At 38.6% G+C, this 72,089-nt stretch overlaps 2 protein-coding genes across 2 annotated transcripts; one reads left to right on the forward strand and one right to left on the reverse strand.

Annotated features, from left to right (window-relative positions):
• Positions 1-20,438: 20,438 nt before the first annotated feature.
• LOC135598182 (AP2/ERF and B3 domain-containing transcription repressor RAV2-like) lies at positions 20,439-22,165 on the forward strand. Its single transcript, XM_065091720.1, has one exon. The coding sequence runs from the start codon at positions 20,959-20,961 to the stop codon at positions 22,030-22,032; it is 1,074 nt and encodes a 357-aa protein (XP_064947792.1). The 5' UTR covers positions 20,439-20,958; the 3' UTR covers positions 22,033-22,165.
• An 11,164-nt stretch (positions 22,166-33,329) lies between these two features.
• LOC103973336 (GABA transporter 1) lies at positions 33,330-48,782 on the reverse strand. Its single transcript, XM_065091721.1, has 7 exons — positions 48,504-48,782; positions 48,123-48,245; positions 47,940-48,034; positions 47,680-47,863; positions 47,347-47,477; positions 33,989-34,204; positions 33,330-33,916 (listed from the first exon to the last, which is right to left on the reverse strand). Exons 1-7 carry the CDS (start codon positions 48,718-48,720, stop codon positions 33,521-33,523), a joined length of 1,362 nt encoding a protein of 453 aa, XP_064947793.1. The 5' UTR covers positions 48,721-48,782; the 3' UTR covers positions 33,330-33,520.
• Between the last annotated feature and the right edge of the window lie 23,307 nt (positions 48,783-72,089).

A 72,089-nucleotide genomic window follows, 5' to 3' on the forward strand; every position in this document is an offset into this window, starting at 1 on the left:
CACATGAAGGCACTAGTAGAGTTAAAGACTCTAAAATAAATATTTTGATGCGTGATTTTGAATTATTTTGTATGGAACCAAGCGAGACTATTGGAAACACGTACACCCGTTTTACGGATGTCGTTAATAGTCTAAAAGCTCTTGGTAATGGTTTTTCGAATCTTGAACTTATAAATAAAGTTTTATGATCACTTTCTAAAAATTAGAATTTGAAAGTCATGACAATACGAGAATCAAAGGACTTGAACCATTTTCCAATTGAAGAGCTTATTGGGTCCTTGATGACTTATGAAATGACTTGTGTTGAACATGATGAACTTGAGAACAACCTTCTAAAGAACTAGAAGGATTTGACACTTCGAACATAAGTGATAACTCAAGTGACGATGATGATGACTTTGAACTTCTCACTATAAAATTTAAAAAGTTCATGAAACAATAATTAAATAATAAAAATAAACTTAAAAAGAAAAAGCTGCTAAAGAATAAGAAAACACTCAAGTTGGCTTGGGATGAATCAAGTTCATCCAAAGATGAAGATAAAACTAATAAAGGCAAGGTGGCAAACTATGCCTTAACGACTTTCGATGATAAGGTTATCAAAATCCTCTTAGTTTACTTTGAAATTACTTGATACTTTTCATGAATTTTTTAAATTAATTTAGAAAAATTATATATAAATTATTAATAAAAAAAATTGGGATCATGCTAGTAATTTTGAAAATGATAATGACAATTGCATGTTTTATGAAAATACAATAAAATGTTAGATATAAATCTAATGCTTGCATACCTAATAAGATAAATCTTATATATGTTTTGAATAAGCAATAGTGTATATCATGTTGATTTCCGTATTGCTTTTCGATTTTGATTGAAGATGTCTTATGTTCAATGAAACTATACTTGATGTTTTAATGAAAATGTTAAGCGGTATGATATCATGCTTAATGAATTTATAGTTTGAAATTGTGCATGTTATACCTTGAAAACTTAAAACCATGATTTTGTATTATGCCCAAAGTAATGATGCATAATGATCATGCTTAATGAGTTTATATTTCAAAATTATGCATGATGATTCTTATAATTTATGGCTTATTGATCTTTGCCGTAATGAAAGTTACTTTTTCGGTTTTAAACATGATGTATGTTTTGATTTGGCATAAATGACAAAGGCATATTTGTATGAAATAAAAAGGAAATATATTTTTCTTGAAAACTTCTCAATCCCTATCTTATTGAGTTTTCAAAATGAGATTGATGAATATATTTGTATGAATCTCTTGGACTATAAAAATGATTTTGATGATTTGACAAATTGAAAGAGTTGAAAATAATGATGAACATTTTAAAAATAAATATTTGTATCATATTTGATGATTTTACATGATGAGTTGAAGTGATGATGGTTTAAAAATATTTATTCAAATGCATGAATCGATAATCTTTTTGTCAAATGAATCATGATTTTTCTTGTAAATTCTTGGAATTATAACTTGAGTCTTCTTTTTGAATTAAGATCGTTTCCCATTATGCTTTCTATTTATAAAAGAAAAAAATTATCAAAAATGATATATGGTCTTTTGACATTCATGACTTGATTTTTCATCTTTGTTATTTATCATTATCATGATTTGAAGATTGAAGTGAAGGAAAATGAATTGCACTATTGTATTATTATTCCTCTCTTTTTGTCAATGACAAAGGGAGAGAAAGAATCGCTGGCGTGCACATCACGAAAAGAGGCAAAATTGCCAGCTTGCTCATCTCAAAAGAGAAGCAAGAAGTGCTATCTTACAAATCTCAAGAGAAGTAATGTTTGCTAAGTTACACACTTCAAGAAGATGCAAAAATAGTCTATCTTGCACATCTCAAAAGATGTAAAATTTTTATAACTTTCATATGTGAAAATTTTTCTAGCTTGCATACTCTAAAATGATATAAATTTGCTAGCTTGCATGTTCTAATATGATGTAACACTTGCTAAATTTGCTAGCTTATAAATTGTAAGGACAAAAACTTGTAAGGAAGTAAAATCGCTAGCTTGCACTTCTCAATAGAGAAGAAAGAAAATTACTAGCTTGTATGATGATAAAACTTGAGATTATATTTATAATGCAATGATTTGAAATTACATATCTCTATAACTTAATAGTTATACTTCTTCTTTTTGTTAATGACAAAGGGGGAGAAGATATGATGAATCATACATGGTAGGATGTAATATACTTTGATATTTTGATACCATGATGATACTTATGATAATGATCATACATATGATGCATGCAATACTCATGATTTTATTATGATGATGTATATGATATATTGCATATGATGTGAATCATGATTGCTTTGACTTAAATTCAATTTGAATTCAAGGTTTCTATCAATATAGCATATTGATAGGGGGAGTTAAGGTTAACTCTATCATCAATTGGTTGTCATCATAAAAAATGGGGAGATTGTTGAATCTTGGATTTTGATAATGAAACCTATTGATAGTATTTATCTGATCTGTATTTTGAGTGACGCAGGAAGCCTCGATTAGGGAGAGATAATTAAAAACAAGAAGAATCATGTTGGCCAGAGTGGAATATATTAGAAGATTGGACGTCGAGCCAGAGGATCGATCAACGTATTGATAGAAGGCCTTAGGCCAAGGGATTGGGCATCGGGCTAAGAAGAGTGAAAATTGCACCAAGGAAATTGGAGTTGCGGAGATCAACTGGCCGATTGGATAATAGAACAAAAGAGCGGACAATACACCGAAGAATCAAACGAGGCATCGATGAACCAATGACATGCTGGACAATATTTGATTCAGCTTTGTAATAATTATATAGATCGAAGTAGGTTTTACACGTAATTAGGTTGGAATTGGATCAACTCAATTAGGGGCCAATTAGGCCCAAGTTTGGGCTATGTTGGGCCAAGTGAAAGGCCCAAACATTGACCCAAATTGGTGGAACTATCGATGGCACAGTATTCGAGATTATATCAGGCAGTGGTACCGCCAATTTGGGTAGTGGTACTACCCAGACTCAATCTCTGAAACTATTAGGTGGTGGTACCACCAGTCTAGGTGGTGGTGCCGCCTAGACAGAGTCTCCCAAGCGATGGTATCGCCCAGTGTCAGTGTTGCAGGCGGTGGTACTGCCTAGCACAGGCAGTGGTACCGCTAGTACCCCGAAAACTGGGGATGATACGCTTTTAGGCTCTAAGTTTGAATTAACTTGAGGCCTATAAATACCCATCTCATCCCTAGTTTTCACACATGAGAGTAAAAAAAAAGAAAAACACCGTTGTAATCTTGTGAGAACTCCTCTAAAATCTCTAAGTGATAGTGTAATTTAAGATAGGAGTAAGTGGGGGTGTAAAGGTTCTCTCCTGAACCTATCAAAAGGAGAATCAAGTATAAAAGGATAGTTGATCTTTGCCTATTAAAAGAAGACAATTAGTGGATGTCGGTGGTCTCAACGGAAGAGGAATCAGCGGAGTGTATATAGGTCACGACGACCGAACTACTATAAAACTTGGTTTATATTTCTATTCTTGCTATTTACCTTCACTGCAAACCTCCTTACTTTGCTTTCACTATGCTTATGAACAAGCATTCAATTTCAAGTTATCTTCCGAGATTAGTTTTAACATACGAAGATTTTTAAACTAATGTTTTTATCCATTGCATTAATTCACCCTCCCTAGTGCCGACCCGATCCTAATGGTCATACACCTCTGTTGAATTATCACAAAACTAGAAAGGGAGGAGGAGGACACTTAGCAATTTTACAACCCAAAATCTTAAGATTTTTGTTCACACTTTCATTGCTATTTCATGCAGGAAAGAGTGGGGTATTTATAGGCCCCAATGGCTTTAGAAATAGAACCAAAAAGTGTCTCATCCTAGGTTTCCGGGGTACTGGCGGTACCACCGCCATTATTGGGTAGTACCACCATTTGTAGACTGACATTGGACGGTACAACCGCCTAGTTTAGGGAAAACCTATTAAAGCATAATATTCTTTTCCCTCTTTGTGTATCAAAATGGGTTCCTCATCAAAATACCAACTTGATATCCAAATGTAAATATCAACCAGCATAGCATAAACAATAGAGCAAATAATCAATCACACAGTGAGACCAAATCTTTTTAACGTGGAAAACCCAATGTGGGAAAAATCACGGGACCGTAGTCCACCTCAAACTTCCACTATCAATAATAATGATAACAGGTTTACAGTAGGTCTTTTCTAGAATATCTAGAGGATCAGAATAACATCAAGATTATAGATCTTGGCTCAAGAATTGCATATCTTCATCACGTAGGATGGATCTCCTCGTAAGAAAATTCTAGGTCTCAAAAAGTGGATATCGCAGGAAAGTACCTTAGAGAGGATAAACTGCAGATCAACACCGTTAGGATTGTAGAGTTTGTTGCAAGGATTATCCACTTAAAATTTAGGCCGAAACTGACAACGTTTAGCCACCGATCGTCAAGCAGAAAACTCAGAAACCTAATCTTTCTCTCTCTCTTTCTCTCTCCTCTTTCCTCTGCACGCCGCACGCTGCACGCGTTCACTACGCGCACACACACACGCTGCCATCACACCAATTTTGCCCTTTCTCTCTTGAATTCTTTGATTTGGGCTTATGGCCCAAATTTGTCCAAGCCCACATATGGGCTGGACCCAACAATTCTCCCCCTCCAGCTCATATGGTGGGCTGTACCAAGCCCACTCTTCACCTACATGCTTCAAGCTTCTCCTTAGACAAAGACTTTGTCAACATATCTGATCCATTCTCATTAGTATGCACTTTTTCCAATTGTAATTCTTTCATCTCAAGCACATCATGAATCTAGTGAGATCTCACATCAATATGTTTGGATCTAGAATGGTATGTTGAATTCTTTGAGAGGTGAATGACACTCTGACTATCACAGTAAACAGTATATCATTCCTGTTTCAAGCCCAATTCCTGTAGAAACTTTTTCATCCATAAAGCTTCCTTGCAGGCTTCAGTAATTGCTATATATTCTGCTTCTGTGGTTGATAGAGCAACACACTTCTGTAACTTAGACTGCCAAGAGACTGCTCCTCTTGTAAATGTCATCAAGAATCCCGAAGTGGACTTCCTGGAATCAGTATCACCTGTCATGTCTGCATTTGTGTACCCTTCTAACACAGGTTCATCATTACCAAAACATAAACATAACTTGGAAGTACCACTTAGATATCTTAACATTCATTTCACTGTTGCCCAATGTTCCTTTCTAGGATTTGAGAGAAATCGGCTGACAACTCCAACTGCATGAGCTATATCTGGCCTAGTACAAACCATCGCATACATCAAACTACCTACTGCAGATGAGTAAGACACTTTGGACATTTCTTCTTTTTCTTTCTCACTTGTAGGACATTGTTTCGAACTAAGCTTGAAATGACTTGCAAGTGGGGAACAAACTGCTTTGGCTTTACTCATGTTGAATCTTTCAAGAACCTTTTCAATGTAAGTCTCCTGAGATAGCCAAATCTTCCTTTTCTTCCTATCACGAATAATCTTCATGCCAAGTATTTGTTTCACCGATCCCAAGTCTTTCATGGCAAAAGACTTACTTAGCTCTCTTTTAAGCTTTTCAATTTTTCTAACATTATGGCCAACAATCAGCATATCATCAACATATAACAGTAAAATAATAAAATCATCATCTGAAAATTTTTTCATAAACACACAATGATTAGATGTGGTTCTATCATACCCTTGGCTCATCATAAAGGAATCAAACTTTTTGTACCACTGTCTAGGTGCCTGTTTGAGTCCATATAAGTTTTTCCTAAGCTTACACACCATATTTTCTTTTCCTTTGACTTTGAAACCTTCTGGTTGCTCCATGTAAATTTCTTCTTCTAAGTCACCATGAAGAAATATTGTTTTCACATCAAGTTGTTCAACTTTTAAATTCAAGCGGGCAGCCAAACCAAGAACAACTCGGATAGAGGACATTTTCACAACTGGAGAAAATATTTCTTTAAAGTCAATACCTTTCTTCTGATTGAATCCTTTCACAACTAGTCGTGCCTTGTATCTCTATTGTGAGCTATTATTTTCAGTCTTCAATTTATAAACCCACTTATTCTTGAGAGCTTTCTTCTCTTTAGGCAACTTTACCAAGTCATAGGTGTGGTTCTCAAGCAAGGATCTAATCTCTTCTTACATGGCTTTAACCCACTCATTCTTATTCTCATGTAGAATAGCTTCTTGGTAAGTTTCTGGCTCTCCCCCGTCAGCAAGCATAACATACTCATATGGAGGATATCTAGTAGAGGGTTGTCGCTCTCTAGTGGATCTTCTCAATGGAATCTCAACTTGTGGTGGAGGTGCCTGTTCGGTTGGTTCAACATCATCAACTGTAGGTGTATCATCACTGGTATTCTCACCACAATCTTCTTATTCATCTCCCCCATGATCATCATGAACTACAGGTGAAGGGACTGGACCCAAACTCAAAAGAATATAAGCAGAGGTTTCTGGCTTCTCAACATTAACACCATCATCAAACAATTGGTCTTCAAGAAACACAACATCTCTGCTTCTAATAATCTTCTTGTTCACTGGATCCCATAATCTGTACCCAAACTCTTTATAACCATATCCCAAGAAGATACATGCTTTTGCCTTATTATCAAGCTTGGACCTCTCATCTTTGGGAATATGAACAAATGCTTTACACCCAAAGACTCTCAAATGATTATAAGATATATATTTTCCTCTCCATACTCTCTTTGGAACATCACCTTGTAGAGGAACTGATGGAGAAAGATTTATCAGGTCAACTATAGTTCTCATAGCCTCCCCCCAAAATGACTTTGGTAACTTGGCGTGGGAAAGCATACACCTAATCCTTTCTTCAATGGTTCTGTTCATCATTTCTGCCATACCGTTCTGCTGAGGAGTTTTAGGAACTGTTTTCTCAAGCCTGATACCATGGAACCTATAATAATTCTCAAAAGGACCCCTGTACTCGCCACCATTATCTGATCGAATACACTTTAGTTTTCTGCCAGTTTCTCTTTCAACACTTATATGAAACTCTTTGAAAATATGTCTTTAGATTTCAAAGCAAAAGCCCACACTTTTCTAGAATAGTCATCAATAAAAGTAACAAAATAAAGAGCACCTCCAAGAGTTCTAGTTTGCATAGTACAAACATCAGTATGAACTAAATCAATAACATCTGATATTCTAGATGATGGATATGTCTGAAATGCAACTCTATGTGTTTTTCCAGCTAAGTAATGATCACAAGATTTAAGAGATATACCTTGCAACTCTGGTAAGAACTGCTTTCTAGCAAGAGTTTGAAGTCCCTTCTCGCTGATATGTCCAAGCCTCTTATGCCAAAGATCTATACTTTCACCTTTTTGAATTGCAATAATCTTTCCTTTGTGTAGCTTAGCTTCCATGACATAAAAAGAGTTAATCTTCTTTCCTTTTGCCACAATCAGAGAACCTTTAGTGAGTTTCCATTTACTTTCACCAAAATAATGTGCAAAACCCTCATCATCAAGTCTACCTGTAGATATCAAGTTAAGACGAATATCTGGAACATGCCTTACATCTTTGAGTATCAATTTGCTCCCAATACTGGTCTCCAAGCAAATATCTCCAATACCCACAATCTTAGATGTATCACTGTTTCCCATTCTGACATTACCAAAATCACCAGCAATGTAAGATCTAAAGAAATCACCATAAGAAGTAATATGAAATGAAGCACCAGAGTCAATTACCCAATTACTGTCCTGAGCTATAAGACTAACACAACCTTCATCACAAACAATAGTGGTATTACCTTCAGCAGCAACTGTATTGGTTTCTTTCTCATTTTTCTTCATTTCATTCTGTTCTCGCTTCCAAAACCTACACTCTTTCTTCATGTGACCTGGCCTATTACAGTGAAAACATTTGATATCTCTTCTAGACTTAGATCTTCCTCTATATCCATGTGGATTTCTACTATGACTTCTTCCACGTCTTTCTTGTTTTTCAGTAACAAATGCCCCAGAAGAATATTCACCCCATTCTTTCCTTCTACCATCTTCATTTAGCAAACTGTCTTTAACCATATCAATAGTTAGAGTTCCCTTTGGCGTGGAGTTGCAAATAGTCACCACATACGTTTCCCAACTTTCTGGTAAAGAGCCGAGAAGTAACAATCCCTGTATCTCATCATCTATATTCATTTTCATAGCAACCAACTTGTTTGCAAGACTCTGAAATAGGCTTATGTGCTCAACAATGTTACCATCATCTTTATACTTCAAATTTACAAGCCTTCTGAGGAGAGAAATTCTATTTCCCACTATCTTTTTCACAAAGAGGTTTTCTAACCTTTGCCAAACAACATCAACTCTGGTTTCATCAGAAATATGCTCATGCAAGTTTATATCCATCCATCTTCTAATATAGGCAATAGCTTTTCTATGTTGAACTTCTCATTCTTCATCATCCATAGTAGAAGGCTTATCTTTAACCTTGATAGGCTTATACAAATCTTTGCAATATAACAAATCTTCCATCAGATGTCTCCAAGTGGAATAATTTGATGAGTTCAATTTAAACATACCATCTGACTACTCCATTTCAATCACACAAGAAAACTAGCACCAAACAACATGTTGCTCTGATATCACTTGTTGGGAAAAACCTGTTAAAGTGGAATATTCTTTTCCCTCTTTGTGTATCAAAATGGGTTCCTCATCAAAATACCAACTTGATATCCAAATGTAAATATCAACCAGTACAGCATAAACAATAGAGCAAATAATCAATCACACAGTGAGACCAAATCTTTTTAACGTGAAAAACCCAATGTGGGAAAAACCACAGGACCAGTCCACCTCAAACTTCCACTATCAATAATAATGATAACAGGTTTACAGTAGGTCTTCTCTAGAATAACTAGAGGATTAGAATAACATCAAAATTATAGATATTGGCTCAAGAATAGCATATCTTCATCACGTAGGATGGATCTCCTTGTAATAAAATTCTAGGTCTCACAAAGTGGATATCACAGGAAAGTACCTTAGAGAGGATAAACTGTAGATCAACACCGTTAGGATTGTAGAGTTTGTTGTAAGGATTCTCCACTTAAAATTTAGGCTGAAACTGACAACGTTTAGCCACCGATCGTCAAGTAGAAAACTCAGAAACCTAATCTTTCTCTCTCTCTTTCTCTCTGCACGCTGCACGCGTTCATTGTGCACACACACACACTGCCATCACACCAATTTTACCCTTTCTCTCTTGAATTCTTTGATTTGGGCTTATGGCCCAAATTTATCCAAGCCCATATATGGGCTGGACCCAACAAGAGTGGGGTATTTATAGGCCCCAATGGCTTTAGAAATAGAACCAAAAAGTGTCTCATCCTAGGTTTCCGGGGTACTGGCGGTACCACCGCCATTATTGGGTAGTACCACAACTTGCAGACTGACATTGGATGGTACAACCATCTAGTTTGGGTAGTACGATCGCCAGATAGAGCCTCGGAGACCGGGCCCTAGCGGTACCACCGCTTGATAAGTAGTAACATCGCTTAGTAGCATTAACTGTCAGCGGTACCATTGCTTGGCAGCATTAATTGCCAACAATACCGTCACCCAATCTGGGCGATACCACCGCCTAGACCACTTGGGAGGCTAAGCCTCAAGTGGTACCACCGCCTAGTCTAGGCGGTGCCACCACCTGACGTAGTTCCAAGTGGCTAAATGTGCCATCTAATTGGTCAAATTCAGCCCTATTTTGGGCCTAGTTAGCCTCTAATTGAGTTAGTAAGATTTTTCCTAATACTAACTCAAATTAAAATTCTAATTACGATAATTAAGGTTAAAACAATTACGATATAAGTAATATAAGTTGTTTGGCATATCAATTATTCAATCGAACTCTCAGTGAACTTCCAATTAACTCCCGATGATCTTTCAACGAGCTTTTGACAAACTCTTGGCGAATTTCCAGCGAGCTTTCAACGAACTCCCGATGAGCTTTCACTGCATCAAAATGTAATATGCACAATGTCAAATCATTACAACTCATCACTTCATACATGATACTAAAAATAAATTAATATTACTTTGGTCAAAACATACGTGATATTAAAGCTTTCATCATTTCATCCATTGCATCATATCAAAATGTGCAGAACATCAAAGTGTGCAAAACATTTTACATTGTAACATTAAAGAGTATATGGAAGAATCCGTTGATTTCTCCCCCTTTGTCGTCAATAAAAAAAAGACATACACAAGCTATTCTGGTGGTGGTAAATCAAAACGCCTAAATAAAGTATTAAGCTGTCGAGTACTTTGATAATTTAAAATTATGCATGCAATAATATCTTAACTCTTGTTATGATGTACCTTAATTTGAAATTATGCATGCAATGATATTTTAATTCATGATTTGATATTATGATGCAAACAATGATATTTTAACTATGTATATAAAATATGCAATAATTATTTTGATATTATCTAAGAAAGTTACATTCATTAAAATTGTTTGGACTTGAATTCAAAGACTAGCATTAGAAAGTTATGATTTTTTTAATTCGAGTTTATTTCAATATAACTTATAGACAAGGGGAGTTTAGTTAAAACTCTATCATCAATTGGTTATCATCATAAAAAAGGGAGAGATTGTTGAATCCCAGATTTTGATGATGAAATCAATTAATGAGTTTAAGAACTAATGAGCGTTTGAGCAAAGTGACGCAGGACAAACTTCGATCATGAAAAAGTAAATCAATTTAAGTAGGAGAATCAGATGTTGGACCGGAGTGGATAATGTCAGAGATCGGGCATCGGGTCGGAAGGTTCGGGCATTATGCTAAAATCGGATGTTGCGGGAGGTCAACATGGTGATGGATCGGACAATACGCCGAAGCAAAGGACGATGCGTCGGAAGTTCAGAAAAAGTGTCGGATGAAGTAATAACATACCGGACAACGTAGACTTCATGATTTGTAGTTGTTGTGTCTTGATCGAAGTAGTTTAGAGTTTAATTGAGTTAGTTTTGGGTATAATTATGCCAACTTAATTAGGAGCCCATTGGGTTTCATTCAATGTTAAATTGGGCCTATTAGAAGGCCAATTCAATGACCTAAGATTGGGCCAGGTAGTGGCACCGTTAGGCCAAGTGGTGGAACTACTTGTGAGCTAGAAAGTATGAAATATACTTTTCTGGAAAACCCAACAATGGTACTCAGCGGTGGTATCGCCTAGTGTCAAACAATGGTACCACCCAGACTAGCAGTGGTACTGTTAGGACATAGTCTCTCATACTGTGTCAAGTGATGGTACCGCCTAGGTAGGCGGTGGTACCACTAGTGCTCAAGGTGGTAAGTGGTGGCAATGCCAATACCATGAAAACACGGGGATTTAAATTTTTGGCTTCATTTCTGAAGCCATTAAGGGCGTATTGATAGGACCCTAGTAGGGTTGGGTCCTACTCAACCAAGAAGCAACCAATAAAAAATATGTGAGATTGTAATAAACCCTACCTAGCCACCTCTATCTTATAAATAAGAGTGGCTAGGGTTTATAGTTGGGCCTTTGGGCTTCCTAGCCATCACCCTCGCTTTTACTAGGTCGGTTGGCTAGGGTTGAGGGCAAAAGGGATAACTCACTTAGGAAACAGCCCCTAGGGCTAGGGTTTGGAGCCCTATATAAGCATGTAGCCTCTATCTCTTTGAGAACATGATCTATCTACAATTGCAGCCATATTGCTGACTTCTAGGAGGGTGGAACCCTTATAGCGTTCCAAGGTTTGATCTCCCTCAAAGATCAATCTACATAGAATTCCTCTGGGGTTCTATCATCTATTATCAGAGCATCGATCTTGCTATTTTGCTGCCACCCTTGCCGCCCACCATCAGCCAAGCAATTCCCATAATTACTCTTGACATCGCCATCTCTACCGTCATCTTCTGTCGTGGATCAAATCAATCTACTACCGTCACCTCCAATTGCATCAAGAGATATAGTATTCTTTTATCACCAATACCTTTTATTGCTATAATTTTCCATTCAAAATACTAGGAAGAAGTCTTTTTATCTATCCCGTCAGACGAATTCCTTTCGCCGTAAACGTTATCATCTTTACGGATGAAGGATTGCTGCAAAAAATTCCAGTCGCATATTATTTCCTTTAACCGATCTATTTGCTATCCTTTTTAAATGAAATTTAATATACGCTTCATAGATCATCTCGACTTCCATATAATATTGATATATTGAGGAATTTATCTATAAAACATTCTTGTGTTGTTGTAAATTTTTATCATAAACCGTTGGAATTTTTCGACGAGAATTCTGCTATCGTAACTTGCACCGATTTTCTTACTATTATACTACCGAAATATTCTTGATCAAAATTATCATCATTGCTATTATCTAAATCGAGATTTTTCTGTCGAATTCTCTCCTCAAATCTCTTACTTTTTGCTAGAAATTTTGTCATGAAACCGTTGTTTCTTTGATGACAATTATGCTCTAACATACACCAATCTACCAACCCTTTTAGCTACCACTTCTCTCAACCGATACATGCCTTTAACCTAACAATAAAAGAAAGATCTTAATATTACAGATTTGGAGACATATACTATGGCATCTGAAGAGGTAATCAATGCTAAATTCGAAGCCTTTGAGATGCGAATGGAGGATAAGATTCAGACTCTCTTTACCGAACTCAGTTTGAGCCGAGAAGAAATCACATCAAGGAGAGAGCTCTGACCGAAGAGATAACTTCCAGGAGAGAAGAGGCTCTATAACCGATCCCTACTATCCATGCATGAGGGTAGACTTACCTAGATAGGAAGAAGGAGACCCAATTGGTTGGATCTCAGGCACAAAGCGATATTTCGGTAACATAAAACCGTGGATGCATCTATAGCAGAAATTATGGCTATACATCTTAAAGGGGATGTCATATAGTGGTTTGACTAGTTTGAATACACTCATGGAGTCCTCTCATGGTAAAAATTCAAAGAAGGACTACTGATCCGCTTCGGACCAATCGATTACAAGAACATTGACGGACAACTAGCAAAGATCCGACAAACCTCCATCATTCAGGAGTACCAAACCAGGTTTGAAAGGTTATCTAATTAAACTCATGATTAGCCTAAAAAATAGCTATTGGAGACTTTTATTGAGGGCTTGAAGCTAGAGATCCAGGGAGAAGTTAAAGCGCGACAACCGTACACGCTTATGGCAGTCATCTCTTTCGCACGACTTCAAGAGGAGCAATTGAACCATAAAGCCCAGAAGACTAGGGTCACTTCTTGACCAGCAATACTGAAGCCCTCAGCCCCCCTACTATCAGCTGAGCCCCTGCACCAAAAAAGTTGACAAGAGAAGAGCTTCGGGAGCGATCTGCGAAGGGGTTATGTTGGCATTGCGACGAGCCGTGAAGCCGCGAGCATCACTGTAAAAAAGAGAGACTTCTTGTGATTGAACTTATAATAGAAGAGGTCATTGAACATCGAAGAGGGCCTTGAATATGAAGAAGAAGATATAGAAAAAGAGCCACAACCGATCGACTTTGTGATACATGCGCTAGTTGGCTACTCAAACCTGCAAACGATGAAAGTTTGAGGCCTTCTCAAACAACAACCGATCACTGTTCTCATCGACACGGGCAGCACTAATAACTTCTTAAATAGTAAGGTTGCTGCTCATATGACACTCCACATCGAAGGTTGCAACAAGTTTGTCGTAAAGGTCATCGACGACAGAATCTTAAAGTATAACCAAAAATGCCCATAGGTGAAACTATTACTACAAGACCAAGAAATTATCGCCAACTTCTTTCTCCTACCAATTGATAATTATGAGGCCATTCTTGACATAGAATAGCTGATGATACTAGGTGACGTCTCTTGGAACTTTTTCAAATTAATCATGAAATTCTACTGCAAAGGCAAATAGGTCATCCTATGCGGGAAGCGCGGAAGCAACATAACCACCGTTTCGACCCCATGAATGGAGAAAGTTTTACACAAGGTAAATGGTAGCTTTTTGATACATCTCTAGCAACAACCAGAGAGAAAGAAAATAGAAATTGAAGATCAAAATCTCACCTAATTGCATACTGAATTTGTCGACATTTTACTGAATCGCGCGGTCTTCCTCCTACTCGGCAACATGACCATCGGATTCCAATTCTTTCGGGGAAACCACCAATGAACACTCAGTCATACCATTATCCTCACCTCCAAAAGGATGGAATTGAAAAGATTATAAAGGAGATGCTTGAAATAGGGGCGATTCGGCCAAGTTGCAGCCTCTATTCCTCACCGGTGCTACTTGTACGCAAGAAGGACGAAACTTAGTGGATGTGCAATGAATTTCGAGCTTTAAATGGTATTACCATCAAGGACAAGTACCCAATACCAATGGTGGATGAACTTCTTGATGAGTTAAAAGGAGCTCGAGTTCTCACGAAGTTGGACCTCCAATCCGATTACCACCAAATTCGGGTATGTGAAGACGACATTCCAAAAACTGCATTCTGCACATATAACGACCATTATGAATTCTTGGTAATACCTTTTAGACTCACTAATACTCCTTCAACCTTCCAAAGTCTCATGAACGATATTTTTTGAAGCTTTCTTTGCAAATTTATGCTGGTATTTTTCGATGATATTCTCATTTACAGCCCTTCTCTTGAGACTCACTTTCAACATTTACGGGTTGTTTTGACGATCCTTCGGGAGAACTCTTTTTTTTAAGCAGCCAAAGTATAACTTTCTCTATCAAAAAGTAGAGTACCTTGGGCATATAATATTGGAAGAAGTGGTAGTAGACCTAACAAAAATTGAAGCAATGTAGGGCTGGCCGAAACCTACAAACGTGAAATTACTGCGTAGGTTCCTTAGACTAATGGGCTACTATCGAAAATTTGTTAAGGACTATAGGAAGAACAATGCACCCCTCACTTCTCTACTGAAAAAATATGCCTTCCAATAATTGGACAAAACCTCTGCTGCCTTCGACAAACTTAAGGCAGCCATGACGACAACGCTGGTGCTAGTACTACTAGATTTCAGCCGACCCTTCATCATTGAGGCCGACATATCTGGAGCCAAAATTGGAGCCATTCTTATGTAAGATGGTCGACCACTTGCATACACTAGCAAGGCGTTGTCTCCCTCCCATCAAAAAATGTCAATATATGATAAGAAGATACTCGCCATTGTGCACACAATAACGAGGTGGAGACCCTACCTGATCGGCCGATAATTTCAAATTAAAACTGACCATAGAAGCCTCAAGTACTTTTTAGAGTAGAAGATATCATCCCCTAAGTAGAAAAAATGGGTAACCAAACTTTTAGGATTTGATTATGAAATTATTTACAAAAAGGGGAAAGAAAACGTTGTTGTAAATGTACTCTCATGGCTACTTAAGTAAGCTAAATTTTTAGCCATCTTGCTTCCTACCACTGGCTTCCTTAAGGACATTAGGGAGGAATGAAAGAAGGATCAAGAGGTCAGCAACATCATAAAAAAATTGGAGGATCCAAGCGCAATAGCCCACTACACTTAGGATTCGAGGGATCTATGCTGCAAAGGTCGTATTGTGCTTATACCTGACTCCTCTTGCATCAAAATCATCCTACATGAAATACAGTCTATACCTTTAGCAGGGCACTCTGGATTTTTAAGTACCTATAAAAGAGTAAAGCAAAATTTTATTGGAGAGGGATAAAAAAAGTTATTTCTGAATATGTGGCACAATGTGATGTATGTCAACAGCAAAAGGGTGAAACAATGGCGAGTCCAGGGAAGCTACAACCACTACCCATACTGGACTCAGTGTGGACTAACGTCTCCATGGACTTCATCGAAGGGCTCTTACCTTCCAAATGTAAAAGCACAATCCTCGTGGTGGTTGATCGACTTATGAAATATGCTCATTTTTATGTTGTGTGAAATCTCTACACCGCTGCTAGTATTACTTAGATTTTTATAGAAAATATTATTAAATTATATGGGATGCCAAGGTCTATTGTAAGTGACCATGACAGGATCTTCACTAGTAAATTTTGGACCGAGTTATTTCAGTTACAAGGCACTAAACTCAAGATGAGCACGACATATCATCCATAAACTGATGGCCAAACATAGGTGATAAACAGATGTTTAGAGACATACCTTCGGTGTTTCGCCAGTGACTGGCCAAAAGAGTGGCCGAAATGGCTTCTCTAGGCTGAATGGTGGTATAATACTACATATCATTCATCTACAAAATGTGCCCCAAATGAAGCATTATATGGTCGGTCGGCTCCTATGATTCCAAAGTATATAATTGGCTCAGACAAGGTAGATCAGGTCGACCAAGATTTAATTGATAGAGACAAACTCCTACAACTGCTAAAGGATAATCTCTCTACCGCTCAAGCAAGAATGAAGCAGCAAGCCAACACACGACAAAGCGAAAGAGTCCAGTAGAAGATTGGGTTTATCTTTGCCTACAGCCATACAAGTAACTCTCCATCAACACATGAGCCTCCATGAAGCTATCCCCACGTTTTTATGGGCCCTATCAGATCACAGAGCATATTAGAGCTATGGCGTACAAACTTAAATTACTTAAGGATGCCAAAATTTACCTTGTCTTTCACATGTTATGCTTGAAGCCCAAGTTGGGAGAACATGAGTCACCCCAGATCTAACTACCCAATACCACTGATGATGAAGATATTCATGCCTGAAGCCCAAGTTGGGAGAATATAAGTCACCCCAGATCTAACTACCCAATACCACTGATGATGGAGATATTCAAGCCCAACCAAAAGCCATCCTCGACCATAGAATCGTGATGCATCACCAATATCCCTCTACTGAAGTACTAGTGCATTGGAATAATTTACCATTCAAAGACGCCATATGAAAATCATATGAGGAGCTGAAGACCCGGTTCCCTGAGTTCATGGAATATCAACCTAGAGAACAAGGCTGATTTGGAGAGGGCAGGCTTGATAGGACCCTAGCAAGGTTGGGTCTTACTCAACTAAGAAGCAGCTAATAAAAAACCTGTGAGATTGTAATAAACCCCACCTAGCCGCCTCTATCCTATAAAGAAGAGTAGCTACGGTTTATATTTGAGCCTTTAGGCTTCCTAGTCGTCGTCCCACTCTTTTACTGGGCCAGTCGACTAGGGTTGAGGGCAAAAGGGGTAACTCACTTAGGAAGCAGCCTCTAAGGCTAGGGTTTGGAGCCCTATATAAGCATGTAGCCTTTATCTCTTTGAGAAGAAGATCTATCTACAATTGTAGCCATATGGCCAACTTCTAGGAGGGTGAAACTCCTATAGCATTCCAAGGTTTGATCTCCCTCAAAGATCAATCTACATAGAATTCCTTTGAGACTCTATCACATATAAATACCCCCTCTCATGCTTCCTTGTAAGAGTATGAGAAGTTTATGATTTTAAAGTGTTGTAAACTCTTGAAAAGTGTCGAAAAGTCAGGGATTTAAATTTTTGGCTCTATTTCTAAAGTCATTTTGGGCCTATAAATATCTCTCTAATGCTTGCTTGCAAGAGTATAAAAAGCTTGTGGATTTAAAGTGTTATAAACTCTTGAAAAGTGTTGAGTCTCTTTCTCCTTGAGTCTAAAAGGTATTCTAAGGGAGTTAAGAGTTCTTTTGTAAAAGAGGGGTGTAAGGGTTCTCTCCTAAATCTATGAAAATGAGAAAGAGTTATAATAAGGATAGTTGATCTTTGTCAATTGAAAGATATTCGGTAGTGAAAGCCGATGGTTTTAAAGGAAGAGGAATCGGGAGTGGACATAGGTCTGGATGATCGAAGCATTATAAATCAGTTTATATTTCTTCTTTTGCCTTGATTTACTATTATACTAAATTCGGCATCAAAGGGATTAAGTCAAGAAATCTCTTTCGATCTCAATCTTTGTATAGGTGATGTCTCGGGAGTTTGATATTTTGAAGGCACCTCAGATAATTCTATATGCACAAGTCTATATCATATTAAATTGATTAAGACATTAAAGATATATTTATTATAATTATTACTTATTATATAAGAAAAAAAAAAGATTCCAAACAAAAGACAAAATAATTGGCACCAGAATCCTGCCTGCCTTTGTCATGCAACTATTGTAGGCATATAGAAACCGGAAGTGGGGTGAGAAGAGGGAAGGAGAACCACATTATCTTGCACAGGACCCTGTCTGCAAGTGTCTGCAGAGTGGTCCTCGATACTTCTACCCGACTTGAATCGGCCAATGGCCCAGGTTTTAAAACCAGCACAGGGTGAAGAGGACACATAGTACTGGCCAAACCTGTGATTTGTTCTGGTCTTGGAGCGAGTTTGCAGCCATCATTACCTGGCCTTGAATGACCTGCTGTTGCCATGGTAGAGAAGGAAGAGAACTGTGTGTGAGAGAGACAGAGACCTTGCAGCCATTTAAGGGAAAGGGAGGGGACGAAATGAGTGTTAACCTTGAGAATAAGTGTAGTTCAAGGCTCAGTGCATCTGAGCAGCACAGTGCCTGAAACATAAGCAGCTTGAGGACCACTTCATATGCTAGTGGAGATCAGAGTACTCACTGTTCCTCGAAACATTGCCTAGTACCCATTATTCATCGTCCTCGTTCTACATGGTAGTATTGTTTTGCTCTCTTTTGCTTTCATGGTGTGCTTTTTTCTCCTCTCCCGTGTGGTCCATAAGGCAGCGGCTGACACAAAATGCTGGGACTCCCTCGCATGCCAAAAGACAATTGGCACATGTAGAAGTTGCAGGACTCTGCTAACAAAGGGAAAAACGTCCCAGAAAGAGCTCTAAAGGTCCAGAAGACCTTTTTATATAGACCAGAAGATCCGATGAGGTCATGGAGAACTCAAAGATGGAGCGGTTGAAGATTTGAATCAAAAAGGGTTTGTTGATGAACTTTACAGTATAAATTAGTTCTGAGATAAGGAATAGCCAAGCTGGGTATGTAGATATATGTCAACTAAACTAATCCCTTTTGCATCATGATTCTAAAAGAAGCATCACGTTAACCTTTTCATTTTAATTAAATAGTCTCCATCAGACTCTTGGATTCTCACTTGAGTTTTGTGAGCTCCAAATCACTTCAACGCAGTTATATCTGTGCATGTTTAAACCGACACAAAATCACGATATCACAAGAACAACATTTTATCTCAAATTAATCCACCTGCAGTGGCGATGAAAATTTATAGGATTTTCTAACTGATTTTAGAAACTATATTTTGATGTTTAAATCTATTAAAATAATTAAGATTAACATACATGTGATTGGACACCGATCAATCCAAGAGTTTGGGCTTGTTAAGTTATTGATTCCTTGGTCCTACATCAATCTTCATCTCTCGTACATCAATTTTATCTTGACCAAATCAATAGCTGGTTGGCACCTCTTTTGACATCATTTACTCGTTTCTTACACTTTGGTGTTGCTTCGGTAACATGTTCGGTATAAGAAGCTGTCAAGCACTTCATTCGAGATTGACTGGTACTATTGATACGTAATTGTTGTTTATGATTATTTTGAAATTGAAAGAAAAATATAAGCTACTCTATGCAAATAAGTCAATGGAGCGCACGACAATTTGTGTATCAACGTGATCTTGTTCACGCTACATGCAATAAAAATAACTGATTGTAACGAATGGCCAAGAATCTATTGGTGTTTTATGTACCTTTTAGACAAGCATTTTGAGAGGTATGACATGATCAAACTCCATACATGTGTATGGATCGACAAGTAATTTGTTAAGTCCAAGCAGCCTGCATTTGACCAATAGATGTTTTATCATTAGTGATAGAAGATAAGATTTTCCAACTATACGAGTAAATATCTCTATTCTATTGAGGAAAATCATATATTCTGTTGTGGGAAATCCTTTCTTTTAATATGTACAAATAGGAGATGAAACATGTTAATATATTGAAGCATTTTTCATTTCTTAAATAAAGTTTCTCCACTTCTTCAATAAAGCTTCTTCATTAATTATTCTTATCTTCTATTCTTTTCCATCATGGTATCACTTTCTCTTAATCTGTATAAATAGGAGAGGAAACATGTTAATGTATTGAAGCATTTTTCATTTCTTCAATAAAGCTTCTTCAGTAATTATTCTTATCTTCTATTCTTTTCTATCAGATATGATTATTGGTAATAAAAAATATGACATATGCAATATACAATTATTATGAACAAATAATAAGATCCTCGGCAAAAAAAGAATTTTTTATTTGAAGTTAATCAATAGAATTTTGGCATGAAATCTTTGAGGTTTGCATGAAAATCTACATGGCATTACACCAGATTCTGTAGTTGGATTCTGATACAGTCATGTACAGATGTTTAGACTCATATGCCTAAACAAAAAGAAAAAGCAAAAACATACACGCATGATGGTTATTCCTTGCTCTTTATAAATTTCCAACCAGTGTGATGGAGGACGTGCACCAGAGAATGCCGGGCCATGTTGATCACCTCTACCACCACCATCACCAGCAGCAGTAAAGCTCAGGAAGAATGCCCTTAGAGGGCATGGTCTACACTCATGTGAATCCTTGCTTTCCCCATCCACTTGCATCAATGCCAGGTCTCAAACACATGTCCAACTTGCACCACCCACACACTCTTCCAAATAGGGAGGCAGCAAAGAAAGTTCCACACCCCTCCTTCCCATGAATCTTCTTCCACCATAATTTTAAGTTGACCCACACCAACGCCACACCCATTCCATGAGATCTATCATATGCTACCTATCTAATAATCGAGTGTGTGTTTCAAGCACTCTTCTATGTCTTCTTTCCCAATATCTTCCCTTTCCTCTTAAGCCTTCGTTCATATTTCTGGTATAACTTCTAGCTCAGACTAACTATGGAGACTAGCAGCTTGGAGGATGGTTGCAGCGAAGCCGAGAAGCAGTCTCCTCCGCAGTGGCCACAGCCGCCACCAGCTCCCGTGGGCTTACAGCGACTCGGTAGTGGCACAAGCGTCGTCCTCGATCTGGAGGTCGGCGTCGAGGCTGAATCACGGAAGCTGCCGTCGTCCCGGTACAAAGGCGTCGTGCCGCAGCCCAACGGCCGGTGGGGGGCGCAGATCTACGAGAAGCACCAGCGAGTCTGGTTAGGCACCTTCAACGAGGAAGACGAGGCCGCGCGGGCCTACGACGTAGCCGTACAGCGGTTCCGCGGGCGTGACGCGATCACCAACTTCAAGCCGCTCGTTGAGGTCGACGGCAACGATGCGGCGGAGGAGCTCTCGTTCTTGAACTCGCATTCCAAGGCCGAGATCGTCGACATGATCCGGAAACACACCTACCAGGACGAGCTGCACCAAAGCAGCCGATCCGCCCGCGCCGACAGGAGGCATAATCCTCCCCATGGAGCGACCGAGGAGTGGCGTAGTGGGCCGCATAGGGAGCATCTCTTCGACAAGGCCGTGACTCCCAGCGACGTCGGAAAGCTGAACAGGCTGGTGATACCGAAGCAGCACGCCGAGAAGCATTTCCCGCTGCAGCAGGCCGGCGCTGCTGCCTTCAAGGGGGTGTTGTTGAGCTTCGAGGATGCCTGCGGGAAGTTGTGGCGGTTTCGGTACTCTTACTGGAGCAGTAGCCAGAGTTACGTGCTAACCAAGGGCTGGAACCGGTTTGTGAAGGAGAAAGGGCTCAGAGCCGGAGACGTAATCACCTTCCAGCGATCGACCGCCCCCGAGAAGCTGCTCTTCATCGATCGGAAGACACGAGCTCTCGGCAGACACGCCGCTGCAGGGGTTCAGGCGCCGAGACTCCCCGTTCAGGTTGTGAGGCTCTTCGGGGTGGACATTGTTAAGATTCCGGTGGCGGTCGCCAGTGATGTGACGGAGGGTAATGGCGTTGACTGGAACGGGAAGAGGATGAGGGATATGGAGTTGATATCATCAAGGGAGCTGTTGAGGAAACAATGCATATAAGGTTTATAGTGTTGGCGTTTTTGTTTCAGACGATTGATGGATCATCTGTTCCCCAATCTCTCAATCTTTCATGTACATGTTCGAGTGTTAATAATCGTTGAGATATGGAGAGAAGTTGAATGTTTTAGTAAAACGATTGGAACATTAGCTGCAAAGGGAAACATATCTGTTGCTTCTTTAATTGTTCGACTTACGTTTCTCTCAAAGACAAGTTTATATCAATCTTACATGCTTTTGCCATGAATCAAACCATCATATCAGAGGAATTAATAGAGAAGGTTCGGCTTTGTCGATGTGCTGCGTGTTCGTTGCCGTCGGAGGTGGATGAATCAAAGGCCAAAGTCATCATGTCATGCTGAACGTAAACCTGCATTAAGTGCACGTTTGCGGCCACAACCGACCAGCAAGCAATGGTAGACTAGACACAGTGTTGGGCTCTAATATTACTGCCGTAACGCAAGCTATATTGGACTTGGAAAAGTCCAATATTACTGCCATAACATAAGCTACTTAGTGGGCATGAAGTCCATACCTCAACTTGCTCATTAAAAGATAAAGGTCAAGAAAGTAGGTGTTAGGGAATTCCAACTCAGAAAAAGACAACTCTATGTCAGCAGTTCTATCTGAATGATGAGAAAGCGTGGTCAAATATGTGTGTGTGTGATAAGGATAAGTTCAACAAACCCCATCTTGTTGAACTGCTCTCTCTCTCTCTCTCTCTCTCTCTATATATATATATATATATATATATATATATATATATATATATATATATATATATATGGGGTACATCGATGTTGATGTGAACTCTTTCCTTATAACATCCTGACAATTCTTGAGTTGGTGCATCTCCTCTCGGCTCCACTTGATATAATCTTAGGTTAGGAACAGGGGTCGATACTAAGAGAAGGGGTGAATTAGTGCAGCTGTAAAATCGTTGGTTTCGTGAAATCTTCGTATGTTGAAAATCGATCTCGAAAATTATTTAACTTTAAAACGTTTGCAAGAATGTAATGAGCAAGTGAAGTAAGTAAATTAGTATACAATATGAGAATTAAAAGCAGAACAAGAATGTAAACCGATTTATAGTGGTTCAGTCATCGTGACCTACATCCACTCCGTCGATTCTTCTTCTATCGAGGCCACCAGCATCCACTATCGATCTTCCTTTAATAGGTGTAGATCAACCTCTTTTTTACACCCCTCTTCTTCTTTTACTGGGTTTAGGAGACAACTCTTACAAGCACTCACTCTTCTCTTACAGAATTCTAAACTTAGAGTGGAGGAGGGAATTTCTAAAGTGATTGCAGCAACGTTTCTTCACTTTTAAACTCTCTATTCTTTATTTTTTAACCAGGGATGAGAGGGGTATTTATATGCTTCAAGTTGATCCAAACTTGGAGTCTAAAACATCTCATCCCGGGTTTCCCGGGCACGGGCGGTACCACTGCTTGCGTTGGGCGGTACCACCGCCAATGTCAGTCTGATACTAGGCAGTACTGTAATATCCCATTAGTCCCACATCGGAAGTGGGGAATGTGTGTGATTAGCTTATAAGGGCCTGATGAGTGTACTACGTTACCTCCCGCTTAAGCATTTTGGTCCGCCGTTGAGGACCAAAATGGAGTTATCGGCCAGTTAGCTCATCAGACCCGGGTCGTGACAGTTGGTATCAGAGCATGATTTGAGGATTTCTAAGAATTTTGATATGCTAGATGTGTAATAAATTTTGAGGTTTAGTGATTTTTATTTAGAGACTGAACAAAATTTTTTTTTTTGTTATTTTTAGGAAGCAAGGATGACAAGGTCATCTGGTTCTCCTGTTGCATCTACTTCTGATCAATTGAGTGGAATTATGAAAACTCTAGAGGCGATGACACAAGTAATGCAACAACAAGTCCGACAGGGAAGAAATGATGAAGGTGGGAATTCAAACCAGACTGGGTTGGGAATTGAACATTTTAAAAAGCTTAGTCCTCCCAGTTTTGGTGGTGAGCCTGATCCAATGGTAGCAGAACAATGGATGATGCGGATGGAGAAAATATTTGATGTTTTAAATTGCCCAGATGATAAGAAGGTTTCTCTTGCTACCTTCATGCTAGAAGGAGAGGCTGAGCACTGGTGGCGAACTATGAAGAGGATTTCTGAAGCTCGACAGGAGCCAATCACTTGGAAGGTATTTATAGAGAAGTTCAATGATAAATATTTTCCAGATTGTATCAGAGAGCAGAAAGAATTGGAATTCCTGAATCTCATCCAGGGAAATTTGACAGTAGCCAAATATGAGTCTAAATTCACCGAGCTCTCTAGATTTGCCACACATATGATTGATGATGAATATAGGAAAGCAAGAAGATTTGAAAGAGGATTAAGGCCGGCAATAAGAAGCCGGATATCAGTTTTAAAACTCCAAGTATACACTGATGTAGTAGAAAGAGCTTTCATACTTGAAAAAGACTTGGAGGAGATCCAAGAAATCAGGGACAAGAATAACAAGGATAAGTTTGTTGGTAAAAGTAAGAGAGGAAATGAAGCAGAAAGAAGTAACAAGAAGGTAAAGGTACCTAGATTTGAGGAAGGAACTTCATCGCAAAGAACTCTATCGTGTACAAAATGTGGACGTAATCATGAAACAAGTGAGTGTTTTCGGGTGACTGGAGCCTGTTTTGCTTGTGGAAAGTTAGATCATAAAGTCAGAGACTGCCCACTAAACAAGAAGAAAGAGCCGCTACTCCCTAAGCCGACAGCCCATGCTAGAGTATATGCTATCACAGAACAAGATTCCAGAGCCTCTAAATCAGTGGTTGAAGGTATTCTACATGTTTCTAATAGAAATGCAAAAGTTTTGTTTGACCCTGGCTCCAACTTGTCTTTTGTTTCACAATATTTTGCTTGTTACTTGGGCATTCAACCTAAACCACTAGATTATTTGCTACACGTAACTACTGCTGTTGGGGATTCCTTGACTACAAATCTGGTTTATCCATCTTGTTTGATTTCTATTGGAGAACATGAACTCCTTGCCGATTTGATACTCCTAGAAATCCAAGGTTTTGATATTATACTTGGCATAGATTGGCTATCTTCCTATCATGCTAGTATTGATTGCTATACAAAAATAATTGCTTTCTGCATACCAGATCAGCCTATATTTTACTTTGAGGGTATTAGGCATGATTTGCCTCCTTGCTTGATATCAACACTTCAAGCTTATCGTCTTATGCAGAAGGGTTGTTTTTGTTACATTGTGTGTGTAAAGGAGCATTCAAATCAAGAAACTCACCTAAATGAAATTACAGTGGTCAAAGAGTTCCCTGATGTATTTCCAGATGAATTGCCTGGTTTACCTCCAGATAGAGAGGGAGAATTTGCTATTAATTTGGTCCCTGGGACAGCCCCAATATCTAAGCCACCCTACAGAATGGCACCACTCAAGCTCGAGGAATTGAAGAAGCAAATACAAGAATTGTTAGATAAGGGTTTCATTCGACCCAGCGTCTCACCGTGGGGTGCTCCAGTGCTATTAGTTAAGAAGAAGGATGGGACGTTGAGGCTTTGTATTGATTATAGACAGTTGAATCAAGTGACCATAAAAAACAAGTATCCCCTACCCAGGATTGATGACTTGTTTGATCAATTGCAGGGTGCACAAGTATTCTCCAAGATTGATCTAAGATCAGGTTACTATCAGTTGAAGGTCAAGAAGGAGGATATTCCAAAAACAGCCTTTAGGACTCGATATGGTCACTACGAATTTTTAGTTATGCCTTTTGGCTTGACTAATGCTCCTGCAGCTTTTATGGAACTGATGAATAGAATATTTCAGCCACTCTTAGATGATTGTGTAATTGTATTCATTGATGACATATTAGTATATTCAAGAAGTAATCAAGAGCATGATAAACACTTGAGAGATGTATTATCTATACTAAGAGAAAAGAAGCTGTATGCAAAGTTCAGCAAATGTGAATTTTGGTTGAAGGAAATTGCTTTCTTAGGCCACGTGATTTCAGGAAGGGGCATATCTGTTGATCCAAAGAAGGTGGAAGCAGTAGTTAATTGGGAAGTGCCAACAAATGTAACAGAAATTAGAAGTTTCTTGGGCATGGCAGGTTATTACAGGAGATTTGTGGAGGGATTTTCTCAAATTGCTCATCCCCTTACCAAACTGACTCAAAAGAATGCGAAATTTGAATGGAGTGGTGATTGTGAGCAAAGTTTCCAAGAATTAAAAAGAAGATTAACTAGTGCCCCTATTCTCACTATTCCAAGTGGTAATGAAGGATTTGTAGTTTATACTGATGCTTCAAGAAAAGGCCTTGGAAGTGTTTTGATGCAAGAAGGGAAAGTAATTGCTTATGCTTCAAGGCAGCTAAAGAATTATGAATTGAATTATCCGACTCATGATTTGGAATTGGCAGCAATCATCTTTGCTCTAAAGATTTGGAGACATTACTTGTATGGGCGGACATTTGATATCTTCACTGATCACAAGAGTTTAAAGTATATTTTTACATAGAAGGAGTTAAATATGAGGCAGCGAAGATGGATAGAACTTCTGAAGGATTATGATTGTACCATCCGTTATCACCCAGGTAAAGCAAATGTTGTAGCTGATGCACTTAGTAGAAAATCTACAAGTTTTATGGCTAGTCTAGTTGTGAAGCAATGGAAGCTATTAGAAAGAAATTATGATTCAAATGTAATAAGGAAAGGGCAAGACTCAATAATGTTGATGGCCTCTATCCAGGTGCAAACTGATCTCATTCAACAAATTAAAGAAGGACAACTACGAGATCCACATTTAATATACTTGAGGAATGAAGTTGAAAAGGGATTGAAGTTGAATTTTCAAATTTCAGATGATGGCCTATTGAGATTTGGGGATAGAATATGTGTTCCAAATGACTCAGATATCAAGAACCAAATTTTGAACGAAGGCCACAATTCAAAGTACACTATGCATCCTGGTAGCACAAAAATGTACAGAGATCTCCAAAGTCATTATTGGTGGAAAGGCATGAAGAAGGAGATTGCAATATATGTTTCAAGGTGTTTGACTTGTCAGCAAATCAAAGCAGAACACCAGAGACCTGGAGGTTTGTTACAGCCCTTAGATATTCCTGAATGGAAATGGGAATGCATTACTATGGACTTTGTTTCAGGACTACCCAGAACCTCTAGAAAGCACGATGCTATTTGGGTCATTGTTGATAGGTTAACCAAATATGCACATTTCTTACCAATCAATATGACTTATTCTCTTGATAAGCTTGCAGATTTGTATGTTGATGAAATAGTAAGACTTCATGGTGTCCCGAAGGAGATTATCTCAGATAGAGACTCCAGATTTCTTTCTAGATTGTGGAGGAGATTACAAGATTCTATGGGCACCAAAGTAAAGTTTAGCACTGCCTATCACCCTCAGACCGATGGTCAATCTGAAAGAACAATTCAAGTACTTGAGGATTTGCTTAGAGCCTATGTTATGGATTGGAGAGGTGAATGGGATAAAGATATTTCTCTTATTGAGTTCACTTACAATAATAGTTACCATTCGAGCATTCAGATGGCTCCTTATGAGGCATTGTATGGGCGAAAATGCAGAACACCTATATGTTGGGAAGAAGTTGGTGATAGGAAGTTGTTAGCACCAGATAAAGTACAAGAGACTACTGAAAAGATTCAGGTTATCATAAAAAGGCTAAAGGCTGCTCAGAGTCGGCAAAAGAGCCATGCTGATAACAGAAGACGAGATATCGAGTTCCAAGTAGGGGATTTTGTATTCCTAAAGGTCTCCCCTTCCAAAGGCGTTGCAAGATTTGGAAAGAAAGGAAAGTTAAACCCAAGGTTCATTGGACCTTTTGAGATCCTTGAAAGAATTGGCTCTGTCGCTTACAAGATTGCCTTACCACCATCGATGTGTCATATTCATGATATATTTCATGTGTCAATGTTCAGAAAGTATATACCTGATCCCTCTCATGTCATTGAGTATGAGCCGATTGTGATTGAGAAAGACTTATTTTACAAGGAAGAGCCCATTCGGATTATTGATAAAAAAGAGAAGATCTTAAGAAATAGAATCATTACTCTGGTTAAAGTAATTTGGAAGCATCATTCTACAAATGAAACGACCTGGGAGCTAGAGGAAGAAATGAAGAAAGCTTATCCTCATCTTTTCACTGAATGAGGTATGATAAATTTAGAGGACTAAATTTTCTTTTAAGGAGGGGAGAGTGTAATATCCCCCATTTTTAAAAATTTAATAAATGCTTATTTGTAAATATGAGGATTATTTAATATATTTTTTTATATTAAATAATATTATAATAGAAGTTTAATATGATTTATGAAAGTTTCAGATTTAAGTTATAAAAAAAAAAAAAAAAATTAGTGGACATGTGTCACTAGCTAGCCTAATGGTGCCACCTAAGTTTGCTCTAAGGATGACACCTAGCACTTTTCATGCATGCTTGCCACCTTGAAACATTGCAACTCTTGTGTTAACAAAAAGTAAATAAGTAAGAGATTAAAGGAGAAACTAAATGTAACCTTCAGATGCTGCATCCAACGTGAGTTTAAGAAGAGAAGAGAAGGGAAGAAGAAGAAGAAGAGGAATTGAAGAAGAAGATTTGATTGAGGTTTTGCATCAACTCCCCCTATTTGGGAATCAAATTTGTTTAAGGCAAGTGTTCTAACCTCTTCCTACAGAATTCCTAATCTTTGTTTTCCTTTTAATTCTTCATAATGCAAAAGATTTCAGCTTAGTACCAAACCGTTCTTTCCTTTTGATACAAATCCATGAATCTGAAATTTTTCGGTAATCTGACCTCTATTCAATGTTTCGGTCATAACATTTTGTAATAAACTCTGATTTAGACAAAACCTATTCCATTTGAAAGTAGACTCAAATATCTTTATTTTGACACTAAGATTGAATGATTCGGAGTTTAAATGCCTACTATGACTTCTGTTTCAATTAACCCTATAGATTCTACAAAATAGGGACTGAAATTTCTGACCTTCTGTTACTAAATTGCTCATAACTCTCTAGAGAAAATTCTGAACTAAGCAAAACTTAGTTCTTTGGAAACTAGATTCGTGTATCTTTCTTTTGACACCTAGTTGGAAATTTTGAAGTATGTTTGCCTTCTGAAACTTCTGTTTAAATCGATTCTATCAAGTCTGCAAAACAGGGATGATCATTTCTGACCTTCCTTTACTCTATTTGGTGTAACTTCCTGTTAAGAAATCAAAAAATTATATATCTGAGTTCATCGGAAAATAGATTGATACAGATTTCCAATGACACCTATTTTTAGTGATTTAGAGCATATTTGGTCACTCAAACAATTCAGAAACTATACCATTCAAATCCTGTCATAATTGAAAACTTTGTTGGGATTTGCCTATTCAATTTTCATCCTATTGGAAAATTGATTTCTGCTAAATTCTTCTTCAATTGAGCTTTATATTAGTCCTTTGAAGTTCTTGTATTGTTCATCCTGAAATTATTGTATAACTGAAATTTATTCTGTAATGCTTTGTTTGCATTTCCTTGTTTGATAAGGCACATGCATATCTTCGTTGTTCCGCATGTGTTTCTGATATGTGTCAATGTTATTGTTCATACTACCCTTTTGTACTCTGGTGTCTTGTGGGATATTGTGAACCTTTGCCAGAAATGGTAAAGGGAGTTATGCTTAGAGCCCGCGATTGCTCTGCCGGCCCCATTGACTTCACTCAGACGTGGGTGGATGGAGCTCCCAGACGTGGGAGACTTATGCTTGGTGGTCATCCAGAAATGGATGAATCACATTATGTATGTGGTCCCACAGCGCCATCTATGCTCATTGATATGATATCCAAAGTTTTGTTTATGAGTTCATATTATGCTTTGGATAAAAATGGAATGCATGCTACATCAAGAATGACATACAAGCTTGTGTTTATTATTCGGTTCACTTGTTATACTTTGAAGTGTTTCGTTTGTCATTATTATGCCCCCAAACACTCTTATACCTTTGGATATGCACCTAAATACTTCATGTGCCATTTGATACATGCCTAAATGCTTCCTTTGCCAATGAAATGCTCTAATTTCCTTTCTCCTATTGTTATGTCTAATGCCTGTTTTTGAACGAGGTAAACCTTTGTGATTTTATATCAAAAGAGATGACTTCAAATGAACACTTGTATTTCTACTTTTGTATCTTGATACTAAGCTTGCTTGAACTTCTCCTATCGCCATGGATATGTTAGACGCTTGCTGAGCTCTTTATGCTCACCCCGTTGCTATATAAATTTTTCAGGGTAGCTTGTCACGCACTGAAAAGCTAGAATTGGGTTAAAGCAGTGAAAGGCTAGAAGATTTTTAAGCTAATCTTTGTTGGATGATGGTTTTTGTTGTATAGTAAACTTTACTTCTGATGTAATGTTAAGGATCTGTTGATACTTATGTGTTGTAAAATGTCAAAGGACCGCTCATGTGTATGGAATGATAAGTTTAAGATGTGTAAGGATAAGAACTCATGGTAAATAATTATCTTTTTGTGATTGTATATACTTCTATGATTATGGATTTGTGTTGTGGTTGATGTTTAGTTGACTTGTCTTTGGATTTTGTGAATCTCTAAGTGAAGTGGATTATGATTTATGTAATGTACATGTTTATGAATTGTGAATATTGATTTTTGAATGATTCTTAGTATCCTCAAATTGTTAGATTGGATCCTGGATTGAATTGATGATCAATTATAATATTATTGATTTTTAGACAGGGTCACACTTCCTGTATGCGATAATTCGGGGGGGCGTGACAAGTACCACCTAAGAGGCTGTGCTGGACAGTACCACCACTTGGCACCCTGCCAGGGGCGGTACAACCACCCAAGCTAGTGGTACCACCGCTTGACATAGTCTCGAAGACTATGCCACAACGGTGAGACTTCTTAAGGCACTGTTTGGGCCTCTCATTGGGCCCAACATAGTCCTTACATGGGCCTAGCTGGCCCCTAATTGGGTTGGCCCAAATCCAAACCCAATTACGTGCTAACTACGATTCCTAAGACATTTGCTAAGCTAAATACTTATTTCCGGCGAGCTTCCGACAATATTCCGACGGACTCCCGGCAAGCTCCTAGACTTCACGATGATCTTCTTGGCGAGTTCCGATGAGCTTCTCTAGCAAGCTCTGAGACTTCTCGGCTGGTTCTGACAGAACTTCCAACGAACATCCGGACTTCCGACGAACTCTCGAAGTCTCAACAAAATCATGTCCTTGACTTTGGGACTTCATTTTGCTTCATGCCTTGCTATCGTAATTAATCCTATACATGTAAAACACACTTTGATCTAGACAATTAATACTAAGTATTAATCATGTTGTCCGGCATGTCATTGGTCCCTCGACGCTTCATTCGATTCTTCGGCGCATCATCCTCTCTTACGGCCTATTGCCCAATCGACCAGTTGACTCCACAACTCTGATATCCTTGGCACAATATCCGCTCTTCTTGGCCCGATGCCCGAATTCATGGCCTGAAGCCTTCTGTCGATACGTCGACCGATCCACCGACTCGACGTCCAATCTTTTGACATGTTTTCCTCCGGCCCAACATGATTTTTCCTGCTTTAATTGTCTCATCCTGATCGAAGCATCCTGCGTCACTCAAAACATAGATTAAATCATAAATACTATCAATTGGTTTCATCATCAAAATATGAGATTCAACATCTTGTACATTATTCCTAGTATTCTATTTGTACCAAATCTCATAAAATATCTCAAAACAACGCTTGTTCTCTAGAATTCTTGACTTGGGGATATGGTGTGAAGGACTGGCGGGGCGTCACTTCTCTCACGAATTTTAAGCATGCAGTATTTGCTTCACATTATGGAGATCTTCTAGCAAATCAAAGCTACATTTAACTTTGCAGGTTTTATCGTTGGTAATTGATAGCATATAAGATTTTCCTAACTATATGAGTAAATCTCTCTACTCTGATAAGAGAAAATCCTCCCTCTTAATCTGTATAAATAGGGGAAGAATAATTTCAATATAAAATAGCTTCTTCAATAATTCTTCTTGTCTTCTATTCTTTCCAACATAGTATTAGAGCAAGTGAGACAAGCGAGGCTCCACAGCCATTGAAGCCTGCCATTCACCACATCCCTTTGCAGAGTAGAGAAGGGGGGAACTCTTTCTCGTCGGACTCGCTTCCCTATTGGACTCCCCTCTCCGTCCGCTGTACGGCGCGTGATGCCTTCGCTGCTACCCCAGCCACTGCCGTGACCACACCCGGCGTCACCATCAAGTGCAGCCACAACAACGAGGGCCTGTTTTGGTGTGGCTGACTACTCGCCCTTGGTAGTGGATCCCTCTTCAACCCCTACTCGCTCCTTCCCTTTTCTCCTCTATATGGCCTTCTTCTTCATCGGTGCCGCCTGCACCGACCCCAGGCTCAGGTTGTCCACCGTCGTAGTATCGTATTCATCAGGCTATGATCTGCATCAATCGTAGCCCGCTGCCTCACTGTCAACTATCGATCCTCAGCTCCTGCTAAGAGCTAATCGCTACAGGTTTCTCTACCAAATCGCTATAGATTTCTCCACCAAATCGCTATAGATTCCTCCTACTACAGCTTCCTCCTCTTTTGCAGCATCGCTGTAGCTTCCTCCTTTGCTGTAGCTTCCCCTGCAGCTTCCTCCTCTGTTGTAGCTTCCGTTGCAGCTTCCTCCTCCGCTGTAGCTTCCTCTTCTATTGCAACATCGCTATAGCTTCCTCCTATGCTACAGCTACCTCCTCTACTGCAGCTTCCTCCTATGCTATAGCATCGCTGTAGCTTCCTCCTCTGTTGTAGCATCGCTACAACTACCTCCTCTGCTGCAGCTTTCTCCTATGCTTTCTCCTCTACTGAAGCTACCTCATCTACTATAGTTTCCTTTTCTGCTGTAGCATCACTGTAGCTTTCTCCTCTGCTGCAACTTTCGTAGCAGCTGCAATTTTCACAGCAGCCATAGCTGCCGCAATCGCAGCCGCAGCAGCAGCAATGATTTGCTCTTGCCCTACTAATGAAGCCTTTCGCTCATAAACTATTTGCTTTATATCGATCCAAGATTGGTATCCTTGATAGGAGCACAATCTTACGGCGACATGATAGCAGATAAGATTTTTCTAATTATATGAGTAAATCTCTCTACTCTGATAAGATTTTCCTAACTGTATGAGGAAATTTCTCTATTGAGAAAAATCCTCCCTCTTAATATAAATAAGGAGAGAATAGCTTCAATGTAAAATAGATTATTTAATAATTCTTCTTGTCTTTTATTTTTTTCAACGATAATTAATTGTGTGATGCTTGTGAAATCAGTACAAGTACGGTGTCCTTGTTGTATGTGGAAAAAAACGCTAGGCACTAGAACATTTAGTTCAGGGTAAACCTGACTCTAGGCGTGCAGTAGCGAAATCAACGCCGTGAGAGATCACATGTCATGAAAGAACTTATAGGTCTTGATATCGATCACTATGAACCTTACTGCACCTATGCAACCAACGACTGCAACTATGGAGAACCATGCAGCAATGGCCAGATGCAGTACCTGCACTACAAGGCGGAGCCTCGTGTTCTTGGGCATTCTTCCAGCTTTGAGAAAAGCCAAGGCCGGGAAGACGAAATCCAAAGGCGTAAATCCAATAGCTCCACAGATGGACACAAAATCTCCAAAGAAGGGCATTGCGGCGGCAACGAGAGTGACAAGAACCATGTAAGCCGAAGTGAAAGCCAGTCTCCGCAAGCAATTCCGAAGGCGTACGCCATCACTTGAAACTTTGGACAGCATCCGTTCCTCGAAGTATGCGTATGTTGGCCTGCAATATATCTGTGGACAGCATGGATGTAATCATCATACATGTATATGCTCAGATGGCAATCCCAAAAATGCAGAGAGTACCTGAAAGCATCCTGATATTTGAATCACAGCAAAAACATTTGCCATGACTATTGTCCATTCCGGAATAGTGAGGGAGGATAAGATGAAGGGTTGAACCTGGGATCCAAACGCCCAATAACCACTGAAGGCCAGTTGCCAGTAAGACAGAACGATGATGCTGTATGCAGCTGATACACCTTTGTACATGTTCTTCTTTGCAGGTTCTCTGATAGTATTCTGGTACAAGAATCACATGCCATCACTTCTAATCCATACTTCTATTCACGTAATCTACCAACTTCATTTGTGTCTAGATGTCCTTTGCATAAATGGTTAAAAATTGATGGAATCATCAAAGAGGAATGGTTGAAGAGAATATAAAAAGTCAAATGTTCAAGCTTATATTGACAATGATATCCTCTTTTTTTTCATTTTTTTATAGGAGATGAAGACAAAAGTTAAGGATATTCTTAACTTTCTAGATGGTACCTTTTTTCTTCCTAAGATATCTTAATAATTTTTTAGATATATTACCTTTTGAGAAATTATAATATCTTGCCAGAGAATTTTAACTTCTTCCAAAATATCCAAGATATTCTTTGTTTTTTTAAAAGATCCAAACATCAAAATCTTTCTTCATCAAGATAGTCAAAAACTATTTTTTATCAAGCTTAATTTCAATACTCTAGGTTACTTTTATTTCATCCAGTATGTTAAGAAGTGATTAGAACTTGGTAAATAGTTAAACTCCAAGTGGTTTAGTGAATGTATCGGCTACTTGATCTTAAGTCTTCACATGAATGAGTTTAATTCATATACTCTTAGATGAAGTAAAAGTTTAAGTCAATATGTTTTTTTTTTCCATGATGCATGTTGTGCTCATATTTGGTATGTATCATCTCTAGCAAGCTTCTTAATAATACAGCTGTGAGGATTTTAATGATATTAAAAGGAAGGGTGAATTAGTGCAATAATGATATGGGAGTGCCTAATGATTCTATGATAGTCTCTACAGCCCATAATGCTTATCTCATAACTTTTAATCTAAATCTCTCAAATGTGATAGCCCATAAGTCAAATGAGTTATAAGCCCATTTTTCAAACCGGTAGATGACCTAAATTGATTAAATAGCCCAAATTGATTACTAAAGAGTTAGGGGGCATGCCTTTATAAGTTATAAAAGCTTAAACTCTTAACTTTCCCATAGGTGGGTAGATTCAAAGGGAGAGATAATTTAACTTTTCTTCATGACCAAAGAATATATTAAAGAGCTTAATTATTAGTTGTAAAGTAATAAATTTTATAGTTCCCCATAAAGTATTGTTTCATGTATTGGTATTTATTTTAGTATTTTAGAGTTAGAAGCGGTTCACAATCTGCTTTGGTTTACCAAAAACTCTTTGAGTTCTCTCTTTCAACTCTGTATCTCTTTGGTTTACCAAAGAGTGGTGGGTTTAGTCTTTGTATCTCTTGGATATTTTCTTAAGTAGTAAGTATTTTTCTTAAGTTCTGTATCCTTTTTTAATTATCCTTAAGCGATGAATTTTTTGTATCCTTTTGTGATTTTAAACTTGGTGAATCTATATATCTCCATTCTGAAAGTGTTTCCAGCAAATATAGCTTTCAGCCTTTTAAATTTCATTCCTCATTTTCCCGATATTAGTTTGGTATTAGAGCTAAAGGCTAGAGATCATGACAAGACAAAATGAAAAAGAAATAGTTGGTGAACGTTATGGCTATGAAGATGATGTTGAGTCCTTGATGTTACAGTTACAAAAATTACTACATAGTCTACAAGAAAAGAATGAAATCATTGAAGAACTTCAAAGAAAAAACAACCAGTATAAAAATAATGCCCAAGAGTTTGATTTTGATAATGATACATCTCCTCACCTAAGAGAGTTGGGAAGACATCGAGCAAAGTATAGAGGCCAAGACTGTTGAATATCATATTTTGATGATGAAATCAATGAAGTTATGATCTAATCAGGGTTTGAGTGACATAAGACTAACTTCGATTATGGAAAGATAAATTAATTGAAGTAGGAAAATCATATATTGGGCCAGAGAACATTATGCTAGAAGATTGAACGACATGCTTGTAAAAGGACTTCATGCCATAAGTTCAGGCATCGGGCCAGAAGGATCAGACATATTACGCTAAGAAGATCAGATGTTGTGGGAAGTCAACATATCGATTAGGCACTACTGTTAGGACTGAAATCATTACTAAGAGGGGGGCCGGGGGGGGGGGGGGGGGGTGCGGGGTGTGTGGGGTGAATAAGTGCTTTTGTAAAATCACATCGGTTTGAAAATCTTCATTCAATAAAGCCGTATAGGAAAGACTTTTAAACTTAAAATATTTGTAAAAGTAGTAATAAGCAGATAAAGTAGTTGCAAAATAAGTAAATAAGCAGAGAAAGAGAGGCACACCAATTTTATAGTGGTTCGATCATCGTGACCTACTCTCAATTCTTCTTCACCCGAAGCTACCAGTTTCTACTATCAATTTTCTTTTAATAGGTGAAGATCAACTACCCTTACAACTCTTTCTCCTTTTCATAGGTTCAGGAGAGAACCTTTACACCACTCTATTACAATTATTCCCTCACACTCTCCCTTAGAACAACCTCTAAGCATATAGAGGAGGGAACTCAACTTTCTAATGGGGTTTGTAACCTTAGAATCATAGATTTTTTGTTCTACTTTCGTGCTGTGTCAAGCAAGAAAGATTGGGGTATTTATAGGCCCCAAATAGATTTAAATTTAGAGTTAAAATGATCTCATCCAAGGTTTTCGGGGTATTGGCGGTACCATCACTAGTACTAGGTAGTACCACCGCTTGATAGACTAACAACTGGCGGTACCATCACCTGTCAGTCTAACACCGGGTAGTACCACTACTTAGTATGACACTGACACTAGGTGGTACCACTGCCTAGTCTAACGGTACCATCAACAGTCTGGGCGGGACCACCGCCTAGATAGACTGGAAGGCCGAGTCCCAAGCGATACCATCGCCGGTCCTAGTGGTGCCACCACCTAGGCCTGCTAAGGGTTGCTGCATGGGCCTCACTTGGCCCAAAAAGCCTCAACTCAGACCTAATGGGCCCTTAATTGAGTTGGCATGGTTACACACCAAAACAGACTCAATTAGACTCTAAACTAACTCGATCTAGACATAATCGATTATAAGTGTGAATCCTATATTGTCCGACATATTATTGGTTCATCTAGCGCCTCGTCCGATCCTTCGATGCATTATTCTCTCCTTCGACATATTGTTCAATCGACATGTTGACTCCCACAACTTCCGATCTCCTTAGTGTAATGTACGATCCTTCGGCCCGATACTCGAACTCATAATACGAAGTCCTACCGACATGTCGATTGATCCTCCGACCAACATCCAATCTTCTGACATGTTCACTTTGACCCAATATCAGATTCCTCTTGCTTTAATCAATTTGCCTTTCCTTGATCGAGGTTAGTCCTGCGTCACTCAAAACGTTGATTAGATCACAACTTCATCAATTGATTTTATTATTAAAATATGAGATTCAACAAATATGTCGAAGGAGAAGATAATGTGCCAAAGGTTCGGATGAAATGTTGGATGAACCAATGATATGCTAGACAATATGGTATTCTTATCTTGTAATCGATCATGTCTTGATCGAAGTAGTTTATGTTATAATTGAGTTGGTTTTGGGTGTAACCATGCTAACTTAATTAGGGGCCCATTGGGCCTGAGTTGGGGCTGATTTAGGCCTATTAGGAGGAATCTCCTATGAGGTAAAATGTACAAAGTATATATTTTCCAGAAGACCCGACGGTAGTACTACTAGTGTCAAGCAATGGTACCGCCCAAACAGGGTAGTGGTACTACCAGTAGTTAATATCGTAGGAGGTGGTACCACCCAATACTAGCGGTGGTACTGTCAAGGCCCCGGAAACCCGGGATGAGACTTTTTTTTGTTCCATTTTTGAAGTCATTTGAGGTCTATAAATTCTCTACTAATTCCTGCTTGGAATAGCAAAAACAAGAGTAGAAAGGGGTAAGTATACTTGAAAAAAAATGTGTAAACTCTCTTATAGTATAGAGTCTCTTCCTCTTAGATTTAAAAGTTTTTCTAAAGGAGGAGTGAGGTTTGTCTTAATGTAAAAGAGAGGTGTAAAGGCTCTCTCTTGATCTTGTGAAAAGAAGAAAGAGTTATAAAAAGGATAGTTGATCTTCGCTTGTTGAAAAGAAGATCAGTAGCGAAAGCTGATGGCCTCTGTTGGGAAATTTATGGTGACATCATATGTGTAGTGGAAGAATAGAAAACAAAATCCTCGAATTCCTGTAGAAAAATACGGTTTCATTGTCATGCAAAGATTGGTGAGCAAAAACTCGTAAAATCGAAAAACTACATGTATAAGAAAGATGTGTTATATAGGGAGATCATATATCCCTGAAAACTTATAGATCTTGTTAGGACCAAAATCGATACTAAGAGGGGTGTTGTGAATTAGTGCTTTTGTAAAACTTACATCGATTAGGAAACTTCATTCAATAACGCCATATTGGAAAGATATTTAACTTAAAAACGTACGAAAATGTAATGAGCGTAGTGAGAGTAAAAAATTAGTTTGCAATATAAATGGAAAGTATAAAGTAAATGCAAATTAGATTTTATAGCGGTTCGGTTATTGTGACCTACGTCCATTCTCGATTTCTCTCCATTCAAGGCCATCAGCTTTCACTATCGATCTTCTTTCAATGGCTAAAGATCAACTACCCTTACAACTTTTTCTCCTTTTCACAGGTTTAGGAGAGAACCTTTACACCTCTCTTTAGATCTCACTCCCCCTTTAGCAAACTTCTAACTCTAGGAGGAAGAGACTCTAAATCCTAAGAGAGTTTTTATTTTTTTTCTCAAGTATTTTTTCCTCCATTTTTACTCAAATTTGTACTTTACTAAGCAAGAAAGAGTGGGATATTTATAGACCCTAAATGACTTAAAAAATGGAGCCAAAAAGGTCTATCTTAGGTTTCCCGAGTCTTGGTGGTACCACCGCCTATACTGGGTGGTACCACTGCCTGCAGCATTGCCACTAGGTGGTACTAATACCCAGTCTAGCGATACCACTGCCTAACACAGTCTAAGAGACTATGTTTGGGTGGTACCACCACCTGACACATTAACACTAGGTGGTACCATCATTTAGTCTACCAGTACCACTGCCTGATAGCCTAGAAAAGTGTGCTCTTGACTTTTCCTGCTCATAGGCGATTCCACCTAACCTTGGGTGACCGAATAGGCCTTTTACTTGGTCTAAAACAATCTCTAACTCAAGCCCAATAGGCTCCTAATTGAGTTGGCATGGTTACACCTAAAACTAACTCAATTATAACCTAACTATGACTAATCAAGACAACCAATTATAAGACTAGAATTCTATGTTGTCTAGCATGTCATTAGTTCATCCGACGCTTCGTCCGATCCTTCGGTGCATCGTCCTCTCCTTCGACATATTTAAAATTTTGACTCTATTTTTGAAGTCATTTGGGGCATATAAATACCTACTCATCTCTACTATAAAGAGATAGGAAAGAGTGAACTAAAACACTAGTGAATCAAAGTTGTAATCCTGAAAAGTGTTGAGAGATCTCCTCTTCTTCAAAAGTTTAGAATTCTGTCTAAGGGAGGTATGAGACTCGTAATGGTTTTCTCTTAAACCTATGAAAAGGAGAAAAAGTTGTAACAAGAGTAGTTAGTCTTCGTCCATTGAAAGAAGATCATTAGTGGAAGTCGGTAGCCTCAACGGAGGAGGAATCGAAAGTGGACGTAGGTCACGGCGATTGAACCACTATAAATTTGGTGTGCATTTTCTTTGTGTCTTTCACTCTCATTGCTTACTGATTTAATTGCTTATTACACTTGCTCTAAGTCAAGCATACTTTCGATATTGATTTTTATCGAACAAAACTTTTAAAATCGTCAACATTTTTTTAAAGTACTAATTCACCCCCCTCTTAGTGCGACTCTGATTCTAATAGTTGGTATCATAGCCAAGTTTCTCTCAATTAGTTTAACACCTAAGAGAGATTAAATGACATTTATTGGTAATCAAGAAGATCACTTTGTCACTCATCCTCTTATGTTTAGTGGGACGAATTACACTTATTGGAAAACACGTATGCAAATTTTCTTAATTTTCATGGATTTTGATTTATGGAATATCATTGAAAGTAGTTTTCAAAAGTCTTTCTAAACCAATGAATGAATGAAATGATTTAGAGAAGAAAACTTTTTTTTAAAATGCAACAGCAATGAATGTCTTATTTTGCACCTTAGACAAAAATGAATTTAATCATGTTTCTACTTATGAAACTGCATATGATATTTGGCACATAGTCAAAGTTACACATGAAGGCATAAGTAGAGTTAAAGAGTCTAAAATTAATCTTTTGATGCATAGTTATGAATTGTTTCGAATAAAGTCAAGTGAAACTATTGGTGATATGTATACCCATTTTACATATGTAGTTAATGGTTTAAAAGTTCTTGGTAAAATTTTTACTAATTTTGAACTTATTAATAAAATTCTAAGATCTCTCCCAAAAAAATTGGGATCATTAATAAAATCCAAGAAGCAAATGACTTAAATAATTTTTCACTTAAAGAACTTATAAAGTCATTAGTGACATATGAAATAACTTGCAAGGCATATGATGAACATAAGAATAACCTTTCAAAAAATAGAAAGAATATGATACTTAGAACTAAAGAAGACCACTTGAGCAAAAGCTCAAGTGATGATGATGACTTGACACTCCTCACAAGAAAATTTTAAAAATTCATAAAAAAACGAAACAAATCTTGTAAACAAAGATAATGAGAATAAAAATAAACTCAAAAAGGACATAATCATCTGCTACGAATGCAAGAAGCGGGGGCACTTCAGAAGTGAATGTCCTCAATTGAATAAAAAGCTACCTAAGAAGAAGAAAGCACTCAAGGCCACTTGGAACAAATCGAGTGCATCTGAAGATGAGGTGGTAAACTCCGCTCTAATGACCTTCAATGATGAGGTAAGTGACTCGATTGAAACTCATTTATCTTATGATGAATTATTAAATATTTTTATGATTTATATGATGATTTTAAATTAGTTAGTAAGAAATATAAATTATTAAAAAAGGACCATACTTCTCTCACTAGTGAATTTAAAAAATTAAAAAATGAACATGATAATTGCATGTTAACTCTTTATACTAAGTGTGAAGAGTTAGATTCACTTAAGAAGGAAAATGTATTACTATAATAAATAATAAAAATTTTAAAATTGGTAACAAATCATTAAACATGATTCTTGCCAACAAGGGTCATGTTTATAGAAAGGAAGGAATCGCCTTTGTAAGTAGTAATACTCAACAAAAGCTAACTATATTTGTTAAAGGACCCACACTACATATCCCCCCCTAGAATTAAATATAATTTTTATGGAAGATGTGGTCATTTTGCTTATACATATTCATTTAAAAGATATAGCTCACATCAATTAATTTGGGTCCCTAAAGGAACTATAAATGACTCAATAGCAAAAGTCAATATAGATAAATCTAATCATGAGGGACCCAAAGTTAAATGGGTGCCTAAAACTAAATCCTCTTTTTTGTAGATATATCTATAATCAAAAGCTAGAAGCAAGAAATGGTATCTTGATAGTGGATGCTTAAGGCACATGACTGGAGATCCAACACATTTTTCTAAGCTCACTTGCCAAGACAAAGGATATATCACCTTTAGATATAACAATAAAGGAAAAATTATTGGCAAATGAAATATAAGTAACAAATCAAACTTTTTGATTGAAGATGTTTTGTTAGTAGATGGTTTGAAACACAACCTACTAAACATTAGTCAATAATGTGATAAAGGATATAACATTAAATTTGAATATAATGCTTGCATTATAGAAATACTACAAAAAAAAAATCTATGATTACCTTAAGAAGTAGTAATGTGTATGCTATTGATCTCGATGATTTTTTTGATGAAACTTATTTTTCAACTTTAAACCATGATGCATGGCTTTGGCATAGGAGATTAGGTTATACTATCATAAAACTAATCTCATAAATTATAACTAAAGAACTCATAAGAGGAATGCCTAGCATTAAATTTGTCAAAGATAAAGTTTGTGATGCATGTCAACTAAGTAAACAAATAAAGAGTAGCTTTAAACCTAAAAAAATCAAGTGAGTACCTCTAGACTGTTACAATTAATTCATATGGATTTATTTGGACCAATTATTGAAACAAGTCTAGGAGGTAATAATTTTTTTTTTATAATTATTGATGACTTTAGTAGATACACTTGAACATACTTCTTAGCACATAAAAGTAATACTTTTAAATATTTTATAAAATTTTACAAATAAGTTTAAAATGAAAAAAAAATTTAATGATTTCTTCTATTCGTAGTGATCATGGTAATAAATTTAAAAACTATGATTTTCAAGAATTTTGTGATTCAAATGGGTACGACCATAATTTCTCTACTCTAAAAAATCCATAACAAAATAGAGTTGTTGAGAGAAAAAAAAATGTGTTTACAAGAGATGGCAAGAACTATGCAAAACGAACATAACCTACCCAAATATTTTTGGGTCGAAGCCATTAACACGACATGTTATATCAAGAATAAGATTCTTATAAGACCTCTCCCATCTAGAACTCCCTATGAATTATGGAATAATAAAAGATCCAATATTTCATATTTTAAAGGTTTTAGTTGTAAATGCTTTATTTTAAATAAAAAGGATACCTTAGGAAAATTTGATGCAAAATCCGATGAAGGTATCTTTCTTAGATATTCTTCCATTTTTAAAGCTTATCATATTTTCAATAAAAGAACTTTGGTTGTTATTAAGGAATTTATCCATATTTTTTTAAATGAGTCTCCTAAATTTAAGAAAAATAATTTTGATGATAATTTTGAATTTAAATGAGAACCCTTCTCTCACAAGCAAATTGGATGCATCTACTTCCAAGGAATTCTTACCTAAGGAATGGAAGTGTGTAGATGCACATCTAAAGGAGCTAATTTTTGGAGATATATCAAAATGTGTTCAAACTCATTCCTCTTTTAAAAATATTTGTTATCTCAAATTGAACCTAAATGTATTTATGATGCTCTTAAAGATAATTCATGGATTTTTACAATGAATGAATAATTAAATCAATTTAAGATAAATAAGGTTTAGACACTTATTCCTAGGCCTAGTGATCATCTTATAATTGGTACTAAATGAGTCTTAGGAATAAGCAAGATAAACTTAGTATTGTGATTCGAAACAAGGATAGATTGGTGGCCAAAAATTTCAACCAAGAATAAGGTATCGATTATAAAGAAACCTTTGCTCTTGTGCTAAAACTTAAAGCCATAAGTGTTAGGAATGAATCAGCACTAAGAGGGGGGAGGGGGGTGAATTAGTGCAGTGATAAAACATCGGTTTGAAAATTCTTCGTTTGATAAAAACCGATTTCGAAAATGTGCTTGACTTGAAAGCATGTTTGTTTATAAGCATGGTGAAAGCAAAGTATGGAGGAAGTTTTCTATGAAAGTAAATTTCTCAAAATAAATGCAAACTAGATTTTATAGTGGTTCGATCGTCGTGACCTACATTTACTCCTGATTCCTCCTCTATTGAGGCCATCGACGTCCACTATCGGTCTTCCTTTAATGGGTGAAGACCAAATATCCTCTTATAACACTTTCTCCTTTTCAAGGTTTAGAAGAAAACCTTTACAAGTCACTCTTTTACAAGTATTCTCTCACTCTTTTACAAGTCACTCTTTTACAAGTCACTCTAAGTACTAGGAGGAGGGAATTAAAAGTTTTGATAGAGTTTACTCAGTTTTTTCCTCTAGAATTCTTATTATATTCTTGTTGCCCAAGTGAGAGTATTTATAGGCCCAAAATAGTTTCAAAAATAGAGCCAAAATTTTGAACTTCTGGGTCTTTTAAGTACAGGTGGTACCACCGCCCACAACCTGACACTGGATGGTACCACCACCCAGTCTGACGGTACCACTACCTGACACACTATCACTGGGTGGTACCACCGCCTGACAGCCTCGGAGATTGAGATTTTTGAGTTTTCTAACTCACAGGCGGTTCTACCACCTGTTCTAGCAGTGCCACCGCTTGGCCCAACATTTGGGTCATTGAACGGGCCTCCTAGTGAGCCCAAATCACTCCCAATTTAGGCCCAATTAACCCCTAATTGAGTTGGCCTAATTTTAACCTAATTATATGCTAACTACGAATTTTAAGATATTTACTAAGCTAAACAAGTCCGTAAGTCTAGGTTTCTTCTAGCGAGCTTTCGACGATCTTCCAACGAACTTCCGACGATCTCTCGGTAATGTTCCAGTAGACTCTCGGTAAGCTCCTAGACTTCACGACGATCTTCTTGATGAGTTTTGACGAGCTTCCTTGGCAAGCTCTTGGACTTCTCGGTCAATTTCGGCATAACTTTCGATGAATGTTCAGACTTCCGACGAACTCTTGAACTCTCAACGAAATCTTGTTCTTGACTTTGGGACTTCATTTTGCTTTATGCCTTGCTATTATAGTTAATCCTACACACTTAAAATCCACTTTGATCTAGACAATTATTACAAAGCTTGAATCAAGTGTTGTCCGACATGTCATTGTTTTATCGACGCTTCGTCCGATTATTCGGTGCATCATCCTCTCTTACGGCTTATTGCCCAATCGATCAGTTGACCTCCGCAACTCTGATTTTCTTGGTGTAATTTCCGCTTTTCTTGGCCCCATACCCGAACCCATGGCTCGAAACCTTCTATTAATACATCGACCGATCTTTCGGTGCGACGTCCAATCTTCTTACATATTCCACTTCGGCCCAACACAATTCTTCATGCTTTAATTATCTCTCACTGATCGAAGCTTCCTTCGTCACTTAAAACGTAGATCAAATCATAAACACATCAATTGGTTTCATCATCAAAATCCGAGGTTCAACAATCTACCCTTTTTTAATGATGATAACCAATTGAAGACGGAGTTAACCTTAACTCCCCGTATCAATATGCTAGAACTCTTAAATTCAAAAATTCATGCTATATATCATCATAAAATCATGCATAACATCATTATACTTCTCTCCCTTTGTCATCAACAAAAACGGAGAAGTGCATTTATCAATGTTCTAGAGATATAAGCTTAGCAATTTAGCAACTTTCCCATCACTTTAGAACATGCATAATCACCAAATCATCATAAAAGATGTACAAGATTACAAATTTTGCAAGTTTGCATTTTTGCTTCTTAAGATAGGCAAGCTAGCAATTTTTTTTTATGTTAGTTAATAAGTTTGCTTTTCTTTGGGATGTGCAAGATAGCATATTTTTGTATCTTCTTGAAATATGTAAGCTAGCAAATTTAGTGATGTTCAAGATAGCAAATTCTTTCTTCTCTTTGAGAAGTATAATTTTTTACTTCCTTGGCAAAGCGCAAGCTAGCAAAATTTTACATCTATTAGAACAAGCAAGCTCGTAAATTTTTACTTCTTTTACAATGTGCAAGTTTCCAAATTTTGTATTTTGAGCTAGCAATTTTTCTCCCCCTTTGTCATTATCAAAAAGAAGGGAAGAATTCAATGTTGTAATTCATTTCCCTTTACATCAATTTTTAAATCATAATAAAGTTAAAGTATTATTTTTATTTTAATATGGCATAATTAAGGTAAATCTTGAATTCAATTTGAATTCAAGTCAAAGCAATTTTAATCATGATTCACATCATATGCAATACATCATAATAAAATCATAAGTATTGCATGCATCATTCCAAATCATAAATAATTCAAATCATGATAGTATCAAAATATCAAATTACATTACATCCTACCATGCATGATCATAACTTCTCATTTGTATGCATCAACATAATATCAATAGTATTGCATGATTTCATATCATCACATGAAGGATAATAAGAAAAATTTGGTGATAAGATATACAAATCATGAAGACAAATTATGAATATCAAGAGACATATTATGATTCTTTTTGGATAACTCAAATAGCGAAAAGAAAGAATCGTAATAAACAATCTTGATTTATAAAAAGAATTCTCAAGTTATAATTCTGAGAAATCAAGAGAAACCATGATTAATTTTAACAAATCTCCTCTTAAATAAATAATAAAAAAAATTCTTAGGAGATCATGAAAAATCTTGATTCATACAAAGAGAATCTTATCTTATCATGATTTGATAAACATTCTCTTAAAAGAGTGAATCATATGTGCATCAAGAAAGATGTTTCATATTGAATATATCACAAGTCGTAAATACGATAAATGATTTAGTTGGATATATCATCTTATTAGTCATATGAAAATAGATCCAAAATCATCATCAAAATAACTTTTTGGAAAATTCAATGAAGGCAACGTAGATAGATTTATATGAAAACTTGATTCATGCATAATGTCTCAATTAAAAAAATAGTTATAATTCCAAAAAATTCATGATTCATTTACAAAATTCTCCTATTTAGTAAATGACAAGAAGAAACATAGGCCTTATAAATATCCCATGGTACTACTCATACTTAGAAGATCCGGAAATTTAAATTTTTTACTTCATTTTTGAAGTTATTTGGGCCTTATAAATATCTCACTCATCCCTATTGGGAAGAGATAAGAAAGAGTGAACTAAAATGATGATAAATCAAAGTTGTAATCCCGAAAAGTGTTGAGAGTTCCCCTTCTCTTCTTCAAAAGTTTAGAATTCTATCTAAGGAAAGTGTAAGACTTATAAATATTTTCTTCTAAACCTTTAAAAAGGAAAAAGAGTTATAACAAAGGTAATTAGTCTTTCTCTATTGAAAGAAGATCGTTAATGGAAGCCGATGGCCTCGATGGAGGAGGAATCGAAAGTTGACATAGATTATGACCGAACCATTATGAATGCGATGTGCATTTTCTTGGTGTCTTTCACTCTCATTACTTACTGATTTATTTGCTTATTACACTTGCTTTTAAGTCAAGCACACTTTCAATATCGATTTTCATCGAACGAAATTTTCGAAATTGTCGAAATTCTTCAAAAGCACTAATTCACCCTCTCCTCTTAGTTTTTATCTTTTCAAAAGATCCATTCCCTTTTCAATATATCAAAATCTTTATTTATCCCAGATAGTTAAGTAAGACATCCTTGTTTAAGCTTAATTTCGGCATAGATCATATATCATCTCATACTTAGTAGCTCCAAATTGGCATCAAATCAAGCAAAACCAGGATAGTAAGAGAGAATTCAAGCAGAAAAGGAGGCTTCAGTGATATATTGTACCTGTATCTCGGGCAGCATCGCATCCCCGAATGAGAAAGCAATTACTCCTAAAGCATTAAAAGCTTTGAAAACCCTAGAGGAGGAGTTTCCTTGAAACCCATAGCTGATTGACTTCCGATCCATATTTTTCCCTGCATTGCCAAAGAAAGAATGGCACGTTGTCCTTGGTGGGCTTAAAAGAAATAAAGAGTTACCAGCAGCACAAGGTGAGGCCTTCCTTGAAGGATACCTTTTGATACAAGGGGGAAAGCAGAGCAAGTTTAAGCGTTTACAAGTGTGTGCTAAGTGAACACACACAAAGTAGGAAAGAAGAACACGACATCAGAAGTTTACCATTGTAAATAGTCACGCCAATCGCCGTTCCAGCGAAACCTATGGTGCTGAAGGTGCACAGCGCATTCACCCACCGTAACGAGTGGATGTCAGGGAGTTGCGACAGCAGCAGCTCAAATGCCCCAAAGAACATGATGAAATCCTGCAATGTTAAGCCGCCGTCCCAATTGTACTTGTACACCGCCTGGTGAGAGAGACGGTAATTATGATCAGTATAACTGCTGATCACTGCATGTAAAGCTCCTGCTTTGGAGTCTTGCCTTGAGACTGCTTCCAGCGGCGATATGGATGGCGATGTTATTGCCCAGAGAAGCAATTTGCTGGAATAGTGTTATAGACCAATAACCCCAGCGTCCTTGGAAGATGGAAAGACAAAACGTATTTAGACAATAAATATGACACTGGGATATAAATACACAATGCATATGAAACATTTGGTTCACCGTATATGCTCTGTCCCAGAAGACGGTATGTGGTGTGCTTTTCTCCGTCCCATTTCCACAGTGAAGCGATAAGTAAGCTGGAATACCAGGTAGTCAACGTTCCAAGAACCAAACTGCAGACACCTGGACAAGATCAGAGAATTCAGAGACATGCATCCTTGGGTTTCAGAAAATGTAACCAGGTTATAAGGAATTATCTCAGGAAGATGTCAATCTATGAATAGGAATTTGGGCATTAATTCATTGAATTATTGGTGGTTAATTCCATCGCAGACTAGTCAAAAAGATGCTTATTTTAGCAGACTGCAAAAGATGCTTTTCGCTTGAACGGAAGGAGGGTGAGGATGGAAGGAGTGGTAGCAGCAGGCGTAAAAGTCGCACCAAGAGGCCATCCGAGGGAGGCGACTGCAAAGGGCAAAGGCGCGTAAGCCGCCGGTGTGGCGATGGTCGTTGCGACGTGGGAGGCTGCGTGCTTCCACGTCCCTTTCCCTCCTCCTCTTAGTCCTCGAACACTCGCTGTAATCGGCTGCTGCTCTTGATCCTCCTCCTTCCCCTCATCGCCTTGGAAGATCTGGGCACCTGCAGCAGGGGCATGCATCTCGATCTTTCTCCGCCTCTTTCTTTCCGGTGATGAGAATGAGGGTGGAGACAGAAAGCACAGGAGCAGTCACCTGACAAGGCCAATTTGTGGAATACGCAATAGTCAATGCCATACGGCGCTTATACTCGCCCGTTGACTGCAGCAGGGGGAGAACTCACCAATTCCGTGTCTAGTAGAAGCATCTTCCTCATCAATGCACTCGACGTCAGCGTGGCACTTTGGATCAAGTGGCTGTCCATTATAATGTGCCAACAAATCCAGTGGTGAGACGTTTCCAACGAAAGAAAAACTACGATTTCTATAAACATCCTTCTCAGAAATGCAAAATTCTAAATTTACAATTCGTTTTCATACACTTAAAAGATGTCTCAATCAATTATCTCATAAAAATCCACTTACATATTCGATCATATCTTTAAACTCCAAATCCAGATAATATAATTATTAGAGTCAAATTTGAGTTCAATAAAATATCTCAAATACTTTTTTTTTATTAGGCATATCCATGCTACTCATCGACATATAAAAATATTTAAAAACATGGGTATGAACAAGAAAGAGCTTAGTAAACATCAAAAACTCACACACCATATATATATATATATATATATATATATATTTTAATCAAAACTTATGAATTATTTTTCAGTCAGCATCCGTTTCAAATATATAAGAACATAAAATTTTTTTATTTTTTACTTATAAAAGATCATAACATAAACTTCATATACGTTCTGAATCAAAACTAAAATTCATACACAAACATACACGTATAATAGGTAAAGTTTAAAAACGATTAAAATAATATATTTTGAACACCTTTTCTAGCTAAGAATAGAGACAAGAATGTGATGCATGGCTAATGACTTAGTCAATACCTATATGCCATGTGAGTAGTAAGTGATCGACACGTCAACCACCTAGGTTACGAGGATATATGGTTGATACATTAAGGCTAATAGCTCATCCTATGGATAACACGTGATTAATGTTAGGATCAAGAGCACTAAGAGGGGGGGGGGGTGAATTAGTGCAGCGGAAAACTTTCGACGATTAGAATGCATTCGTACATTGAAATCCAATTCCGATGTAAAAATCATTTCGTGCAGATAATAACTTTGAAAACTTATGGAAACATAGGCAGTTTGCAATTAAGATAGAAATCAGAATGTAAGCGCAAACTGAAATATGATGTTTGTACGATAAAACCGATTTTCATCTTAACGCCGATTCGGAAACTACTTAACTAAGAAACACATTTGTAAATGAGCAGAAGGCAGTAAGCTACTGAGGAGGTTTGCAGTAAAGATAAGATGCTCAAAGTAAATGCAAACCAGAGAAGACGAGAGTTTATAATGGTTCGGTCAATCGTGACCTACATTCACTCCTCTGATTCCTCTTCCATCGAGGCCACCGGCATCCACTAACGATCTTCCTTTACTAGGCGAAGATCAGTCTCCTTCTTACACCCGTCTTCTTCTTTTACCGGGTTTAGGAGACAACCCTTACAAGCACTCACTCTCCTCTCTTAAACAGAATTCTAACACTTAAGCTAGAGGAGGGAAATTCTAGATATTGCAGTAGCGTTTTCTCTCTTTCAATCTCTCTGTGCTTGTGTATTTTACCTAGGGATAGGAGGGGTATTTATAGGCTCTAAACTAGTTTGAATTTGGAGCTCAAAATTGTCATCTCCCAGAATTTCGGGGTCTGGCGGTTGCACCGCCTGATTGGGGTGGTTGCACCGTCTGGCAGAGCTCAGAGACTGAGCCTCTGGGCTGTGCCACTGCTTGTCAAGGGCGATTGCACCACTTGGCAAAGCTCAGAGATTGAGCCTCTGGCCGGTGCCACTGCTTGACAGGGACGGTTGCACCGCCCAGTCTCGCTTGGAGACTGAGCCCTAGTGGTGCCACCGCTTGTCAGGGGCGGTTGCACCGCCCAATCTCGCTCGGAGACTGAGCCCAAGCGGTGCCACCGCCTGCCTGGGGCGGTTGCACCGCCCAGCTTTCCTGGGAGACCCTCTCCTAGGCGGTGCCATCGCCGACCCTAGCGGTGCCACCGCCTAGTAAGAATTCTGGTCTGAATGGGTTGATCCATTCGGCCCAATTTGGGTCTGTCAAAGGCCCAATTGCCTCCAGATTAAGTTAATGGGATCACCTCCCATTCCTAACTTAATCTACATGCTAACTACGACAATTCTTAAGACATTTACTACAGCTTGCTCTAGTGCGTCAATCGCTTCTTCCAGCGAACATCCGACTAACCTCCGGCGATGCTCCGACGGACTTCCGGCAAACTCCTGGACTTGCGATGATCCACTTGGCGAGTTCCGACGAGCTTCTTTTGGCAAGCTCCTGGACTTCTTGGATTTGTTCCCGCAGAACCTCCGACGACCGTCCGGACTTCCGTCGAGCTCTCGAACTCCCAATGTGATCATAGTCTTTGACTCCGACTCAACTCCTGCTGCATGTCTTACTTTCATCGTAGTTAATCCTGTACACTTAAAACAAAACTTCGATCGAGACAATTAATCCTAAGCAATTAACTAAGTTGTCCGGCATGTCATTGGTCCCTCGACGCTTCGTCCGATTCTTCGGCGCATCGTCCTCTCCTGCGGCCTATTGCCCAATCGGCCAGTTGACTCCGCAACTCCGATATCCTTGGCACAAAGACCAGTGCTTCCATTATGGCAAAGATGGGCACTAGAAGAGGAACTGTAAAGAGTATCTTGCAGAGAGGGGAAAATAGAAGCTTGGAGAAGCTTCAGGTACATTCATGATTAATCTCCACTTGTCAGATTTTTGTGATAGTGCATTGGTATTGGATACCGGTATTGCTTATCACATCCGTAATTTGTTGTAGATTCTGGCAAAGCCGAGGAGATTGGCAAGAGGAATATTGCATAATGGTTTATTTATGCTAGACACTACTCCACATATCATGAATGTAGGTGTGTCCAAAAGGAAATGAGATGAGGTAAACAGTGTATACTTATGGCATTGTAGGCTAGGTCACATTCATGAGGGAGGGATTCAAAAGTTGCTAAAGGATGGATATCTAGATCCATTCAACTATGAGTCATATGCAACTTGTGAGCTTTGCCTTCGTGAAAAACTAACCAACTCTTCATTTAGTGGAATTAGAGAGAGAGTCACGCTGTTGGAACTCATACATAATGATGTATGTGGACCCATGTCAACTCATGTCATTGGTGGTTACTCTTACTTTATTACCTTTACTGATGATTTCTCAAGGTATGGATATGTGTACTTAATGAAGTACAAGTCCGAGGTCTTTGAGAAATTCAGAGAGTATAAGAATGAAGTGGAGAACCAGACTGGAAAGAGTATCAAGACTCTTCGATCAAATCGAGGAGGTGAGTAAGTATAGAGTTTACCTAGTTCCTCAAGGACCATGGGATTCTATCTCAATAGACACCTCCTTATACACCTCAGCTCAATGGTGTATCTGAAATAAGGAATCGTACGCTGTTAGATATGGTACGGTCCATAATGAGTTTCATCGACCTACCCATCTCATTCTGGGGATATGCCCTAGAGATCGTAACTTACCTTCTAAACAGAGTTGCAACTAAGTCGGTAGTATCTACACCATATGAGATATAGAAATGGAAGAAACCTGATCTTAAGGTTGTTAAGATTTGAGGCTGCCCTACCGATGTTAAAAGACATAACCCTGATAAGTTGGAATTGAGGACAGAGCGGTGCAAGTTCGTGGGATACCCCAAGGAAACTTATGGGTATTATTTCTGTCATCTCAAGGACCAAAAGGTATTTGTAGCCAAGAGAGCAATGTTCCTTGGGAAGGAACATATTCTTGGTGGAGACAGTGGGAGAATGATAGAGTTGAGCGAAGTTGGAGAACCTAGCTCAAGCACCACTCTATAGCTCGAGTATGTTCAAGTACCTAATACACAAGTTCCAACTTTACGTAGGTCTGGCAGAGTATCCCATCCTCCTGAGAGATATATGAGACATATTAGAGGAGAGGATGTTAAGGATATTGATCCTTAGACCTACGAGGTGGCTATTATGAGTATAGACTCCGGGAAGTGGCAAAAAGCCATTAATTCTGAGATGCATTCTATATACTCCAACAAGGTTTAGAACCTAGTTGATGCGCCCAAAGGTATTGTATCCATCGATTGCAAGTGGATTTTTAAGAAAAAAATCGAAGTAGATAGAAAGGTAGATACCTATAAAGCAATGCTAGTGGCTAAGGGGTATCATCAAAGGTAAGGTGTTGACTATAACGAAACATTCTCACCCGTAGCAATGCTAAAATCCATCCGAATTCTATTGGCTATTGCAGCACACTATGATTATGAGATTTGGTAGATGGATATGAAAACTGCATTCCTCAATAGGAACCTCGAGGAGGAGGTGTATATGATACAACCCGAAGGATTCGTGTCCAAGGACTACACAAATAAGGTGTGCAGGTTGCTTAGATCCATTTATGGACTAAAGTAAACTTCCCGAAGTTGGAACATAAGATTTGATGAGGCAATCAGATCTTATGACTTCGTTAAGAACGAATATGAGCCTTGTGTGTACAGGAAGGTAAGTGGGAGCGCTATCACCATTTTGGTGTCATATGTGGATGACATCCTGATCATTGGGAATGATGTAGGAATGCTATCCACAGGAAAGACTTGGTTATCTAGACACTTCTCCATGAAGGACTTAGGGGAAGCATCCTATATCTTGGGGATTCAGATCTATAGAGATGATCCAAGAGGATGATTGATTTGTCCTAGTCCAGGTACATAGAAACCATTGTCAAAAGGTTTGGCATGAAAATTTCAAGAGAAGTCTCATATCGATGAGACATGGGATATTGCTTTCTAGGAGTATGTCCCCAAAGACTCCTAAAAAAAGGGCGAATATGGATAGGATACCCTATGCATCAGCAATGGGGTCTATCATGTATGTCATGCTATATAGCAGGCTTGATATAGCATATGCTTTGAGTGTCACGAGTAGGTATCAGGCAGATCTAGGCTTGGAGCATTGGAAAGCAGTAAAGTGTATCCTTAAGTACTTACGAAGGACTAAGGATCTTTTACTAGTATATGGAGGTAGTAGCCTTAGGGTTGAAGGCTATACGGACTCGAGTTTTCAGTCTGATGTTGATGATAGCAAGTCGAATTTAGGGTATGTGTACACCTGGAATGGAGGAGTAGTATGCTGGAAGAGTTCCAAGCAAGATACTACTGCTGACTCGACCACAGAGGCAGAGTACATTACTGTAGCAAAGGCAGCAAAGGAAGGAGTCTAGATGAAAAAGTTCATCACAGATCTAGAAGTCGGGCCAACTAACGAGGAGCTGATTTCTTATATTATGATAACTACGGAGTGATTACTCAAATAAGGGAACCCGGGTCTCATTAGAAGTGTTCTGAGGAGGTTCTAACTTATTAGAGAGATCATGACCTGAGAAGATATAGTAGTGGAAAAGGTTTCATCTAAAGATAACATTACAGATCCATTGACAAAGTCGTTATCTCAGATTGTCTTTGAGCATTACAGGGGTCTGATAGGGATCAAACACATAGGTGATTGGCTTTAGGTCAAGTGGGAGATTGCTAGTCATTGGTGCCCAACAAGCCAATCACGTGAGTGATGGCACATGTGACTTGACACAGAATCTTTTTGCTTATTATATTTTGACATTTATCACTTTATATTGACTATTGCATATATGCATGTATATATATTGTGATGTCCTTGGATTTGTGCAATGGGAATCGGATTGTGATGAGATCACGAAAATGAGACCGATTCACCTATAAACACAGATCCTAAATAATCCCAATCATAGGTTACTCGAGAGGGACATCGAGATAACGGGATAGACTAGTATGTTGTATATTCATCCATATGATGGATGCAGTTGGTCTCATAGCCGCTCGTGTGGGGACACTAGGGATATAGTACAGGTGCTCATTAGAGAATGAGTTCACTGATTGATCCGCTTATGAAACGCTAGATGGTTGATGATGCCTTATTGTAAAACAATGATTTTGTTCTCTGAGTGGTGTATATGGTCCTTAGACTTGAGACACTAAGGACGTCCTGTATGAGTGCTCCATTCTTTGATACCGGACTTATAGGTTTAGATGTCTCAGATCTAATACAGCTGGTCATTGGGAGTGGTAGTCGACCTTACGAGGGCTATTGAGTTTCGATAGAGGATCATCCACTCTCAGCGTCATGAGAGGAATATCCCATGTGTTCTTGCTCGGACTAATCCCTGTCCAGGGTCATTCAGATTGAGAGAAAAAGAGTTCTTTGGGAGAATCCGATTAGAGCGAGACTTGAGTAGAAACCGTATGGGTCCGACAGCAACATTCCCAGTATATAGTCTCTGGGATATTAGATGGATAAGGGACTATAGGTACACAGTAACTGAGGACAGACAGGTCTAATGGATTGGATTCCCTTGTATCGTCTAGGGACTGCGACGTAGTGGCCTAGTACGTCCGTAGTCGATAAGTCGAGTGAACTATTATGGGGATAATAATTCACTGAGCAAGAAGGAGTTCTGATAGGTATGACTCACGGCCAGCTCGATATTGGGCCTAGAGGGTTGCACACATATGGTAGGCATTGCGATGAGTAGAGGTTCGGATATGAGATATCCGCCGGAGCTCCTAACTTATTGGATATCCAATAAGCCCCTAAATTATTGGATCATATGGATGAGATCCAATAAGAGTCCATAAGAGATTATTAGATAGAGATCCACTAATCTAAGAGGGTTGGGTAGTTGGATATAGATATACTACCCAATAGGGGAGGATCCATTAGAGTTAAGTTGACAGGGGACCTCTATAAATGGGAGAGATTCAGTGGTTCATAGGCTAGAGCCTTTGTTTGCCCCTCCTATTCTCCTCCCACTCTCCACCTAAGAGCAGGTCTGGAGTTTTAATGAGCGTCGTCGTAGCCCTACTATGTGGATCACCGCTAGAGAGGAGGACGCTTGACCTCGTTCACCCTCTCCTATAGATTTGCAAGGAAACAGGGATATACAATCTCCCTAGGTAATACAATCAACTCTATATGCAGTTTTAAGTTTCACGGATTTTTGCACACCAATCTTCGCATGACAACAAACATCTCTTTGGGAATAGGGGATTTTATTTTTTGTTCTTCCGTTGTGCATGTGATATCGCCCCCAAGATTTCTCAACACCTGACACACTGTCACTATCGATACCACTGCCTGATAGCCTCGGAGATCGGGTTTTTTGAGTTTTTCAACTCACAAGCAGTTCCACCGCTTGACCTAACTTTCGGGTCACTGAATGGGTCTCCCATTGAGCCCAAATTAGTCCCAATTAAGGCCTAATTGACCCTTAATTGAGTTAGCATAATTACTAAAAGGTAACTCAATTAGCCCCCTAAACTACTTCGATCTTAGACAAATGATTACAAAGCATGAATCTTTTGTTTGGCATGTTATTGGTTCATTTAGCGCTTTGTCCGATCCTTTGGCGTATTGCCCAATTGACATGTTGACTCTTGCAACTTTCGATCTCCTTGGCGTAATGTCTGATCCTTCGACCCGATGCCTAAATTCATGGCATAAAGCCTTCTACCGATACATCGACTAATCCTTTGGCCCGACATCCAATCTTCTGACATGTTCACTCCGGCTCAATGTATGATTCCTCCTACTTTAATCAATTTGTCTCTCCTTGATCAAAGCTAGTCCTACATCACTTAAAACACAGATTAGATCATAAACTCATCAATTGATTTCATCATCAAAATACGAAATTAAATAATCTCCCTTTTTTTATGATGACAACCAATTGATGACGGAGTTTAAACAAAACTCCTCCTATCAATATATTATATTGATAGAAACTTTGAATTCAGAAAATCATGACTATTTTAAAACATAAAAATACATCATACCATGCATGATTCAACTCATCATCATATCTTCTCCCCTTTTGTTATCAACATAAAGAAGAAGTTCATCTTACAAGTTTTTGAGATATACAAGTTTTACGACATATAAGCTATTAATAATTTTGAGTTTTGTAAGTTTATAAATTTTGCTTTTTGAGATTTGCAAGTTATCAACATTTGATTTCTTTTGCTTTAATCAATTTGTCTCTCGTTAATTGAAGCTAGTCCTGCACCACTCAAAATGCAGATTAAATCACAAACTCATCAATTGATTTCATCATCAAAATTTACAATTCAATAGGTATTACTTCTATCACCCCGAGGACCAAAAGGTCTTTGTTGCCAAGATGGTGGTGTTACTTGAAAATGAACATATTCTTTGTGGAAATAGTGGGAGTATGATAGAGTTGAGTGAGGTTGGAGAACTTAGCTCAAGCATCATTCCGTAGGACGAGTATATTCAAATACCTAGCACACAAGTTCTGACTTTGGGTAGGTCCAATAAAGTGTCCAACCCTCTTGAGAGATAGGTGTGACATATCAAAGGTGATCACATTAAGGATATTGATCCTTAAACCTATGAGGAGGCTATTACAAGCATAGACTCCAAGAAGTGGCAAGAGGCCATGAATTCCAAGATGGATTTCATGTACTCCAATAAGGTTTGGAACCTAGTTAATGCACCTGAGGGTATTGTACCCATTAGATGCAAGTGAAATTTCAAAATAAAGATGAAGAGGTAAAGACCTATAAGGCAAGATTGGTGGCTAAAGGGTATCGTTAAAGTTAAGGTATTGATTACGACGAAACATTCTCACTTGTGGCCATATTGAAAACCATTCGAATTCTATTGGCTATTGCGGCACACTATGATTATGAGATCTAGCACATGGATGTGAAAACTATATTTCTCAATGGCAACCTCGAGAAGGAGGTGTATATGATATAACTTTAGGGATTTGTGTCTAAGAAAAGTCCAGATAAGGTGTGCAGATTACTTAAGTCCATCTATGAACTAAAGTAGGCTTCCCGAAGTTGGAACACAAGATTTGATAAGGCGATCAGATCTTATGACTTTATTAAGAATAAAGATGAGACTTGTGTATATAGGAAGGTAAATGAGAGTGATATCACGTTCTTAGTGCTATATATGGATGACATCCTAATAATTGGGAATGATGTAGGAATGTTCTCTACGGTTAAAGCTTGGTTATCTAGACACTCCTTCATGAAGGACTTAGGAGAGGCATTCTATATTTTAGAGATTCGGATCTATAGAGATAGATCCAAGAGGATGCTTGCCTTGTCTCAATCTAGGTACATAGACACCATTGTTAAAAGGTTTAGCATGAAAAATTTCAAGAGATGTCTCATACTAATAAGACATGGAATATCATTTTTCAAAAGTATGTCCCCAAAGACTCCTGTAGAAAGGGAATACATAGATAGGATGCTAGTCATAGGTGCTCTATACGTCAATCACGTGAGTGATGGCACGTGTGACATGATATATACTCTTTTTGGTTATTATTTATTTAATTTTTTTTTTACTTTATATTGTCTGTTGCATATATTATGATGTCCATGGATTTATGCAAATAAAAATCGGATTGTGATGATATCATGATAATAAGAATGATTTGTCTTTAAACACAAACCTTAAATAATCTGTTAGAACCCTTGTAGATTCTAAGCTTGTGGTTGATCTCTTTAGGAGATCGGCCTCCTTGAAACTCTATAGGGGTTTCTTCCTCCAAGTTGCGCTCAAAGGCTGTAGAAAAGATTCATCTATTGCTTGAGAAAAGAGGATGAATACATGGGTATTTATAGGGCTTATAAACCCCAACTCCTAATAGGACTCCTACTCAAGACTCCTATTCCTTTACAACTCCTAATGCATCTCTAAGAAACAACCTCCTAACCCTAGCCAGTCTCTTCACCTCTTTAATAGGGGTCAGCTAGGTAGGTTTTACATGAATGCCCCTCTCAATTAGGACTCTCCTAGCTAAAGTCCTAACAAACCCACCCTCTTCAAACCAGCCTTGTCCTCGAGGTTAACGATCCATAAATTCTAGGAATTTGATATTCAAGTCGTCATAGTTCTCCCAAGTGGCAGCTTTCGTTAGTAAGTTCGCCCATTGTATTAGCACTTCAATAGTGGATCATTATCGTCGAGTCACGATCCGTCGATCAATAATAGCACTCGATTGGGTCTAGAGTTCACCTTGGGTAGTCAAATTTGGTAGATGGCTTTGGGCTATCTCGTTTTGTCTCAGCTTGAGCTTTAAAGATGACACATGGAAGACTGGATGGATTCGGGAGCTAGTGGGTAAGTCTAATCTGTATGCTACAGCTCCGATGCGTTCCAAAATATGGTAGGGTCTATAGAACCGAGGTGAAAGCTTCATAGATGCTCTGGTCTGGATTGATGTTTGCTTGTATGGCTGAAGCCATAGGAAGACCCAATCTCCTACTGAAAATTCTCTTTCGCCTTTGTGTTAATCATATTGTTGTTTCATCCTTACTTGAGCTGCAGTGAGATTATCTTTTAGCAACTTCAGCATTTTATCTCTGTCTTATAGTTCCCTATCTACTTGTTCCACTTTAGAGGTGCCCAACACATGTTTTGGGATCACAAGGGGAGGTCAGCCATACATAGCCTCATAGGGAGTATATTTTGTGGATGAATGATAAGTTGTATTGGATCCAATAATTCAGGGACTTATTGGATATCCAATAAGATAGGGGCTCCGACGGATATCTCATATCCGAACCTCTACTCATTGCAACGCCTACCATATGTGTGTGATCTTCTAGGCCCAATATCAAGCTGGCTGTGAGTCATACCCGTCAGAACTCCTTATGGCTCAGTGAATTATTATCTCCTTAATAATTCACTCGACTCATCGATTGCGGACGTACTAGGCCACTACACCGTAATCCCCAAGCGATACAGGGGAATCCAATCCATTGAACCTATTAGTCCTTAGTTACCATGTACCTATAGTCCCTCATCCATCTAATATCCTAGAGATCGTATACCAGGTATGGTGCTGTTAGACCCATACGGTTTCTACTCGAGTCTCGCTCTAATCGGATTCTCCCGGAGAACTCTTTCTCTCTCAATCCGAATGACCCTAGCCAGGGATTTGTCAGAGCAAGAACACATGAGACATTCCTTTCATAACATCGAGAGTGGATGATCCTCTATCGACACTCAATAACCATCGTAAAGTTGACTACCACTCCCGATGACCGACTGTGCTAGATCTAGGACATCCAAACATATAAGTATGGTATCAAAGAGTGGAGCACTCATAAAAAACATCCTTGGTGTCTCAAGTCTAAGGACCAGATATACCATTGGGACTATGTAATTATTGTTTGATAATAAGGCATCATCAACCATTCAGTATTCCGTCAGCGGATCAATTAGTGAACTCATTCTCCAATGATCACCTGTACTGTATCCTTAGTGTCCTCACACGAGCAGCTATGAGACTAGCTGCATCCATCATATGGACGGGTATACAGCACACCAGTCTGTTTAGTTATCTCGATATCCCTCTCGAGTAACTTATGACCGAGATTATTTAGGATCTATATTTAAAGGTGAATCGATCTCATTATCATGATCTCATCACGATCCGATTCTCATTACACAGATTCAAGGACATCACTATATATATATATATATATATATATATATATATATATATATATATATATATATATATATATATATATATATATATATAAAATATATAATATAAAATAATAAATACCAAAATATAATAAGGAAAAAAACTGCGTATTAAGTCACACGTGTCATCACTCATGTGATTGGCTTGTAGAGAGCACATATGACTAGCACTATCTCTATCTATAGATCCGAATCTCAAAGATATAGAATGCTTCCCCTTGTTGAATCTCGGATTTTGATGATGAAGTCAATTGTCATTTGTTGTCTAATCTATGTGTTGAGATAAGTGTGCAGGATTAACTACGATGAAAGTTAGACAAGCAGCAGGAGTTGCGCCGGAGTCAAGTTCATGATCACGTTGGAAGTTCGAGAGTTCGACGGAAGTTCGGACGGTCGTCGGAGGTTCTGCGAGAACAGATCCGAGAAGTCCAGAAGCTTGCCAAGCGAAGCTCGTCGGAACTTGCCAAGTGGATCGTCGCAAAGTCCAGGAGTTTGCCGGAAGTCCGCAGGAGCATCACCGAGGGTTCATCGGATGATCGACGGAAGTTCGCCAGAAACTCGCCGGAAGGAGCGATTGACGCACCGAAGCAAAGCTGCAGAAATTGTCTTAGATCTAATCATAGTTAGCACGTTGATTAAGTTGGAAAATGGGAGGTGATCCCATTAGCTTAATCTTGGGGCAATTGGGCCCCTGAAAGACTGAAATTGGGCCGAATGGAGCTAACCATTCGGACCCTGATTGCACCAGGAGGTGCAACCGCCTAGGCCAGGAGGTGGCACCGCCTGGGCTAAGCCTCCCAGCGAGACTGGGCGGTGCAACCTCCCCAGCCGGGAGGTGGCACCGCTTGAGCTCAGTCTTCGAGCAAGATTGGGCGGTGCAACCTCCCTGACAGAGAGGTGGCACCGCCTGAGCTCAGTCTTCGAGCAAGACTGGGCGGTGCAACCTCCCTGACAGAGAGGTGGCACCGCCTGAGCTCGGTCTTCGAGCACTGCCAGGCGGTGCAACCTCTCCAGTCAAGAGGTGCAACCGCCTGATCCCGGAATTCCGGGATTTGATTGTTTTGAGCTCCAAATTTGAACTGGGTTGGGGCCTATAAATACCCCACCCATTCAGCACTGAAAAGATACAGACCTACACCGAAATCTTGATCTTTTCTGTGATTCTAAGAGCTCAAAAGTGTTGTTAAGCCTTTAAGTCTCCTCCTTTTGTTCTTCAAGTTTTTGAGTTGTAAAGTGAGGAGAGAAAGGTCTGTAAAGGTTGTCTCCTGAGCCTGTCAAAAGGAGAGGAACTGTAAAAGGGCATTGGCCTTCGCCTATTGAAGGAAGGCCTCTAGTTGACGTCGGTGACCTCGTCGGTGGAGGAAGCCAAAAGTGGAGTAGGTCAAGACTGACCGAACCACTCTAAATCTCTGGTTTGCGTTTATTTTGAGCACTTTATCATTACTGCAAATCTCCTTCATAACTACTGCTCTCTGCGCTTTTACGAACAAATTCTAAGTGTTGTTCTTCCGAATCTGCATTCAGACGTAAATCGGTGTTTTCGTACATTACAGTTTACGTTTACGTTTTAATTCTGCAAAACTGTCTTCTACGCCTTCACGAACAAGTTTTTAAGTGCTGATCTGTCCGAATCTGCTTTCAGACGTAAACCAACGTTTTCGTACGATATTTACATCGCAGTTTACGTTTACGCCTTGATTCTGCAAAACTGTCTTCTGCGCTTTTACGAACGAGTTTCTAAAGTTCAGATCCCTTTGAAACTGCGTCTAGACGTAAAATTGCGTTTAGACGTAAAACTGCTCAAACTGTGTAAAGACGTTTTAGACGTAAACTGAGTTTAGACGTAAATCTGCGTTTAGACGTAAAACTGCGTTTAGACGTAAATCTACGTTTAGACGTAAAACTGCGTTTAGACGTAAATCTGCGTTTAGACGTAAACTGCGCTTAGACGCAATCTGCGCTTAGACGCAAACTGTGTTTGGACGTAAAACTGCATTTAGACGTAAATCTGTGTTTAGACGTAAAACTACGTTTAGACGTAAATATGCGTTTAGACGTAAACTGCGCTTAGACGCAATCTGCGCTTAGACGCAATCTGTGTTTAGACGCAAACTGCGCTTAGACGCAATCTGCGCTTCGACGCAAACTGCACTTAGATACAAACTGAGAATTAGCTTTTGCATCATAATAGTTTTTATTGAACGAACGCAGCTTTTGGTTTTAATCGCTGTAAGATTTCCGCTGCACTAATTCACCCCCCCCCCTCTTAGTGCTCTCGATCCTAACAATTGGTATCAGAGCAAGGTTAACTCTCTAACGGATTAAAACCCAAAGAGAAATGGCATACGCCGGAAACCAAGAGGGGCATTCTATTACGCGTCCACCCATGTTCAGTGGGATGGACTACACCTACTGGAAGACCCGAATGAGGATCTTTCTTATTTCTATGGATTTTGAACTGTGGAATCTTGTCGAAAACGGATTTTCGAAGTCTTCTCTTCCAATGATCGATTGGAATGATTTGGAGAAGAAGGCTTTCGCTCTTAATGCAAAGGCTATGAATGTCTTATTTTGTGCACTTGATAAAAACGAGTTTAACCGTGTTTCAACTTGTGAAACTGCATTTGATATTTGGCACACACTCGAAGTGACCCATGAGGGCACAAGTAGAGTAAAAGAGTCAAAAATCAATTTGTTATTACATTCTTTTGAACTTTTCCGCATGAAACCGAGTGAAACCATTGGCGACATGTTTACCCGTTTCACGGATGTCGTCAACGGTCTAAAAGGACTCGGAAAGAGCTTTTCGGATTTTGAGCTTGTTAACAAGATACTAAGATCCCTTCCTAAGAGTTGGGATCCTAAAGTCACTGCTATTCAAGAGGCAAAAGATCTGCGAAATTTCCCTCTTGAAGAACTAATCGGGTCATTAATGACCTACGAAATGACTTGTAAAGCTCATGAAGAGCAAGAAGACATCCTTCCAAAGAACAGGAAGGATATGGCACTCAAAACTTCTGAATGCCACTTGAGAGAAAACTCAAGTGATGAGGACTGTGATGATGACTTGGCACTTCTAACAAGAAAGTTTAAAAAGTTCTTTAAAAGAAACAAGTTTAAGAATGATGCAAAAAATAAACTTGAACCCAAGAAGGACCAAGTAATCTGCTATGAATGCAAAAAGCCGGGACACTACAAGAGTGATTGTCCCCAAGTCAAGAAGAGAAAATCAAAGAAAAAAGCGCTTCAAGCAACATGGGATGACTCAAGCGCATCCGAAGAAGAGGAGTCCAACACCGAGCAAGTTGCTCATTACGCCTTAATGGCCATCGAAGATGAGGTAACAAATTCAATAGATGCAGATTTATCATTCGATGAATTATTAAATGCTTTCCATGAATTGTTTGATGAATGCAAAAATATCAGTAGAAAATACAAATTGCTGAAAAAGGTGCATGATAGTCTTACTTGTGAGTTTGACAAGTTAAAAGTTGAACATCATGATAGTTTACATTCATGTATCAAATGTCATGATTTAGAAACTTTCCAAAAAGAAAACCTGCTACTCAAGGACACCTTGAAGAAATTCGAGGTTGGTAGCAAGTCATTGAACATGATCCTTGCAAACAAGGGTCACGTTCCTAAAAGAAGTGGAATTGGATTCGTGAGAAGTCCTCACCAAAATCCAACCACTTTCATAAAAGGCTCCATCTTACATGTTCAACACCAAACCAAGTGCAACTTTTGTTGCAAATCTGGACACAAGACACATTGTTGTCCATTCAAGAAAATAAGTCCAAACAAATTGATTTGGGTTCCTAAAGGAACCATGATAAACTCTATGCAACATGATAGAAAATGTAGATCTATTTATGAGGCACCCAAAAGCAAATGGGTTCCTAAAAATCATCCCTTCCTATAAAAACATTAAAAATTTTAGGCCGGAGCAAGAAATAATATTCTGCTCCTTGACTCTCGATAGTCATAAGCCAAGAGTCAAAAAGGAACTCGCAACGCTTAAGTAACAAGTGGAAGTTATGAAATCACAAATACGATTTGGATACAACCTTATTAGAAACATATGATATCCAAATTCACATATCCCCTTGATCTTCGAACCCGTTAACACTATTATCTACGAATTAATTCTTGTATCATGAAGAAACTAAATATGTCATGATCTTAAAAGGGATACCAAACAAACTATCAACATACGTATGACATATGCACGTTAAAAGATCTATCTTGATCGTACAAGAGCTTCTTCCTTAAATAAAAACTCATACGAAATCACGTAAGAAACTTAATTGCTCTGAAATAAAAAAAAAAACTCTCCTCAAGGCAAAGGCTCCCTGATCAAATCACATTAGGTGCTCACTGGCTGCAGGCGGTGGCACCTCTCCAGCTGGCGGTGGCACCTCCGGCTACCACGGGTTGCCAGAGGTTGCACCGCTCCAGCCAGAGGTGCAACCGCCCGCAACTCTGCCTTTTTAAACCCACACTAGGGCCGGCGGTGAAACCGACCCCAACTCACTCCCATTTCCTCCTCTACTCTTCCAAGTCTCCTCCATTCTCATTTCACTCCTCTAAGCCGTCCAAATACCTTCCATTTCGGAGCAAAACATCAAGAATCCTTCCTTCTCTTGAAGATTTCACAAAGGTACTCTCTAAGAAGCTCTTAAATTCTGTTTTGTTCTTCATTTACTCTTGCTCATCATCATCTCTCTAAACAGCAGTAGTTATGGGATCTAGAAGATCCTCAAGGGACAAGGGAAAGAGGAGATTAATAGAAGAGTTTGATTTCACTCTTTTCGATTCAAAATACCATGCTGAAAAATTTCCCTCTTTTGAACTTAGATGTATCAGTAAGGGAAAATACGTAGATCTAAATGAACTAAGAGACTTAGAAACTATCCAATGGTTTGCAAACCTAGATCTACTTCCAATCTTGCAGATTAACGAACCCATCTATCCTAGGCTAGTTAGATTATTTTACAATAACATACAAATAGATGATGAAGAAAGGATGTCCACCTATCTTTTAGGACAACACATCTCAATCACTGATAGGTTCATTTGTGATATGATAGGCATTCCCATAAAAAGCATAGGACTTTACTTTAGAGGATCATGGGATGATGAAAGTATTGGAACATCCTATGTTGAAGCCTTAGGAACAATCTTTGCCAATCCTAACATAGCATTAGTTCTTAAAAGTTGTGAACATCTATTGCCTTTGAGCACTAAGATACTTCATTATATCATGACTAGTATAATTCTTCCTAAACAATACCATCATGATGAAATAAGTCAATTAGAATTAGGAACTATGTACTCAATCATGAAGGGACATGACATCTGTCTTGGTTATCTTATTCAACAAAATATGTTAGAATTATCTAAGAAAGATATGATGCTCCCATATGGTGGTATAATCACAAGAATAATGAAAGCTTACGACATTCTAATACCACCAGAAGAAGAAGTAATGAAAGTAGATCGATTCAGCATAATAAACAAAAATCTACTTCACCGACTAAGATGTTACTATAGAAACGGTAACTGGGTTAGAATCCCTAGAAGGACTGATCACCCTCAACCTGAACCAGAACCGGAAACACCAGTATTTAGGGGTACCCAATCTCCTCCGACCCTTCCCTTTGAGGAAACACATCCAGTTGAGCAAACTCATACATCCATCGAAGAAATTGGGATTCGAATGGATCGATTCGAACAAAGACAAGAACGAATTGAACAACGACAAGATCAAATCCTATCTGAGCTGCAGCAAATTCATAGTCAATTTGACTCCTTGTTTAGGCACTTTAATTTTCCACCTCATCAATGAACTTGTTGAACACCTGTTGTTGTTGTAAACTTCTTATGTTACTCACTTCTGATGTGCTGGCTGTAAACATCTATCGTGGTAAACATATATCTTGCACCTTGTGGTAAAAGTTATCTCAGATTTTTATGGTATCATTACTGTTTGGTATGTGATGTGTCCAAATTAAGAATGTTGTGCTTTGAAACTAAAAGTTTTGAAAACCTTGTGCTTTGATTCAGAATTAGGAATGTTGATGTGTCCGAATAAATAAATTTGTTAAAATTATTTTTCAGACTTTATTAAATGATCAAATCACTTGATTGCCATGTTTCCATGATTATATGTGAAAATCTGCAACAAAATCTTATCTGAATGCATCTTATTTATTCGAATGCTATACACCAGATTTTCTCGTACACTTTCATGAAAAATAAGTTTCTGAAATAAATTTGATAAAGTAATTCATGTGTATGTATTCCATCCTGCAAAATCTTTACATAGACAATGGATTATAACAAAAAGGGGAAGAAGTATTTAAAGCAATCTATGTAAAATTCCTCTATAAGCTTGCTATTATTATTTTCCTGGTATCATAATTACTATGTTTTTTGTTGATGACAAAGGGGGAGATATATGAATTGATAAACACTGCCATGATTAGAAATACTATGAGTGATGCTATAAACACACTGCTATGATTATGCCATCCTTGCATCACCAAGAGATATATGAACATATGCTAAAGTTTGCATTATGCCTTGAGTTGATATCTTATCATGTGAAGAAAATGCAAAACTTGCTAGAATATTTCAAATGTGTGCATCATGTAATAGTGCTTCACAGCTTTATATGATAATGTTCAAACTACATGATGAATAGTTACAAACACAATCATACAAACTTGATGATGTATGTCAAGCTTTGACATCATCCTTGAAGAGATACATCATGATGAGTATCATGATAGGAGAATTGATAAGTTTAACTGATCTAACTTATCAATACGTCACTTGAATTCTTAGGTCTTGAATTCAAGGTTGACTTATCTCAACTATGGCATATAGACAGGGGGAGTTAAGGATAACTCCATTATCAATTGATTGTCATCATCAAAAAGGGGGAGATTGTTGAATCTCGGATTTTGATGATGAAGTCAATTGTCATTTGTTGTCTAATCTATGTGTTGAGATAAGTGTGCAGGATTAACTACGATGAAAGTTAGACAAGCAGCAGGAGTTGCGCCGGAGTCAAGTTCATGATCACGTTGGAAGTTCGAGAGTTCGACGGAAGTTCGGACGGTCGTCGGAGGTTCTGCGAGAACAGATCCGAGAAGTCCAGAAGCTTGCCAAGCGAAACTCGTTGGAACTTGCCAAGTGGATCGTTGCAAAGTCCAGGAGTTTGCCGGAAGTCCGCAGGAGCATCACCGAGGGTTCATCGGATGATCGACGGAAGTTCGCCGGAAACTCGCCGGAAGGAGCGATTGACGCACCGAAGCAAAGCTGCAGAAATTGTCTTAGATCTAATCGTAGTTAGCACGTTGATTAAGTTGGAAAATGGGAGGTGATCCCATTAGCTTAATCTTGGGGCAATTGGGCCCCTGAAAGACTGAAATTGGGCCGAATGGAGCTAACCATTCGGACCCTGATTGCACCAGGAGGTGCAACCGCCTAGGCCAGGAGGTGGCACCGCCTGGGCTAAGCCTCCCAGCGAGACTGGGCGGTGCAACCTCCCCAGCCGGGAGGTGGCACCGCCTGAGCTCAGTCTTCGAGCAAGACTGGGCGGTGCAACCTCCCTGACAGAGAGGTGGCACCGCCTGAGCTCGGTCTTCGAGCACTGCCAGGCGGTGCAACCTCTCCAGTCAAGAGGTGCAACCGCCTGATCCCGGAATTCCGGGATTTGATCGTTTTGAGCTCCAAATTTGAACTGGGTTGGGGCCTATAAATACCCCACCCATTCAGCACTGAAAAGATACAGACCTACACCAAAATCTTGATCTTTTCTGTGATTCTAAGAGCTCAAAAGTGTTGTTAAGCCTTTAAGTCTCCTCCTTCTGTTCTTCAAGTTTTTGAGTTGTAAAGTGAGGAGAGAAAGGTCTGTAAAGGTTGTCTCCTGAGCCTGTCAAAAGGAGAGGAACTGTAAAAGGGCAGTTGGCCTTCGCCTATTGAAGGAAGGCCTCTAGTTGACGTCGGTGACCTCGTCGGTGGAGGAAGCCAAAAGTGGAGTAGGTCAAGACTGACCGAACCACTTTAAATCTCTGGTTTGCATTTATTTTGAGCACTTTATCATTACTGCAAATCTCCTTCATAACTACTGCTCTCTGTGCTTTTACAAACAAATTCTAAGTGTTGTTCTTCCGAATCTGCATTCAGACGTAAATCGATGTTTTCGTACATTACAGTTTACGTTTACGTTTTAATTCTACAAAACTGTCTTCTACGCCTTCACGAACAAGTTTTTAAGTGCTGATCTGTCCGAATCTGCTTTCAGACGTAAACCAGCGTTTTCGTACGATATTTACATCGCAGTTTACGTTTACGCCTTGATTCTGCAAAACTGTCTTCTGCGCTTTTACGAACGAGTTTCTAAAGTTCAGATCCCTTTGAAACTGCGTCTAGACGTAAAATTGCGTTTAGACGTAAAACTGCTCAAACTGTGTAAAGAAGTTTTAGACGTAAACTGAGTTTAGATGTAAATCTGCGTTTAGACGTAAAACTGCGTTTAGACGTAAATCTGCGTTTAGACGTAAACTGCGCTTAGACGCAAACTGTGTTTGGACGTAAAACTGCGTTTAGACGTAAATCTGCGTTTAGACGTAAAACTGCTTTTAGACGTAAATCTGCGTTTAGACGTAAACTGCGCTTAGACGCAATCTGCGCTTAGACGCAAACTGTGTTTAGACGCAAACTGCGCTTAGACGCAATCTGCGCTTAGATACAAACTGAGAATTAGCTTTTGCATCATAATAGTTTTTATTGAACGAACGCAGCTTTTGGTTTTAATCGCTGTAAGATTTCCGCTGCACTAATTCACCCCCCCCCCCTCTTAGTGCTCTCGATCCTAACACCCCTAAGTTCTTCATAGAGAAGTGTCTAGATAACCAAGTCTTTACTATGGATAGCATTCTTATATCATTCCCAATGATTAGGATATCAATCACATATAACACCTAGAAGATGATAGCGCTCCCACTTACCTTCCTGTACACATAAGGCTCATCTTCGTTCTTAACGAAGTCATAACATCTGATCACTTCATTAAATCTTATGTTCTAACTTCGGGAAGCTTGCTTCAATCCATAAATGGACCTAAGTAACCTACTACCTTATTTGGGCAGTCCTTGGATATGAATCCCACATATTGTATCATATATACCTTTTCTTTGATATTGTCATTGAGGAACGTGGTTTTCATGTCCATTTGCTAGATCTCATAATCATAGTGTGCTGGAATAGTCAATAGAATTTGGATGAATTTCAGTATGGCTACGGGTGAAAAGGTTTCACCATAGTCAACACCTTGCCTTTGACGATACCCCTTAGCCACTAGCCTTACTTTATATGTCTCTACGTTTCTATCTACTCCAATTTTCTTTTTTAAGATCTACTTACAACCAATGGGTATAATACCCTCGAGTGCATTAACTAGGTTTCAAACTTTGTTGGAGTACATGGAATCCATCTCAGAATTCATGGCTTCTTGCCACTTCCCGGACTCTATACTCGTAATGGCCTCCTCGTAGGTTTGATGATCAATATCCTCAATATCTTCTCCTCTAATATGTCCCACATATCTCTTAGGAGGATGAGATACTCTGTCGGACCTACGTAAAGTTGGAACTTGTGTATTAGGTACTTGAACAGACTCGGGCTGTAGAGTTATGCTTGAGTTAGGTTTTTCAACCTCGCTCAACTTTATCATGCTCCCACTATCTCTGCCAAGAATGTGTTCCTTCTCAAGGAACATCGCTCTCTTAGCTATAAAGACCTTTTGGTCCTCGAGATGATAGAAATAATACCCACAAGTTTCCTTGGGCAATCCCATGAACTTGCATCGCTCCGTCCTTGATTACAACTTATCGGTGTTGTATCTTTTAACATGGGCAAGGCATTCCCAAATCTTAACAACCTTAAGATCAGGCTTCTTCCCTTTCATATCTCATATGGTGTAGATACTACCGACTTAGTTGGAACTCTATTCAGAAGGTAAGGTGCAGTCTCTATGGCGTATCTCCAAAATGAGACGAGTAGGTCGGCAAAGCTCATCATGGACCGCACCATGTCTAACAGTGTACGATTCCTCCTTTCAGATATACCATTGAGCTAAGGTATCCATTATGATAGAATCTCATAGTACTTGAGGAACTGGGTAAACTCTATACTCAAGTACTCACCTCCTCGATTTAATCGAAGTATCTTGATACTCTTTCTAGTCTGATTTTTCACTTCATTCTTATACTTTTTGAATTTCTCAAAAGCCTCGGACTTGTACTTCATCAACTACACACGTCCATACCTTAAGAAATCATCAATAAAAGTGATAAAGTAGAAGTAATCACCTATGGCATGACATGTGTTCACATACATCATTATATATGAGTTCCAACAGCTCAGTGACTCTCTCTCCAGTTCCGCTAAATGGAGAGTTGGCCAGTTTTCCATAAAGGCAAGGCTCGCAAGTTGCATATGACTCATAGTCGAATGGATCTAGATATTCATCCTTTAGCAACTTTTGAATCCTTCCCTCATGGATATGACCTAGCCTACAATGCCACAAGTATGCACTATTCACCTCATCTTGTTTTCTCTTGGACACACTTATATTCACGATATGTGGAGTAGTGTCTAGCATAAATAAACCATTATGCAATGTTCCTCTCGTGATGATCTCATCATCTAATAATATTGAACAACCATTATTCTTAAAAACTAATTTATATCTATTAACCATTAAACATGAAATGAAAATAATATTTTTAATAATAGAAGGAACATAATAACATATATCCAATGCAATAATAGCTTCATTAGGTAGATGTAGGGTGACCTCGCCAACAGCTACTGCAACAATTTTTGCTCCATTGCCCATCTTGAGGTCTCTCTAGCCTCTCGCCAATCTCCTAAGTCTTGCCAGAACCTACAATGAATTACAAATATGATAAATACTACCAGTATCTAATACTCATGTGTTATCATAAGAGTTTGACAAATGGAGATTGATCATGAATGTACCTGAAGCTTCTCTAAGCTTTTGTTTCGCCCTCCTTGCAATGTAATCTTTACAGTTCCTCTTATAGTTCTCATTTTTGCGGTAGTGGAAGCATTGGTCTTTGTCCTTTGTTGGGTCTTTCTTAGTAACCTTTGCTTTACCCGGTCTGCCCTTACCTTTGCCCTTCTTAAGGGACTTTCTTCCTTCCTTTTCTTTTTGGTCTTACCAGTATAGAGAACTGGCTTCTCTTTCTTGATAGTGCTCTCGGCCTCCCTCAACATATTGAGGAGGTCAGGGAGAGTCACCTCAAGCTTATTCATATTAAAATTCATAATGAAGTGTGAAAAGGAATCCGGAGGACCTAAAGCATAAGATTCACATATAGGTTATTCTCTAGGACCATTCATAAACCTATGAGTTTCTCTATCTACTCAATTATTTTTAGGACATGGTTCTGAACTAGTGTCCACTCAATCATCCTAGCGTAGAAGAGGCTCTTGGATATCTCATATCATTGAGTCCTTCCCTATTCTTTAAACAATTTGTAGACATGTAGGAGAATGGATCTGGCATCCATATTTTCACACTATCTCTATAACTCAAGAGTCATGAAGTCCAATATGTAACATTGAGCAAGAGTGGAGTCATCTATGTACTTCATGTAGCAAGTGATCTCATCCTCGCTTGCCCCT

Source organism: Musa acuminata, chromosome BXJ2-1, assembly GCF_036884655.1.
Source record: "Musa acuminata AAA Group cultivar baxijiao chromosome BXJ2-1, Cavendish_Baxijiao_AAA, whole genome shotgun sequence".
Classification (NCBI taxonomy): Eukaryota; Viridiplantae; Streptophyta; class Magnoliopsida; order Zingiberales; family Musaceae; genus Musa; species Musa acuminata.

Bases quoted from the DNA above. Each gene is read 5' to 3' on its own strand.
- LOC135598182 (XM_065091720.1), top strand. From the start codon at position 20,959: ATGGAGACTAGCAGCTTGGAGGATGGTTGCAGCGAAGCCGAGAAGCAG.
- LOC103973336 (XM_065091721.1), bottom strand. From the start codon at position 48,720: ATGCATGCCCCTGCTGCAGGTGCCCAGATCTTCCAAGGCGATGAGGGG. The intron at 47,478-47,679 runs GTAAACTTCTGA...TTGGCAATGCAG, and splicing joins TGGCGTGACTATTTACAATG to GGAAAAATATGGATCGGAAG. The intron at 34,205-47,346 runs GTACAATATATC...TTCTTGTACCAG, and splicing joins CGATGCTGCCCGAGATACAG to AATACTATCAGAGAACCTGC.